This window comes from Glycine soja, chromosome 2 (genome assembly GCF_004193775.1).
Source record: "Glycine soja cultivar W05 chromosome 2, ASM419377v2, whole genome shotgun sequence".
In the NCBI taxonomy this organism is placed as follows: Eukaryota; Viridiplantae; Streptophyta; class Magnoliopsida; order Fabales; family Fabaceae; genus Glycine; species Glycine soja.
Window position 1 is genome coordinate 8,407,979 of NC_041003.1, and position 72,089 is coordinate 8,480,067.

Sequence of the window (72,089 nt, forward strand, 5' to 3'; positions counted from 1 at the left end):
CCAAGATATGTATACATAAAATCTAACATAGAACATAAAATACATTAAAGTGACTAACTCTCACTAAACCAAAGATTCCTCGAACTGTAAAACACTCATGTGAGTAACATGCTCATGAAAGATCTTGGGTGGAAATCCCTTAGTAAAAGGATCTGCTATCATGGAGTTTGTCCCTAAGTGTTCTATGGAAATTTGTTCATTCTGTACCTTTTCCTTAACAACTAGGAACTTGATATCAATATGTTTCAACTTGGTCGAGCTCCTATTATTGTTAGAATGCAATACAACTGATTTATTGTCACAATATAACTTAAGTGGTCTTTCAATTTCTTCCACAATTTGCAGCCCTGTGATAAAATTTCTCAGCTATATTCCATGATTTGATGTCTCATAGCATGCCACAAATTATGTTGCCATAGTGGATGAAGTAGTAAGGGTTTTCTTGGCACTGCGCCAAGAAACCGCACCACCAGCTAACATGAAAATGTAACCTGAAGTGCATCTCAAACTATCTAGGCATCCTGCAAAATTCGAGTCAGAATACCCAGTAATCTCCAACTGATCTGACCTCTTGTATGTGAGCATACAATACTTTGTTCTCTTTAAATACCTCATAACTCTTTTGGCTGTTTTCCAATGATCCATTCCTGGATTGCTTAAATTTTTGTCTAATACCCCAACTATGTATACTATATCCGAACTTGTACATACTTGGGCATACATCAAACTCCCTACAGCTGATGCATAGGGAATCTTCTGCATTTCTAGAATTCCCAAATTTCTTTTTGGGCACTGTTTGAGACTGAACTTGTCTCCCTTAGCAACTAGAGTATCCCCGAATTTACATTCCTGCGTGCCAAACCTTTTAAGTACCTAATACAAAGGAGGCGTCACCAAGATCTTTCATTTCGAAGTTTCTTGATAGAAATCTCTTGGTTTCGTGCAACATGCCTATATCATTAGTGGCAAGCATTATGTCATCAACATATAAGACCAGAAAACGTACTTGCTCCCACTGAATTTGTGATACACACAATCATCAACAAGATTCATCTCGAAACCAAATAAGAGAATTACTTGATGAAATTTGTGATAACATTGACGAGATGCATGTTTTAGCCCGTAAATGGATTTTGTCAATTTGCAAACCATATTCTTTGGGTCTCCCAACACAAAGTTTTCTGGTTGCACCATATAAATTGTCTCATCAATGTTGCCCTTGAGAAATGTCGTCTTAACATCCATTTGATGAAACTCTAAATCATAATGTGCAACAAGAGCCATGATTGTCCTAAAAGATTCTTTCGATGAAACTGGAGAGAAAATCTTTTTAAAGTCAATCCTTTCCTTTTAGGTATAGCCATTTGCCACAAGACGAGCTTTATACCTCTCCACATTACCATTGGAATCCCGCTTGGTCTTAAATATCCATTTGCAACCAATGAGTTTCACACCTTCTAGTAATGGGACAAGTTCCTAAACCTTGTTGTCTTGCATGGACTTATGCTTTTCATTCATTGCTTTAATCATACCATTATTTTCCTCACGTTCCTGGCAAAATACCACATAATCATCTGGAATAGCATTTCTCCTTTCTCTTATAGATCTCCGCAAAGGTACTAGCTCATGAAGCATAGGTTCTTGAGGATCTTGAGTTTGTTCTTCATGAACGACCAAATTATCTTGAGTGGGAGATTCAATAACAATATCTTATAGAGGTTTCAAATTTGCTTTATCAAAAGCAACTGTACGAATTGGTTCTGGAATTGTTACTGATTCTTCCTCTAAGACAAAGTCTCTAACCTTATTCTTCCTCCTAAACTCAATATCCTCAAAGAATGTGGCAGTTCTCATCTCAAAAATTGTCTTTAATTTGGGATCATAAAATTTATAGCCCCTAGATCTTTCAGAATAACCAATAAAATAGTTGCTTATTGTTCAGGAGTCCAATTTCCTTTCATTTGGCTTATAAAGTCTTACCTCAGCTGGACATCCCCATACATGAAAATGTTTCAGACTAGGCTTTCGCCCAACCTAAAGCTCATAAGGTGTTTTGGCAGCTGCCTTGGTTGGCACTCTATTTGAATATAAGCTACAGTCTTTAATGTCTCTCCCTAGAGTGACTCTGGTAAGTTAGAATGACAAATCATGCTTCTTACCATATCCTTAAGAGTTATATTTCGTCTTTCAGCTACACCATTCATGCTAGGTGACCCCGACATGGTGTACTGTGGGACGATTCCACATTCCTCTAGGTACCTAGCAAAAGGCCTCAGACGTTGTTCACCTGAACTGTCATATCTGTCATAGTATTCACCACCACAGTCAGATCTGACACTCTTGATTCTTTTGTTGAGTTTATTTTCAACTTCAACTTTAAATGTTTTGAACACATTCAGAGATTGTGACTTTTCATATATAAGAAACAGGTATGCATATCTGGAGTAATCGTCTATAAATGATATAAAATATTATTGATCATTACATGAAGGTGTATGAAATGGCCCACAAATGTCTGTATGTATCAATTCCAAGATGTCTGTAGCTTTATATGCACCTAATTTCTTGCTTTTTGTCTGTTTACCTTTAATGCATCTAACACAAACATCAAAGCTTGTGAAATCAATGGAATCCAAGATTTCGTTTGACATAAGTCGTTCAATTATGTTCTTAGAAATGTGACCTAAGCACTTATGCCATAATGTTCCTGAGTCTGTATTATCAATTCTACACTTAGTACCACGCAATTCCGCATTAAAGGATTCACCATAGGAAGCTACAGTATCAAGTAAATATAGATTATCATAAGCCAAGAGTGAACCAGTTCTAACAATATCTAAATTAAAAGACAACCTAAATACATTATTTCCAAATGAACACAAATAACCCAATTTGTCCAAATAAGAAACTGAAACCAAATTCCATCTAAATAACGGTACAACAAAAATGTCCTTCAAATCCAAATAAAAAACAATACATAATAATAGTCTAAAATGCCCTATAGCTTCCACCTCCACCGATTTACCATCTCCAACATATATCTATCTTTCAAAATCAATTGGCTTCCGGTAGCTTAGGCAATCCTACATTGAAACAGTGATGTTAGTAGTGGCACCAGAATCTAGCCACCGAAGTGTTTCTAGGTACTAAAGCTAAATTGACCTCATAACAGAACAAAGTAAGAAACATACCTTTCTTTGCACGCCAAACATGATATTTGGTACATTTCTTCTTTACATGTCCAGGCTTATTGCAAAAGAAACAATTGTCACCTTGAATTTGTTTCTTTTCTGTTGGACCCTTAGCAACTTCATTCTTGGGCTGCTCAGTTCTTTTTCTTTTGCCCTTGTCTTTAGAGGTACTTACAGCATGAGCACTTTCAATCCTTTCTTGCTTCAGCCTTTCCTCGTCTTACACACAGTATGAAATGAGCTCATTAAGAGACCATTTTTCCTTCTAACAGTTATAAGATATCTTAAACTAACTAAACTGTGAAGGTAGAGAAATTAACACTAAATGAATAAGCAAATCTTCTGATAGCTCAAGCTTTAATGCCCTTGATTTTGAAGCAATATTTGACATTCCCATAATTTATTCCCTGACATTTCCGTTTCCTTGATACTTCATGGAGATTAAGTTCTAAAGAAGAGTACTTGTTTCCGCCTTATCGCTTTTTGCAAAGCACTTTTCAATTTCAGCAAGGGATTCTTTGACACTAGTTACATCATTTGAAACAGTACCCCTAAAGACCCAGGAATGTCACGCTTAATGATCATACAATTCATGCGTGATCCCACTTCTCATGAAGTTTCCTCTGTTTAGAGGTACTGGAATCTATAGGAAAAAGGAGTTTCTCAATCCTTAATGCAAGGTCTAGATCCATTCAGCCAAGAACATTTTGCATGTTCTCTTTCTAGTCCTTGAAATTTGTACCGTTAAGAACCGGAACCGAATTTAGATTAGCCGATATAGAAGCAACAACTAAAAAGATCAAAACAAATAATGCAATAAGCTCACATAACAATCATCAATGCATTTAAATAATGGTATATCCCATCTCAAGATATCTAGTGCACCATTAATATGAAGTCTTTGGACAGCGCGGTATTAATTGCTAGTGATATTCTTGTTGTAATGTTCAAACGTTGATAATAAAAGCATATCAAATAACAAACCTATCTTTTGATGTGATTTATCATTCATATGCAAAACCTCATAATTATCATACGTTTATAAGTGTGTATGAAAATTAGTTAAATGGTAACTTTCCTTTGGGTCAATCATCACTCATATAAATAATCACACACGATAACATTTCTCATGAACAATCTACACAAGAGAGGTCACTTTGGTGATATCTTATTCAATTAGCTCATTTAAATGCTAAACAATTAAAATTATATATTGTAGCTAAATTTTGAACATTGATGCACCAAATCCGATAATAAAACATTTATAGAGTAAATTATTTTAACTTTATTTATTTATTTCAAATTTTAGAAGCCCATTGTTGTTATTTTAATTTATTGTAATGACCTCTAATGGTAAGAACGAGCACAAAGTTACATGTATGTATATATATTAATGATGCACTGTAACCTTTAAATGAGCGGTGCATTTACATATTGTTGGTAAGATCAAGCAAAAATATGTAAAATATCTAAATTCATTTAAAATTTAGAATATGCCAGCAGCTTGAATAAAAAAAATTTCCAAAATCATACATGAATAAAAAGTATGGGTGGCTCTGATGCCGAATTGTTGGGATTCAATCAATCAACCTAATTTGATTCTAATAGACAATTATCAATTCTAACCACATGCTTACTATCCATGTAGAGAGAAATTACAGCATAAAGATGAATAAAACTCCATTGTGTTCCCACACTCAAAATCATGACGAAAACTAAATACAGAAGCGTATCTGGATTAATCATAATAGAATGATGAAAGGTTGATAAGGATCAAGATTGGTTTTATGATCTTCTAGATGTAGAGTTTTATTTTCTTCTCTGAATTTTCTCTTCTGATGGGGATAAAGAGAAAAAGAAAGCAAAACTATATGTTTTGTCGCTTCTCTCTACAAATGGGACCATAACCTCTTGTATTGCTAACTTCCATCAGTTACCCCAAATTTGCTAATTATAATTTGGCCCTTCATCAAATTATAATATCACTAATGGTATCTACACAATTAGTCTTTCATGACATATATGCCCTTATTCATAATTTTATATTGATTAGACCACTTTAATATTTTGGCTAATAAAATAATGGCCATAACTCATTCATGTGATATATATATATATGTATGTATGTATGTATGACCCAAAATTGCTAACAGACAATCGTTGAGAATACAGATCTCGTGGTGCCCTTTACCCTAATAGTGCTCGACGCGTTGGCGGAGGCCAGCCACTCGCCGTTGGGGGGAAATCGCACCACCATGGCAAAGTATGCATGATCCCAATAGAGGGATACATGGAGGGGTTCTAGAGACTCATGATGACGATCGATTTACCATTGGTGTAGAGATGTAGTTGGACTTGGGTTCGCTAGAGATCAAAATCTTGCGATTGTGCTGTCATTTGAGAAGGAGAGAGGAAAAAGGGGAAAAGAAAAAGGGAAGGGGCCTCCATCGTCGCTAGTCACCTCCGGTGGTTGTGAACGACAGCGAGTCATTTTCTAGTTGCAGGTCACACGAAGGAGGGTGGTCATTGGTTGAAGAAAAGAGGTAGAGGGAGAGAGAAGGAAAAAAAAAATCTAATGTGAAGGGTGTTCATGTAGTTGCAAGTCACTTTAACTTTATTATTTTTTTAATAAAATAGTTTATTAAATTAAAATAATATAAAAAAAATCAAGTGATATGTTATGTTATTGATATCTTTAACATAACTTCATATGTATATTATGTGGTCAACTAAGGAATACATCATCATATATTGAATGGAGACCATAAATTTCATATAAAATTTTTAAAATTTCAAGACCCAAGAAAAAAAAATAGAAAAATTTGTCAGAAAAATTATCTCCTAATGATCAAAACCTCCAAGATTTTATAAGAAAAGTTATTTCAATTAATTTAAAAAATATATAATGTGTTTAGTTCAAATAAAAGACCTTTACATTGTTGTATATGTAAACAAATAAATGAATGAAACTTTATCAACATTTTTAAAATTTATAAGATAAGGATAAAATAAAATGTACATGTTGTAAGAAAGAAAGAAAAGAAAAAACATATTAATGTGATTGGATGCATCCCCTTCAATGACACCTGATGGTTCATGCAATTAAAACATAGCTTCTTCCTCTTTCCAAATTAAAAGCGACGTGTAACTAAATTTATAGATTCATTCTTAAGTCAAATTGTATCGACCCATATGCACGTAAGTCCGGGCTGTTAATTAAAGCGTAAAATCATTTTTGATTTTTTTTTCTTAGTTCAAAAAATTAGGAATATTTTTTTAATTTATTGGATCAAAGACTAGTTCAACATGTGGTGTGTGTGGTTGTCCTTGTACCAAGAAAATTATTCACACTATGAAAGTTAAATAGATCATTTTTTCATCCACGGAACAAAACCTTACACTATTAAGTCAATTATTTGAATTGAATATTTTTATTTAATATTTAAAATAATTAAAATTAATGTAATTATAATAATTCATTATTTAATACTAAAACTAATTTTAAACAAAAAAAAAGTTTATTTATGAAATACTTTTTGTCCAAAATCCCTGATGCATGTTTGATTTGCAGTTGACAATCTTGTAGAACACCTTCTAATACAAATTCAATACATAAAAATAAACTAAACACAAAAATAAAGATTATAATTCATTGACAAAATTACTTTTGTCTCAAACATAATTTTATAACTGCGAGCGCAATAAAATAATACATTGTTAAAGTTAATGTAAAGGACAAATTCATTGGTCTAACATTTAAAGATTACATCCAGAAAATTCATTCTTCATCTCTATTACATGAAAGAAAAAAGAAATCTTAATTCCTACAACAAGAACATAGATTACTCAGAATCCTTTTAATTCTTAACCATCTCTAATAATTTATTCACTCCTCGATGTGGAGAGGACAATAAGCACACATTAATCTAGAAATCACTGCTTGAAAGAGGTTCATGACCATCATCTCCAATGAAGATATTATCATAGATTACTGCAGCAATTGCTGCACCAATGAATGGACCAACCCAATAGACCCAGTGATGGGTCCATGACCATGTAACCACAGCAGGGCCAAAGGACACAGCTGGGTTCATGGATGCACCATCAAATGCACCACCAACTAAGATGTTGGCACCCACAATAAAGCCAATTGCAATTGGTGCAACAACTCCCACATTCCCTTTCTTTGGGTCCACTGCTGTGGCATAAACTGTATATACCAACCCAAAAGTCATCACAATTTCAAAAACTAATGCATTCCAGACAGACACACCAGGTGATAGGGAAAAGCCTGTTGTTTCCTGCAATGTAGAAATTGCAAAATGAATTAGAGTTTCAATCATGAATTGAGTGCAAAAGGTTACTATAAATTATGAATAGCAGCGGTAAATTAAGGCTTAAGCAGAAGGTGAAATATGGTTACCATTCCACCGGTTGCAGACTTGAGAAGAATGCATGCAACAACTGAACCAAGCAACTGTGCAATCCAATACAAAATACTTCTCAACAGGGTTATGTTTCCTCCTATGAAGGCACCAAATGTGACTGCAGGGTTTACATGACCACCAGAAATGTTTGCCCCAACAGAGACAGCCACAAAAAGCCCAAATGCATGAGATAGTGATGCAGCAATGAGACCAGCTGGTGTTGCAGGTCCATTGTTGGTAAGTTTGCCTGCGAAAAATAACCAATAATTAGTCATTTCACTAGCAATCAAAATCGAGGATACAACTATTGAACGTCGTGTTGAAATTTTCAACTCTTGATTAAAAGTATACAAATATTATGTAGCTAGAATTATTTAGAATGGAAGTATGTAACTATTTCAAGTATGAGTGATTCTGATTCCTACCACTTTGTTTTATAACACTCTCTTAGTTTTTACTTAGAAATGTAAGCAACTATGTATGGTTCGGGACCATCATAGATTCCATCAATATTTATATAACAAGTAATCAAAGTTTTATTGTTTTTTTTCTTGTAAATTGAAAAATTAGACTATGCGCTACTTAGAGATTGGTCAAGACAATATAAACATGTGATGGTCTTGGACTATATAATAATTTCTCCTAATCAAGGGAGGCAAAGAGAGAGCAGAGGAATATCGAATGTCTGGCATTAACTTTACACTAAAGTCTTAAAAATACTCTGCAACACTACTTGTAATTTAAATTATTCTAAACTGCAATGTAACTTTAAATGGGACTAAGATATATAAACTTGTAAAACTCATTTTGGAATGAAAAGAATACTATGTTGAGTGCTCACTGTAAGCCATGCCAGATCCTTCCCCAGCAAAAACAAAAATGATCATGGAGAAGAATTCTGCAAATGCTGCTCTGATTGCATCAGGTTGGCCAGCCTCTCCAGGGGTCCCAATTGCAATTCTATATATTGCCATTATTATTAGCTAGCTCAAGAAACAGAAGAGAAACTTATGTGTTTCCTGATTTTCTTTTCTATATAATTTGGTTAAAAAAGTGAGGGCAAAGTGTGAGAGCTTTGTTTGCACTTTAAAAACCAAAATTAACGGCCAAGGAAACGGTCAGTAAGACTGTGTACCATAATATTGTAAGCATGCAACGTAGGACTAAGGAGTGGAGTCTTCATTAGGAAACTTGGTCATAGTCTTGGCACGTGTGTGGCTGTGATGTGATGTAGCTGAAGTGGGAGATCCAAGGATTCTTACAAAAGGTTTTGCTAAATAATATTTTCAGCATTAGCGAAAGTGCCGGCTAGCCTAATATTTGACGACCATAATTAAGAACAGACTATGTTTGATTTTTTTTAATGACTGATAGGTTGTAAGTTGGGTGTCTAATATAGTAATCATATTTATAAAAATAATAAAATTATCACATCATCTATCACATTAACATCTTAATATCACATTATCACTAAAAACATAAAAATCAAATGTGCAATAAAAAGGTTTAAGAGATCAAAATTTTAAATATAAAATTATAAAGATCAAAAGTAATTCTAAATTATTTATAATTTTCAAATCAAATAAGGATATCATTGTTTAACAAATTACTTTGGAATTTATTTTTTACTTTTTCTTTCAAAAGTTGAAGTATAATATTTTGTTTGAATGAACTTGTCAATAAATACTTATGATGTCAAACCTCTTCCATAAATTAAAATCAACTTATATAAAAGTTAAATAAAAAACTTCTATAAAAGTGAAATATATAAATTAATTTTAATAACTGATTTATTTTCCCTTCTTTTAAAAGTACTCTTTGAAACGTTTATTCAAACATATTCTAAATAATTTACACACGGGCACACCAAAATCCAAAGACTTTTATTTCATGTAAAAAATGGGGGGAGCGAGGAAGATTAGACTTTTGAACCAAAGTACCATTCTTAGATATACAAGAGAGAGAAGGGATGAAAAACATCTTAGCATAAACCGGCATTATCCATCTACACTTACTGGTGGGGTTGTGTAGATTTCTACTTAAAATACAGAATCTAGAGAGGGGGAAAAAAGGTAGACTGAAAAAGGGGGAAATAAAAAATCCAGAACACTGGCCTCTTCTTCTGTCACGCTCGAAGAGCAAACGTGAAGCAGGTGATTGGACGTGAAGCAGGAGATGAAATGCTCTGAAACTCCTAAGCCTAGGTATGGTAAATGTTTAGCACTGAACTTTGAATCTTTATTAATGTAAAAAGGATTGAAAAAATGAATGTTATAAAAGACTAAGAATAGTTAAGATTCTTCTTGGCCAAATACACTTGAAAATATGCATTCAATATGTAGGGAAAAATACTCAGGATTCCAGCAGCAAAAGGAATGCCTTCCAAACTATTGCTATATATATACAGAGGTTACAACTCTTCGATCTGAACTTTCTACAATTATGACAAATTGGAAAAGAAAAAAGAACAAAATTACAGTTATGAATAAGTTCATCATCCACGCGTAGTTAGGGAGAGTGAAAAGGAAGTCCAGTAAAAGAGTGTCACCTCACCTCAGCAGAATTAGTGTTGATTTCACTATCTCTTGAGAAACAAATTAATGCCATGGATAGAAAACACCCTCAGTCTACGCTGCTTGACTCCAAAAGAATTCAACCCAAGTCCGCAAAACCAACCAAACTCCAAAATCCTATATTTAAATTCCTACACATCTATTTGTCCTACAGTATTCTCTTCCTATGCCTACAAATGCCAGGTGCTGATCCAAGCCCCATCATTCTCATTGCCAATTTCCAGTTTCCACCCCACATTCCAGGAAAAACCCTTCAGGTGCAGAAGTCACCAGTGATTCAACTCAAGCAGAAAATGAGCCAACAATTAGTAGCAATTACTCACAAGTCACAACATCACATACTCCCCATCCTAAACAAGCCTATGCTGACGCAAAGCCTTACCAAAATGAGGTTGCATCAGTCGGACATACAAACCATTCTTTGCTACCAATGTATCATGACTGCCCTCCTCCACTATCCGTCCTCCATTAAGCACTACAATATTGTCCACATGCCTCATCATTGCAGCCCTATGCGCTATTAGAATAGTTGTCTTGTTTCCCATTATTAGTGTGTCTATTGCCTCTTGCACTACTCGGCTTGACTCAGATTCAATTGCTGAACTAGCTTCATCCAACAACAAGATAGGGGCATTTTTCAGCACTACCCTAGCAATTGCAATTCTCTGTTTCTGCCCTGGGGTTAAGTCAACACCTCTCATCCCAACATGAGTGTCATAACCATGAGGCAAGCTGCTAATGAAATGATGAGCATTCGCTATTCTTGCAGCCTCTTTCATCTCAGCTTCAGTTGCATTATGCCTTGCATATATGATGTTTTCCCTTATGGTTGTTGAGAAGATAATAGGTTCCTGCTGAACCAGACCAAGGTGGCTCCTCAACCATCTCAAGTTATATTGCTTTAAGTCCCTACCATCCAGGAAAACTTGGCCTGCAACTGGGTCATAAAACCTCTCAATCAAAGATATTATAGTGCTCTTTCCTGACCCAGAAACTCCCACAATAGCAACTGTTTGGCCCCCAGTGACTTTGAGGCTAAAATTGCTCAATACCAACACTTCAGGACGAGATGGGTAACAAAAATCAACATTTTTTAACTCGAGGCTTCCATATACATTGGGTGGCTTCAATGCTGAGCTATCATCAGGATCAATTATAGGCACACGATCTATAATGTCAAACACGGATATGAGAGATTTTCGTCGTTTAAGTATGTAAGGAGCCAATCCAAAAGGCTCCACAAGTGCAAATGTTGCAAATGAGAAAACCATGTACTCCTTGAGTGCAGTAGGTGGATCCATGTAACCACGTTTTATACATATTGCAGTGTACCAAAGTAGCAGGGCATTACAAGCAAAAAGTAGAAACTGTGAAAAGCCAAATGCAAAACCAATTGCCATCCCATGAAGAAAGCTCTGCTTAAATATTTTCTTTAATTGCAGCCTGTAGAGCTCCATTACCTTGTTACCAGCACAAAAGGCAACAACAGTGTAAATGTTCCTAACTGCATCTTCAAGAACCAAAGATGCCTTTCGGTGCATTTCCTGGATGCCCCTCGAAAATCCAGCAAGCCAAAATTTCTGCAATATTCAAGCAGACTGCATTTAATATGGTTTTCATGCAGAAAATTAAAGTAAATAAACCAGACTCCTATTATTCTTAGCAAGCTTTGGCAAGCCATTCATTAATTCATATAATTTAAAGATCCAGAAAATAAAAGCCATGTATTTCACAGATCTCACTTATCTAGAACAGGTACAATAATTTAATAACATTCATTTCAAAATAGTTATATTTCAGCAGGTGCAAACCTGGGCAATGGCAGAAACACAGAGAATTGGAAAGGTTGCAAAAGCCACAAGTGCTAACCGCCAGTGCAGCAAAGCACCAATGAGAAGACCAACAATAACTGCAGCACTGTCCTGTATAAATATGGAAAGCCTGTTGCTAAAAGCAGCTCGCACAAAAGTAGCATCATTGGCCAATCGCATGGACAAATTGTCAGCACTGTTTTCCTCATCATCAAACCATCCCACTTCATTGCGTAGCATGGCTGCCATTATTATAGAAGCAGGTTAAGTAATGTTCAAAATTATAAATTTTTTGAAAGAAAAACACTGCTAAAGAGGAGTTATGAACCTGAGAACATCATTCTCCTAACTCTTTCTGTCATTTTCTCTCCCATAATACCAAAGTAGAAATGCTGTAAAAAGTTGGCAACTACAGTCACAATACCCATGCAGCCAATGATCAAGCACCACCTGTCTACCTCCCGTTCAAGGTGATGAGGGTCATCAATTCTATAGTAAGCTGTCACCACAAGACCAATAACATAAGCAAGAAGGGGATTGAAAGACCCAAAGATAGCAGCACCTATGCTTCCTAACACAGCATAAAGCCACTCAGTAAAACTAAGCTCAGCCAGCTTCTGCAGTGATGGTGGTTTTCGATGCCGTGCACCCTTTGTTTCTCTCATTTTAACTGAAACATCATCAGAATGACTAAGTGGTCTACTAAAAGTCTGTGAATGGGAGCGTTCACTTTTAGGATCAGATGTTAAAAGAGGTGAAATGGGAGATTCTGGGTCAGACTCATTTGACATATGTCGATGCACAGAATGAACATCAATCTTGGGTAACTCTGGCAGTCTCATTTCAAAACTATCCTGCCTTCTTATTGATGGCTCCTTATCTGCTGCATCCAATGCCAGACCATTTTCAAGCATTTTCTCAGACGGTGGGCTCTGGACTTTTGGTGATTCTAGCAAGTTAAAGGCGCCATCTGGAGGTCGGGATGCATTAGAAACTCTTTGAAGAGAGGGCGACTTAATCATTTTAGGGGATGATGGTTCTTTGAAGCTATGACTCGAAGAATCCTTCTCAATTTGGAAGGCTGAAGTTTCCTTGTAGTTTCGAACAGGCATCCTGGTGATCATTAAAAAAGAAAAAAAAGTAAGCCATCAAAATGCCAGTGGGAATATCTTAAACATTATTCAAACAGAAAATGTTAAATGCTGTAGTTCAGTGGTCGTTCAGATGCACTAAAGTGTAAACATTATTAGTTTATTATTCTAAGAAATATTTTTCTAAACAAACTTTTGCCTCTTTCAACATCCCAATATTTTAAGAGATCCATGTTATATCATGGTAGACTAAGAATAATGCATGGGAAAGGAAGAAGTGTGACCTCTTGGGAAGTTTTGCTGCCTCTTCACATCGAAGAAGCTCTGCATATAAGCCATCCAGTGCCAATAATTCGTCATGAGTACCCATTTCAACAAGCTGGCCTTCCTCCATAACGGCTATATAGTCAGCATTCTTTATGAGACTAAGCCTTCGAGCAATTATTATTGTTGAGCGTCCCAACATAAGCAAATCCAGAGCCCCCTGAACAGCCCTCTCAGCCTCAAAATCAAGTCCACCAGTAACCTCATCAAGAAGAAGAATTGATGGATTTAGAAGCACAGCTCTAGCAATAGAAAGTTTTATTTTCTGCTCTTCGGTCAAAGATAGACCAGCCCTGCCAACCTGAAAGCCAGGAGCACCAGTTTTGGAAATTAAAACCTCACTGCCACTTAAAGGAAACATTATAATGCAACCAAGTTTTACCTGTGTGTCATAACCCTTCTCTAATGAGCTGATAAATGTATGCGCATGAGCTATTTTAGCAGCCTCTTCAATTTGATCCATGGTGGCATCCCTCCCATAAGCAATGTTGTCTCTTATACTCAAACTGAGCAAAGCAGGCTCCTGGGTGACTAGTCCTATTTGGCTCCTCAGCCATTCCAGTTTCAAATTTTTTATATTTTCACCATCTAAAAGAACTTCTCCTGAATCACAGATTGGCAAATCAATTTAAATATGCAAATCACTTTGAATGCAATAGTAAAATCATACTGCATCAAGGGGAAAATAATGACCTAATGTAGGATCATAAAAACGCTCCATGAGTGGAATAATACTACTTTTTCCAGAGCCATTTCTGCCAACAAGTGCTACAGCTTTCTTAGCAGGTACAGTGAGATAAAATCCACTCAAGATAGGGATTTCAGGACGAGACAGATAGCTGAAATAAACATTCCGGAACTCTATATTTCCTTGCACAGAATCAGGGGAAGTGCCATCATGATTAACAGATGAGGATGACCGACTTATCATCTCAAATAGTCTATAAGCAGCTATTCGTCCCTGATCAAATGAGTAGAAATTTGTCGCTGCTTGATTCAATCCCCTGAATAAAAGTAACAAAAAATTTAGGTGAAATAATTAGCATATATTAAAATATGTGAGTTGGGTGGGAAAAATGCTCACAGGCCACTTAGAATTACAGCAAAAAGAGCTGTTATAATTTCACCACCATGCGCTTTTCCGTGAATAACCAAGAATCTTCCAACCCAGAGTTGTAATGCACAAGAACATATTGCTAGTCCATACGTAAATCCAAGACCAAGCCCTTGAACAAGACTGATTAATATACCATATCTAAGAGTAGCTTGCAGTGATGTTGCATATGAATACTTGGCCAAAGTTTCATTTGAAAATGCATACAATGTCCTTATATAGGAAACTGCCTGCAACACAAGAAATTATCTATATTGAGAATCAGTAGCACTAAAACACTTCACCATTCTTACGAGCACCACTTCAAATTCAAAATATTAAAGAAAAAATAAAGATAAAATTGAAGCATTTCTGATCTTATTAACAAAACAGCAATCAGGGCAATCAGAGCATTTCCTACTTCAAAACTGTTTCATATACAATAATCTGAGATGTAAAATACAAATAGCTCTATGTATAATCTGAGACTCTGACTCCATCATGCTATAGAGAAAATAACTAGCAAAAATCTTGAAGCATTCATCTATATGACTATCTCATGCATAAACACAAGAAAAGAGGAAAGTACTTGTTTCATTGTAACAATTAAAATCAAACAATAAACAACCTGTTCAGCAATGCTAGCTGCTTCAGCATATGCATCTTGGATATTCTCTGCAAGCCTATGAAGGAATATGTTTGATATTCCTCCAGCAGCAACAATAAATGGACCCGTGGCTAACGTTATCAAAGCAATCTGCCAACAATTGACAAGGCCAATGACAAGACCACTGAAGAATGTAGCCATATTATGAATATAATTTCCAACCTGTATCATCAAAAACATATAAATATATTATACAAGACATATGTCCAAAGATATTAACTGCAGAGAAATTAACATTTTCAAAGGAAGTAATTTATACACATGGTTAAAATAAGACATACTTTTTCACTGAGGGCGGACTGGATAAGCAACACATCACTTAATACTTGACTCACTATGTCTCCATTATTCCCATAAGTATCAAAAAAACTCATGTCTTGATTAAGTAGTACTTGAACATATTTTGACCTGATGACAGCAGTCTGCCGTTCTCCCGTCAAAATCCAACATGAAACCTCTATTTAACAGGAGGGTAAAAGCATTAGAATTGCACAAGACTTAAATGCAACATCTCATAAAGCACACTTATCATTATTAAATAAACATTTAACTTACCAATCCAACCAGCAACAAAAACTCCCGCAGCAATATAAGCAATAGTTAAAGCAAGCTGCAGAAGAGAAAAAAAGTAAGTTAGCCAAAGTCCACTGATTCACAAACAACAATGCCTTGCAGAAAACTGAAGATAATTTCACCCCTGAAGTTTCCCCTTTTCAAAATTTCAAATAACAAAAGGTATACCAAAAGCAAACCAACAAAGAATAAGAGAGACACAACTACGAAAAAGTTAAGAGAAACCATGACAACAGTAGAAAATGGAGTAAAACTTCAGCATGCTCATTAATGGAGAGGAAAAGTATGTTCCCCTGACTTTAAGCATTTCATGCTTTCTATCTCAAAGGTCCCCCAAATAATAGAAAAACCAAATCAATTGCATGGAAAAAAAAAAAGCCTTCTAATCCTTCTACTCTCTCTCCTCCAAGAGCTGAAAAGGCCAAACACAAACAGAATGTATTTTGAAGCTATACTTACAACGCAAGAATACCAGATAACAATTAACACAAGTCACAAATATGTATTATTGTCTGAAGTTTTCATACGGTTCGGTAATTTAGGGAAGTGTTATGGATTTAAGGAAGTTGCTGCTTGTACTGCACTCTAACTGAAAGGATATGTGCCATTGTGAAACTAATAACAATATCCTCAATACAAATACAGGAGTAGGATCAGTACAATCAACGCCTTTTATTCAATATATTAACCACTTCCTTACCTTTCCTTCCTGTTTTTGACTCTATATATTCTTGACAAGGAGAAACAAAATTGTAACCACCATAATTATTACCATCCTTTGCAAAAATCAAAAAGAAAGAATCAGGCCAACACTCACAACTCACAAGACAAATACAAGTAGAACTGTAGAAGATTCTAACCACCCTATCTGGGAATAAAACTTCAAGAATTTTCAACCCAACGGGATATCATAATTTTCGTTTCATCGTCTTGGGTTGAATTTGCGATTGGGCTTATGTTATTTAGCTGAATCCGATCTTGTTAAGATATTTTTGACTACATAATAGCTGGAGGCCCAAATCCTTACAGAATACTTTATTCCATACCATTGGAGGATAAGTTATAGTATAAGAGTCCTATTTAAAAAGTTGTAACATCTTTGCTTTCTTAATAAAATTATCAGTTTCATGAATTATGGCAGCAAATTGCGACCAAGTGTACTCTCGTAATGCAATCAAACCCTAGATGTGAAATGCAGTGCTTAGGTTTCTCCAATACATGATCCTGCTTTCTTTAATTTTGTATTGTTTCCAGATTCATTTTCCTTGGCAGACAGCAACACAAAGCAATCCCATCAAAACCCTAAAGATATCAAATAGAAAGTCATCTTTCCACGGGTACTTTCTACAGCAATCAAATACAAAAGAAAGTTTCTTTAAAATCCCTTCCTATTTTCAGAAAATTGTAAGTCATTTAACCTCAATGAAACTTCAATATGTTTCTAAACTTAAATTCACCCTAGAAAAAGATAACCAATTAAATCCTAACCCACTTTCATCCTTGTATGTTTATGAGATAAGAAAAATTGTAAGCTAGCAATGCACTTCAGGCAATTAGTTTAAGAAGAGAGTTCACTTCCAAAAGCTCAAGGTTGAAAAATAGGTTTAAATAATAGCTCCATGACTCAACTAACCATGGGAGACTCCCTCTTGTATGAATCAACTCATTGAGTTGAAATAAACTACAGATTGCTAAAGTAATGAAATTATTTATGACAACTGACAAACTGTTATGGACAGGGCAGATAGTCAAAGATGATTTCATTTATTACTACAAAATGATACGACCAAATATCTCAAAAGTACTAAACAATCTAACCTTACAATTGCATACAGACTAGACAAGGCTCAGACATTCCATGAAAATTTAATTGATCAAATATCTAAAGCAACATTGCACCAATTCAATGCAAGAGGAGAAATTATGAAAACAAAAAGTGCACCACCGCAGCCAGTGAAAATAATCAATTTTCAAAAGCAGACAAGGCAACGACAAAATCAGCAGAACTAAACAATTTTCTTGAACTCCTCATTGTCCAATCAATTACAGAAACAGCAGGAGTTAATGATTTAGAAAATGTAAATCGACAAACTTTCTAATTTTCTCCGCACGGAAGTTCTCACATATTGACCAATTTTGTCTGGAAACCAAAAAACTAATAGAACAGTACATGCAGCCTAGAAGACTACAAGAACAACAAAAATAGAAGACACATTTTGAAATACATAGCTTAAAGCCTTAAACCCTAACAATACCTTCGACAATCACCAGCTAGCCAAGTGAACCAAATCAAACTATCAGAAACGAAAACCTACATGTACAAGCTATATGCACATACGCATCATCATTACCCCCAACCCAGTCTAATAACAACAAAGCTTGTCCATGAATTCAACAATTAAAGCTTTCAATTACATCTCAACGGTAAAACATCACCTGAGCCTTAAACAAAGGGGAAAACAAATTAAAGCAAAAACCTAGGGTTTGCGCATGAAAACCACAATCTAACCTCGGTGAACCTGTCAAACTGCTCCTGCGACGTGCCGTGCGGAGGATCCAACCGCAGCACGTGGATGATCTTCGCGAAGTAGTGCAAGTAAAGGACGAGCGCGGTGCCGTGCGCCGCAGCAGCGACGGAACCGACGGCCATGAGAAACCAATCGAAGCGGTCGGCGCATGCGAAGAGCTGCGAAAACGGAACCGCGGCGGGCGGCGGCTCGATCTCCTCCGGCTCCTCCATCTCCTCCTCCGCCTCCAACTGCTGCGACGCGGACGTCTCGGCGCTGGGGTCCAGGTACGGCGACGGCGACTCCGGAGGCTCCGACACCTCCGAAACCGGCGTGAGCGGTTGCACGTGCGGCGGGGACCACCCGAACAAACCTCTCGATACCATCATCTCTTCTCTCTTGCCGAAACGGAAACGAAAACTCTTTCCGAACGAAAATTCTCAATTCAGCAGATCCAGTCAAAAACTTAAAATCCTCAGATTATAACTGCGCCTCTTTGTTTTCCTCTTCCGGCGAACGACGTCGTCCTGGCCTTGGCCGCACCGCCGTCGCCGTCTCCTTTTACACCTTCTCAGGTCGGAAACGGTGCACGGAGAGAGGAAACTATCGTTACCCGAGGCAGCACGCGAAAATTGTGAACCCTCTCCCGTTTTCTTCTTCTTCTACTTCTCCTTCTTCGGGTTTGGGAGAGTTGTTTCTATTTTTTTTTATATATATATATATAGGTTTAACGGTCAAACGCCGGCGTCGATGTGCTTTAAGGTATTTTCCTAATTTATGAGTATTTATTAATATTTGGTTAAATATTAATTGATTTGTTTATGGGTTTATGCTTTTTAGGGACACAGATACAGTGAGTGTGCGCTGTGACGACAAAGGCATGCATGCAAAGCTGGAACAACGGAGAAGGGTGTTTTGGTAAAGTCACGCTCAATGATGATCGATCATGGTTTTGTGTGTGCAAAATTACGTTAGGGTCCTTGAGTGAGAGTCGTTAGAGATGACACGTGTTACGTGCCGGTGCCCAAGTAAAGGAGCGCAGAGATAATTTTTTTATATGTTTTTTTTTTGGGCATTATAATTTCGATGTTTTAATTTGAATTGATCGATTAATGTGTTTACATTTTCATTTTTTTAATTTTATTCTCAAGGTTAGATTTAATGTTTTTATATACATAACTACACTATATATATAATTTAGTTTTATCAACTTAATTTGTGTATTACATGGATCAAAATAAAAATTTATTTTGCAAATATTTAATTAATCATTAAATTATTTATAAATATAACTTATGTTGTGTTGAGTTGTTATAAATTTTTTATATAATTATATTTAAAGTTTTTTAACTTACTTGATTGAATAATATGTATGAGTTATTATAAATTAATAGCTTTTTACAAAAATTTTGCATGACTTTTATTCATTTTGTTTTACCAAAATAATTAATGATTTATTGATTTAGTATTTTAGATTCAAAATTGATTTGATTGAAGTAAGTTCAGATAAATTTTACATTAAATAAAAACATGCATTGCTTTGTTATTAAGTTGGTTTTAGAATAAAACATTCAATTATTTAAAAAAATAATAAAACATACAAACACAAATTATATTATTATTGATTTTAATTAAAATTAATTTATAAAACCAATTTCATTTAGAATCAAATTTATTGCACTCACCCAAACACCTAAGATTGCATTAGATGATATTTCAATGTGATTTTGGATCATCCAAGATGAATCAAATCATGCATTAATATTTTTGTTTCAAATTAGGTCTTTGAACTTGATATGTTTAACTGGAAAGGTCATAAAGTTTATAATTTGACATTCACCTAGGTCAACATGGTAAATGGTAAGTTGGTAATTGTGTCATCCAGCCAAACACTTCTTAGGCTGTGAAGGACATTTGGACTTAACTTGATCCAAACTAAAGTCAATATCTTATATTTTAGTCTCAAACATGTATTGAACTTTATATAAATGAACATTACATTGATGATGTCTCTAAAAAAATAATGCTTTATGCACTCCACCCATTGTATCAATTGTCTTGTCATGTTAAATACTCTAAAAAGACTAAAAAATAAACATCCATAGTTGATTGATTCTAAATGAAAAAATGAGCATCTTAAAACTCTACATTTCATTTCTATGCATTTTATATTGACATGTAGTTGCAAGTAACTATCAACACACCAGATGAAGTAGTTTATCGCGAGAAAGTCAATTAATTCTCCCATGATGGAAAAGAAATTGTAGTCATAGAAAGTTTGTTTTTCTTGGGATAAGTGTTGGACTACCATGAACAAGTTGTTGTCAGTGGTAGTTGGGTGAGTCATCAAAAACATGTAGAGGTTGTCCGATCTTATTGCCTTGTCGTCGTTGTCATCAGCGACAGAGGGAGAAGAGTGAGTGCGGCAATGGTGGGGGAGGAAAATCATAATCCTTATAGTATTCACCACCCTTCAACATGCAACTCCTGACTCTGACTTTGATATTACCAAAGCACCAATAATTTATTTAAACAACTATCTCATCTAAATATTGACCCACCTCAGATCATTTTTAAGATCTCAAATGAGAAGAAAAAAAATGTTTGATATTCATATTGAATAAGATATCCCTTATATTGTGTTTTGAAAAATACTTATAGTGATGTTAATTGTTACACGTAATAACTAAAAGATTCAAGCTATTGTAATTATGATGTTTTCTTTAATATATTTTATACAAATAATTAATTGTATATAAACTTGCTTAAATTGTTGTTTTCACTTAAAATTAGCTGATAAACACATTCATGCGTGGGTGGGTTTACTTAAAAAAAATATTCGAGGAATAATCTTAGAAACCCATTGTTTAACTGCGACTTTTATTTAGTTTTAATCAGTTAAAAGATTTTTATTTTATTTTAAAACAGTTTCACGGCCGGTAAATTATATTTTTTAGCACAAATGGGTAACATTTTTAATATTATTATATGAAAATAATAGTTATCTATAAAATAAAGAAAACAGATAAAATGTCAAAAAGAAAAAACATTATTAATAATAAAAATAATGAAAAGGTAGTTTGTTGAAGTTTCCTTTGTGTTTCTGAAAGTTTTTAAAAGGTTTCTTATTTGCCGATGAAATCATTAAAGTTCTTGCCTTTTTGGGATTGGGAGTTACCAAAGGACCACTAGGGATAAAATTGAGAAAGAAAAAATAAATAAAAAAACATTGAGAACTTGTGCAAATGTTCATAGTGCTAGAGTGCTCAATTGTGTTTCTAGTTCATGCTTGATGGCATTCAAGGGCCCTCTTTGACTTTTTCTAACTAATTATTAGGCCAATTCATAGATGATAGATGAGGCACTCTCAAATGTCACCCATTTTCTTCTTAGAGTTTTCTGTAATTTGGGAGACTAGGCTCATGAATGATGGAAGAAGTAGTGCAAGAAAGTTAATTAATTATACTCTATGCTGTCACTCATCTTTTTTTACTTATCTTTAGTGGCTTCAAGTCACATTCGTTATCTGGCAAAAGCTAGATACCATGGAAAGGATTCTTGTGCATTGTCACTCACTTTTATCAGTTTATGGAAATGCATATAGGACCATATCACTAAACTTAACCAAGTGGAAAAAAATTGTTTAATTACTTGTTTAGTTCATATACAATCCTAACGTTTTAATCTCTACATTTTAAAGTTACATATTTTATTCTCTACGCACACAATTTTAACTCATTTGACTCTATATACATATATATTTTTAATCTGTTTTAGTTCTTAGAATTTTGAATGGCATAGATTAGAACAAATTAAAAAATATATATATGTAGAAACTAAAACAAAAAAATTAAGTATAGGAACTAAAATATAAAGATTATGTGTGTATAATAAATAAATGAATAATTCTCTAAAAAAAGTAAATAAATGAGTAATTAAAAAAAATGTTAGACTAACAAGAGAGGGCGCAGGGAGGGTTTAAGGATAACTTATTCAAAGTTAGACTAACAATTTTTGTTTTTTGGTTAGACAAGAGAGGGCGTGGAAGAATATGTGAATGATAGCTTATTCAAAGTTTCAACATCAAATCCTACCTCTTTTGTTTTAGAATAGTATGAATCTTCTTCTTTTCCAACAACAAAATTTTATCTACAACTGAAATTAGGATTGTACTTTACAATTTTTTCCCTCTTCCTAAATTATTGTGCAAAGACCAATTAAAGGTTAAAAATCTTACACGATATTAAGTTGGTTGGTAATGGTATCTTTGCTAGAGAAGATTTCAATTCGTTTCTTACCTTGAACTTAGTGTATATTTTTATCTCGATTATTCAATTCACTTTTTCGTCTTTTTATTTTCTTGAGAGTTCATTAGAATTCAAGTAAAAATAAATTAAAATAAGGATCAAACTCTCCTACCTGGCGCTCAACTATATAAGATGAAAACATAATGAAATCAGTATAATTAGTTATTACTTATATTTTTTGGACAGAAATTATTACTTCTATTTAAAACTTAAAACAATTACAGGTAGTTTTATAGTATATTATAGAGGAAGATTCTATAATGTAACAAACAATACACAGTCAAAGGCCAATTCTTGTTTTCAAAAACACGACGGAGAATTCGAAAAGTGAATTAAGTCTAAATCATTTGACCATACTGGGTCAATTGGTTATATTTAAAAATTAAAATAAAACCTGAGTAAAGTCTGCACCATTTGACTCTACAGAGTATATATGGCAGAATAAATCCCCAAATAAAGAAAATAAAGATGTTTCCCAAGGTCCATAGGTGTGTATCATTCAACCAGGTAACGTGAATGAATTGAGTATCAAATTCAAGCTAGCAAGTTATTTTGTGCATTGTACGATATTTTTAATTTGAATAAAATTTATACTTATAAGTTAAAATAAATAAATTATAAAAGTAATCAAATAAACAACTAAAAAAATATAAAGAAATTAGATTTAAAGAGAACAGAGGAAAGTTTTAAAAAGTTGAAATGATTAGTTTGATCATATAACTAGCTGAGATTTAAAATTAAAAAATTAATATAAATTTAACTAATATTTTAAGAAAAATGAGGTAACAAAGTAATTTAACATGGACGATTTTTTTTTTTAAAAAATAATGATTTGAGAAATTTTAAAATATATGTAAAAGAAAATATTAAATAATGGTGAGATCATGTGTCCCAAAAATAAACTTGGAAATAATTTTTTTGTTGAATAATTAATCAAAGAAAAATATTAATTGAACTTATTATAAAACTAAAAAAAACACGTGTTATAGAAGAAAAAAACATATAACTACAATAATAACAATGTCAACGTTTTTTATCTCATTCAATGAAACAAGTTATATAGATTACACATTACCATTCAACACAATTAAAAATCAAAAGTTCAAAAATATCATTTACATGTCTTCCTACAATATATTTTTTTGTTTTTCCTTTTTCTCTTTTTTACATGACTAAAAGGCATGTAATACTCTTTTGATTAACGTCTCTTGTGAACTTTTTATATGTTTAACTTATCATAAATGATTTTCTATTATCTTTTCATCAATATATGTAACAATAATTTTTTCTCAATCCTTTAATTTTACATATGTTTTAGCCCATTTTAAGCTCAAGTTAAGGAGTAGGGTTATGTTAGGTCTTTGGCAACCAACATAAAAGTCGATATACAAAATTATTAGTACATACATGAATATTTATCCCATTTTCAATAATTAGAAATTAAATCTATTATACAAAAGCAAATTATATGCGTTCATTATATAGCATGTACATGTACGAGAGGATTTGATTTCAAAATATTATTACAAAAAGTTATTAAAAGTTACTAATTTAAAAAAATAATTAAAAAAATAAGTATTAGAAAAATTATGTAAATATGTATTCATTAAAGCCACAAAGCTCTATAATTCGATTAAAGATGTGACGAGGACAAATGGAAAGGAGGGAGTTGTAGATTGTGATGTGGATAAGTGAAACTTCCAAAAAGCGAGTCCTCAACCACATAACATGTCGTTACTTTGTTCTTTGCATTCTCACTCTCACACAACAACAATGATGTCCCTGCTGCAGAATTCCCCAACGCTTCACAACTCCTCTTTCCCTCAGGTACCTACACATGCATTCATTCATGCTTTTAACTCGTGCTAATTTTATTCATTCTGAAATATGGTTTTGTTACAGAAGCATGTCACTCGTTCATCTAGAAGAGATGCTATTTCCTTCATTGTCAAAGCAGTCCAAGAACCCTCTGCTTCTTTAACTTCTCAAGGCTTGTTCTTCTTTCATTTTCAACTTGTACCTGTCATTATCTTATAACAAGTTACATGTGATGTTGGGGTGTCATGTGGGGCACAGAAAATCCTAATACGAATTTCATGTTATTCGAGGTGAAATCTTAATAGTTTTTCAATTTTGATTAGCAATCCCTATACCTTTGTAAACAAATTTATTAGAGAAGTATCTGACAAACAATTTTAAATTCTCCTACAACATCCTCTTATTGGTCCTCCTATTTGCTTTGTATGGTAGTAAGTAAGTATTGAATTTATTTTTTTTTTGTTTCCTAGACATTAATGTTGAATTGCTATCATGAACTGGGACTATCAATTTTGTTTTTAATCCTTTGTCATACCTTGGCAGATAGACAAAGAAGGCGCCAAGTGATTGCCGTTGGAACCACTGCCCCATTAGTTTTTTTGTTCAACCAACACTCGAACTCTTGTAAGATTGCATTTTAAGCAGTTAAATTTTCCATATGTTACTGAACTGTGCTTGATCACGAAGGAACAAATGCTGTTTATTATGACACCTGTGACTTTCCTAAATTCTGAGGCCTGACATCCTGAGGATATACCCTTGATATGGCTCAGTTGCTGCAGAAAATAAGAAAGGATTTTTGCCGGTTTTGGACAAGAAAGATGGATATTCATTTCTCTACCCTTTTGGTTGGCAGGTGAGTATTGTTATAATACTGTCTGCAGTCTGCACCAGTGTGACTTTTATATCTATATCAAGTTGATTTATTGATACAAAGCTAAAATGGAAGTTAAGGTTAGCTCCTTCATCTCTTTTTTATAATGGGGAGTGAGCAGGAAGTAGTAATTGAAGGTCAAGATAAGGTGTTCAAAGATGTCATTGAACCACTGGAGAATGTCAGTGTAAATGTGATACCAACTGGCAAACAGGATATTACAGAATTTGGGTCCCCTCAAGAGGTTGCCGAAACTCTAATAAAAAAGGTTTTGGCCCCTCCAAACCAGAAAACCAAGATAGTAGAAGCAAAAGAGGTTTGATATTTTACATCTCTTTTCCTTGTTTGTAGTCATTATTTTTCATGTTACAATGTATTGAGAGAAAAACAATTCTTTCATGTGTTCAAAACTACTATAGATTGACAATGTAAGCTACTGGAATTTTTGACATCTTCCCTAACTAAACATCGGCAAACTAGATGAATACCAGTTTTAATGGTTTGTAGTATTCATACAAAAACTATTGCCAACAAATTTAGAAGAGCATATTAGATAATTGTTAGAAATGGGATTACAAAGAAGAATGTTCATTTTTCTCTTTTGGGATAAAAAGAACAGAAATCTTTTATGTTTTTGAGTGTATTTGGCCAGAGAACAGTTAGTCGTCATCATATTCTGTCATTTGGCTTGATCTTCCGGACATGAGGGAGAATCACAATTTAGAAACTTAGTGATTTGTGAAGATTTAAAATGTTAATGAAGAGTGTTAAATTAATGTGTTCAACACATCATAAACAACTCTGAATTTTGTTACTGACTTACTGTTGTCAAATAGGAAATCTTTAAGCAACTAAATGATACTCTTGATTTTTGTCTTTGGTGAAAATGCTACTCTTGAATTTGTTTTCGTTGTTTCTTTTTTTTTTTTTCCGAAGGTACCTAATCTTGTTGGTGAATACGTGCTCTGTGATTAACATTTCTTTTATGCTAAATGCTTGCCACTTGCATCAAGTACCTTCACATTCAATGTTCTGATCTCTGGTTCTTATGTGTGAGTATTTATGTTTGTATAACTGCAAAGACACTGATCATGGCTCGCTCCATCTATGTAATGCTTTAGCTAGATGTTGAAGGAAAAAAATACTATCAATTTGAGTTCATTGCTCAGGCTCCGAACTATACTCGTCATGCTCTCAGCACAGTCTCCATTGGCAATGGTATGATTTGATCCTTTTAAATATTTGAAGTGCATGATGAAGTCTGAAAATTGACCTTTTATATTTAAAAACTGAATTAAAACTTACATAAAGAATAGCAAAGTACCTTGAACCTTTAAAATTAGAAAATGTGTGTAATCTTGTATCCAAGTTTAGAATATTTTTTAACTATGAAAAAGCAAAACATTTGAGGTTTTTTTGCTTACCTGAAAGCAAGATATTTTTTCATAGTTCAAAGCCATCAAACTAGCCCCCACAAGGCATAAAAATGTCTCTTTAGATAAATAAACATTACACAACTAATGAGATATCAATTACATTATGAGCACATTTTGGTAGTTAGTTCCAGAAGATTTTTATTGATGTTTTTCCTTACGATGTAATTATTAATTGTAGGTAAGTTTTACACCTTGACGACAGGAGCAAACGAAAGAAGATGGGTGAAGATGAAAGACAGGCTGCAGACGGTCATAGAATCCTTCAAAATTTTCGACGTTTGATAATGATCATTACTATTACCACCATATTAGAGATATTAAACTCTTCAGCGAGAATGTTCATTTGAATTTTGAGCTTTATAGTATCAAGTTTTATCTGTTTTTTTATTATAACTTTCCAAATATATGTACAATAAATGAGTAAATGTATTGTATAAAAAAGAAGGGGGGGATTTCTTTTTTTTTTTTAACACAAGATATTCCTCAACTATAAGGCAGAGACTAATTATTCGAAGAATTGAGAACGGCGATGGATATTTTTCCATACAAATATATTTTCACATTCACAACTTTGGAATAAACCAAAGAGTTTAATTTAAATGTGAAAGAATTTATATAAAATAAACTAAACATAGCCTATTCAAAACACAGCGCAAACTATGATTAATCTACCTAAAGAACAAATGATACGAACGACATACATGAAAGCTCTATTACGCATTTACTCTCGCTGCCTCAATCCGTTTATGTAAGTTTTATGTCTAAATGGATATTCTGATCAATCATTCTTAAACACACAGACTACATTCATGCTTAAAGTTTTGAACTCCTTTCTAAGCCTTGGAACATCAAATCTGGGATCACAAAATATCGGACTGACATCAGTTCCACGTAACATAGGTTGAAAACTCGGAAACAATCTTATACTGTGTTATAAGCTTATAATGGAACCGTGATGAGTCAAAAAGCCTGCCCAAAGTTACATTGCAGTCTATGACAGACAGCGTCACAATATTGAATGCATTAAGATAAATGCCATCCAAAACTATCGATAGGTTACCAACTCATTAATTGTCCAACAAATGAAGATCCTGAGCTGACCTCTAAATATCCACAGAACAAGCTTGGTTTGTTGAATAGTACATGACGCATCACACCAATATCTTGAACAGGGCAACCTTTTTTTTTACAAGAAATGTTCACCAAATAGTCTTGACAAATACCACAGGCCCTGTAGCAACTATACTATGTCACAGGTTGTATGATTTCAGAATTACATTGATGTATCAGAATATGTTTAACTATCCAGAAGAATTAAACAAACAAATACGCTGAGAACAACGAAAAAAATAATGTTACTAGTCTAGCTACAAAAAAATATTACATCAAACACAAATATTCACCCACAATTATAGGAACTTGCAATGAATAGTATTATATTAAATTTTATTAATCAAATCCTAAATGCACTACTAATATATGATTCTCCTTTTGCAATTTCAAAGGTTAAAAGTAACAAGAGAGACTAAGGAGCTTTTGCGATGTGGAGTCCAGATGTAGCTCAAATAATAACAAAGCATATTATTGGGCAACGATGGACACTTTTCCAAAAGATGTTATCATACAACATGGGAAACCCATATGTATCAGACTCACTCTTGGTATATTATGTCCCAGACATGTAACGGTATCCACCAAATTCCAAACAAAGCAGACACCTGACTATGTCTGGTATTCAAAATAAAAAAATGTCATGAATTGTTTTTCTATATTAACTGTTTGCCAACCAAGGAAAAAAAAACTAAAAGGTATTCTACCACTATAATAGGAACTTGACATAAATGATAAGAGGGGCAAAGGTTTTGTGATGTGAAGTTCAGATGTAGCTCAAATAATAACAGTATATTATTGGGTAACGATGAACACCTTTCAAAGAGTTATAAAACAACATGGGAAACCCATATTTATCATACACACTCCAAGGATATTATGTCCCAGACATGTAACAGTCTCTACCAAATTTCCAAACACGGCAGACACCTGACTATGTCTGGTATTCAAAAGAAAAACAAATCATGAATTGATTTACTCCACAACAAACGGAAAAAAAACTGACAGGTATTCAACCACCATAATAGGAACTTGCAATAATTAAATCTTGTTACCAAGGAAAAAAAAACTAAAAGGTATTCTACCACTATAATAGGAACTTGACATAAATGATAAGAGGGGCAAAGGTTTTGTGATGTGAAGTTCAGATGTAGCTCAAATAATAACAGTATATTATTGGGCAACGATGAACACCTTTCAAAGAGTTATAAAACAACATGGGAAACCCATATTTATCATACACACTCTAAGGATATTATGTCCCAGACATGTAACAGTCTCTACCAAATTTCCAAACACGGCAGACACCTGACTATGTCTGGTATTCAAAAGAAAAACAAATCATGAATTGATTTCCTCCACAACAAACGGAAAAAAAACTGACAGGTATTCAACCACCATAATAGGAACTTGCAATAATTAAATCTTGTTTGTGTGTAGCATTCATATATTCTAAAGGCATGACTAATGCAAAAAAGTTTTGCTTGAAAGGAAAAAAGTTGAGTAAAGGGCAGAAATTGTGATGTAGAGCCCAGATGTAGCTCAAATAATAACAATGCGTATTATTGGGCAACGATGGACACCTTTCCAAGAGTTATAAGACAACATGGGAAACCCATATTTATGATACACACTCTAAGGATATTATGTACCAGACATGTAACAGTCTCTACCAAATTTCCAAACATGGCAGACACCTGACTATGTCTGGTATTCAAAAGAAAAACAAATCATGAATTGTTTTCCTCCACAACAAACGGAAAAAGAACTGACAGGTATTCAACCACCATAATAGGAACTTGCAATAATTAAATCTTGTTTGTGTGTAGCATTCATATATTCTAAAGGCATGACTAATGCAAAAAATGTTTTGCTTGAAAGGAAAAAAGTTGAGTAAAGGGCAGAAATTGTAGAGCCCAGATGTAGCTCAAATAATAACAATGCGTATTATTGCGCAACGATGGACACCTTTCCAAGAGTTATAAGACAATGTGGGAAACCCATATTTATCATACACACTCTAAGGATATTATGTCCCAGACATGTAACAGTCTCTACCAAATTTCCAAACACGGCAGACACCTGACTATGTCTGGTATTCAAAAGAAAAACAAATCATGAATTGTTTTCCTCCACAACAAACGGAAAAAAAACAGACAGGTATTCAACCACCATAATAGGAACTTGCAATAATTAAATCTTGTTTGTGTGTAGCATTCATATATTCTAAAGGCATGACTAATGCAAAAAAGTTTTGCTTGAAAGGAAAAAAGTTGAGTAAAGGGCAGAAATTGTAGAGCCCAGATGTAGCTCAAATAATAACAATGTGTATTATTGGGCAACGATGGACACCTTTCCAAGAGTTATAAGACAACATGGGAAACCCATATTTATCATACACACTCTAAGGATATTATGTCCCAGACATGTAACAGTCTCTACCAAATTTCCAAACACGGCAGACACCTGACTATGTCTGGTATTCAAAAGAAAAAACAAATCATGAATTATTTTCCTCAGCAACAAACGGAAAAAAAACTAACACGGGTATTCAACCACCATAATTGGAACTTGCAATAATTAAATCTTGTTTGTGTGTCTAATGCAAAAAAGTCCAGATGTAGAGTCCAGATGTAGCTCAAATAATAACAATCCATATTAATGGGCAACGATGGACACCTTCAAAAGAGATTATATAATACAACATGGGAAACCCATATTTATCAAACGCACTCTCAGTATATTATGTCCCAGACATGTAACAGTCTCTACCAAATTACCAAACACGGTAGACACCTGACTATGTCTGGTATTCAAAATGTAAAAAAAACATGTCATGAATAGCAACCAAGGCAAAAGAAAAGTAAATAGGAACATGTCATAATTATTGTTTAAGTGTGTATATCAATAGATTCTAAATTCTAATATCATGACTAATGCAGACAAGTTTTGGTTGAAAGGAACAAAGGTGAATGAGGGGGCAGAGATTGTGATGTGGAGTCCAGATGTAGCTCAAATAATATAAACTAATACATTAATTGATTGCTAACAATAACAGAACTTTCATTTTTGTCACTACAGTGTATCAATTTACACAATAATATACTAAAAACACAACCCTTTAAAACTAGCATACCTCTGTTGCAAAAGGACTCTCACTATGCAAAGGTACGAAGGAGGGTCATTGTACACAGCTTTACCCCTACATATGCAAAGAGACTGTTCCCAAATTCAAACCCACAACCAAATGCAAACCCTTAGATTAAATTTATCTCCAGTTTCATTTGTGTGGGTCGAGAAACAAGAGAGCTAATTACACCCAAGCAAAAATGAGTTGAACTTTCTGTAATCAATTTACATATGGGTAAAACTGTGACAGAAACAAGAACATATCTTTAAATTATCCACTACCAACATTACAACACATACCAAGTGAAGAAGAAAACTTAATTATGCAGGTGTTTGGGACATAAATTTATACCTTGGCATATAAGGAAATGGACATTGATCAAACCTTGGAAACAATGGAGTCAGTAAACTACTTTTATACTATTAATTATACTAGTATAAAACTGAATTCATGTTCTCAACTCAAAATTGAATGAACAATAGTCAATACATATGGAAAACAAAGAGTCCTAACTCAGAACATGTAGAACAACTATCTTAACAATGAAGGATTAGCTTCGCTAAAATCAAGAGTACAACTTAGATGATACCAATCTTGTTAGCTACATCCAAGGCATCATAATCTGGAGTCAACCTAACATAGGCTTTCTTTGTCCCATCCGGCCTGCATAAAACAAAATAAGCAAGTTGGTAAAAAAAAACAAAGAAATATACTGCTTAATATAATATTCTATGCAATATTAATAAATCTAATTCTAAGGACAAAAGTAAATAGCAACCACTGTAAGCTAACCAATTAGTCCTTTTTCTCTACATTTGTTTTTTTTTTCAACAAATCAAATATACATGTAGCAGATGTAAATGCGTTGTCATTTCCATTACCTGATTAATGTATTGACTTTCTTTGCCTGAATGTCATACATCTTCTTCACAGCATCCTTAATCTTTTTCTTGTTTGCACGAAGGTCAACAATAAAAACCAGCGTGTTGTTATCCTCAATTTTCTTCATAGCAGACTCAGTAGTTAGAGGAAATTTAAGTATCTGATAATGGTCCAACTTGTTTCTGGGTGGAGCACTAATGCGAGGGTACTTAGGGTTCCTTTCCTTCTTCAAGGTCCTTGGCCTGTGAAATGTAACCGATGTCCTGATCTTTTTAGCTTTCTTCCTAAACACTTGACCACTTGATTTGACAGCCTTAGCTGTCTTCAAGGCCTGAGCTTTGGGATCAGCCCTTTTGGCATTGTCCACTGCACAAGGAAAAAAGCAATTAGATCATTAGCAGGAAACCAGTGTCACTTTGAGCCTTTGCCAACTATGTCTATAAAACAATGCATCAACCTTAAAGTGAATACTTATGCAAAGAGAACATCAAACTAGCAAAAAAGGGCAATAAGTTTATACTATACATTGCTAAGAAAAGCAGGACATGACTTATGACTGAGTAGTCGAAAGGAAATGCAAATTAAATAGTAACGTAAGGAAAGCAAAATACTTATGCAATCCAGTATAATACTACAGAATTCAACATGTTAGCATTATCATTTGTCAACATCTCGACAAACACTCCAAACAGACCGGTATACATGAAAAACAAAATATTCTCCATTCATGTAAAATTAAAGGAAAGGACCCAGGGGCACATCCATTTTCTTTGAACTAGGCATACATTCATTCAGTTCACAAGCACACACTAGAGGATAGGCGTACAGAACCAAAAAACATAGTGCATTCACCATAATATGCACTAAATTAATGAAGTAACCAACAATCAGCAAACAGGATATATTTTAGCACAAAACAGACCATTACAAACATCTAACTTTTTCAGCAACTAAGCATAAATATCAACATTACATACATGAGCCTCTAGATAGATAGATAGATACATAGAAAGATAATATTGAAGAAGTGGACATTAAAAGAATAATGCAAGACTCACCCTTAGTAGGAGCCATTTAAATCACTCACCAGCAATTCACACAACCTCCTGCATGTATACATATAACACTAAACTGCATTAGGCAATTAAAGCATAAGCTGTTTTTTTTATAAAAAAAAAAAAGTAAAACCAAAGCTACACGAATATCAGCTTCAGAATTCAGATTAAAAAAGAAATGACTTAGTAGAAACGCATGAATATGAATCGATCAGAGCTTAAGAAACCTTAAAAATCGGAGGGCTGCTGTAGAATTAGGGTTTTAGGTTAAGCAGCTGAAGGAGGGAGGTGATTTATATAGAACACGAAATTACAGGAACAACCTTGTCGGGCCCAAGATTTGAAACCCAAAGAACTTGTGCGTAAAGTTTTCAATATGGTGGACACCGATAGGGTTATTCTTCTTACACCGAATAATTATTTTTTTTACACTTAATATATTTTTAAAATTTTTAATTTTATCTTTTTTTTTTCATTCCTTCCTTTTTATCTTTTCTTCGTATAGCTTATAGATTGGTAATTTGTAAGACACTATTTATTTGGAATTTTTGACGCATCTGTTGGTCTCCTCCTTCTTTTCCGTGAAGCTGATATTTGTATTATTCGTGGTGTGTGTTTATTGTCTTGTGGCTCCTCCCTAGTTTCCTCTCCTCCTCCTTCATGAGTAGCATTGCATCATCACAGGTAAAAAAATTTGGTGTTCGTTTACTCCATGCGAATCGCCAATCCATATGATTTATATGGATTCCCTCATGTACCATAGGGATTGTCAATCTGTATGGTTTAACGTAGTAAAAAATGAAGATGTATGGAAGGGAATACTCACAATGGGGGCGCGCAATGGAATGAAAGGATTCAGGTTGACTACGACAGAAGGGAGGGATGAACTCACAATGCAGTAGGGAGGGGAAGGAGACATTAATGGTGTCTGGTGTCGCGGCGCAGCAGGGAGGGGAAGTAGGCGTCAATGGTGTGGGTGATTGGTGTGAGGAAGAATAGTGTGTTTCTGTTCCTTGTCTTGGACCAATCTAGGGAATTTCTTCCTGCACTCAACATAATTTCTTCTACACCCAGCAAGTGTAGTAAAAAGACCAAAATACCTAATTTTTTTAAAGTTTATTTAAGCTGTTGTAAAAAAAAAGTTAATTGAAGTATTTTTATGGTGTGAAAAAAACAAAAAAAAAACAAAGATAATATTAATTAATATTAAATTATAAACTAATTATTTTACTAGTAATAAAAAAACAAGTGTATAATAAAAAGTATGGGAATTTTTTATTTTTAAATATAAAAGTTAGTTAAAGAAATTATTTTATTTTTTGTTTAAAATTTCATAGAATTTAATATCTTACATAACAATCTATAATTATTACTTGATAATGTAAATACATTTTCATTTATTTAAAATTAATTTATATATCAATTATGTTCAAGTTTGATAAAAAAAAATATTAATAAAAGAAATTTAGTGGTTTTAAGATCTATTTGTAACAACTGACAAGTGAATGTTATATAATAAAATTAGTTTAAGAGTTCATTTTTTCAACCAAATACTAATCTAAAAGGTTATTAACAATGATGCACCATAGTTAGAGTTAAGATTATATGCTAAAAGTCAAGTCTTCTATCAAGTTGCTTCATGTATTTCTTCTCTGATTATGAAAGGAATGCCTTAAATGTCTTTGATTAAAAAAAAAAAAAAAGCAATGATGCACCATAGAATCCGTCCATTTTTTCAACCATTTAACGTGATTCATACTGAAAACAGTTACTTTAGCACTCTCCCTGATTTTACAATGTACAAAAAACATCAAATTTGTAACTAGGGAGTGCTTGACAAAAACGATTATTTTCTTACCTTTTTCCTGTGACAAAGGTGGTAACATAGGTGAAAGATTTCAAACATCAAAATGCACCCAATTTTTTTTTTTAAAAAAAAAAGAAAAGAAAAGAATAGGGAGGAATAATCGACTTAACTCACAATTTTCATTCATCATTTAAGAGAATATCAAACTGAATCTAAACATTAAGAAGTGAATCGATTTACTTCAGTTAATTAAAAAATGTAACCGAACTTTAAACGACGGTAAACCATATCTGAAGAGCATTGCATAATCCCATCTTGAAATTGCATTAATTTGACATTCCAATTTAAAATCGTTTGTCTCGTATCCGCAACCATTCATTGAATTTACTATGTTGATCATGTTTGATTACTTATGAACACGGGATTATGTAAAAACATTTACTTTAGTTGTCTATCATACAAGCATTTTCACCGATCTAATACTAGTATTTTTTTCATTAAGAAATCTATATCAACCGGCTACTGTTTCAAACTTAGAAATTCTCAATCAGGAAATTGTTCACATATAAGCAAATAAACTACACCATTTTCCGCATTGAGAGAGGATAGGAAAGATAGCTAAAAAGGAATTGTTTTTTATAAATAACATGAGAAAGTGAATGAAATTTGAGTATATTGAACATAATCGTCTAGGTTGAGGGTGGTAAAGCACTGCACTGTACAATCAGCCGAGCTACTACAATTGACTTGGCATTGGGCAACCTCCTGCAAGTAACATATAACAAAACTCAGTTTTAAGAATTAAACACTAATGGGACATGCCTGGATACCATTAAACAGTAATGTTCTGAAAAATCTATAAATTGGAAGTATATCATATATCAAGATCAGTAACACTTATAAGGGTCTTCTTTCCAATTGAGATTTAATATATTTTCACAAACTCAAAATACTGCTCTAACTATATATGGGCATGAATTTTTAAATATAGCCACCGCATTGATGCAGCTGGTACAACAAAGGTGATATCCAGACTAGATGTATTTTATCATTAGAGAAAGAACATGTAGACATGTTAATAACATGCAATATAAACTATAAGTAGATAAAAATAAAAATCAATTATTACCATGATAAAATTAAGCAGTAGTAAACTAAATGCTCGGAACAAACAAGTAACTGTAACAGCTATTCATTACCTCGCTGGATTTTTTTATCACAGGGAAGATCAAATTAGAGCCTGAAAATTTGCCATACAAAGAGATAGCTGCAGGTGCTGGGAAAAGGTTAAAGAAGCTAATTGAACCAAGGATTCTCCTAGTAACGTTTTAGTTACAATGAATTCAGTAGATCAAGGAATTCTGAAGGTTCTTCATTCTCTTTAACAACCTATTCACAGACAAGAAGATCAACATGAGAATTCAAAATATTTGGACAATCCATGGTGCATGCTCAACTCAATCTTTTTTTAGAATAGAAAAATATATAGAAGATAAATCACAAATCAACAAATGCTAACAAGGCAAGGTTGGAGTGATTTCTTGACCATAAAATTGGGATTATAATCACTTTCCCAAGAAATGAAATACGATTTATGGTATCAACGTGTCCACAGATCCTACAGCAGAGTGCTGTCCTTAATTCTCACAGTTTCTGCATCTTTATTTTTGTGAAATGAAGTGATGAAATATCACCTTTCAAACAATTAAAGTCAATCAATTTCACCTCTTTTTTGTTTAGTATTCCAATAAAAAAGAAAGAAATCATTCATATGGTTTGTGAAAAAACAGTTGCAACATCTGGCCCACCTAATATCTTAAAAAGCACCCCAATCTAACAATTAACCAAACACTAGATTCAGTTAGAGATTCCATCACCTCTTGTGCTATCAATTCCACTGAAAGCGGGAAAAAGATAGATACTGGTGGTACAGAATATAGCAAGAAATGCTAGATTTCCTTGCAAAAATTGCCCAAGTCAGAGGGTACTATGTTTTAATCTAGAATAGAAACCCAAAAAAAAAAAGAAGAAAGAAAAGAAAAGGCATGAAATTAATTTATATATAGGACTGGAGATAGTACTAAACAGGCATGTCACGACTGGAGCAACTTATTTAATGCATAGAGTTGTGAGAATGAAGCAACAAAAGAAGGAAAAGTTCATACCTTCATGACTGTGTTCTTTGGCAAACTAAACTGAGCAAGGAGATCACAACCAATTTGATTCCAGTCAGCAATTCTTACATAATCGGTCTGTTTATCAATATCTAAGTGAACCTGTGAAGCATCACAATTGAAAGACCTCCCTACCCAGATATATAAAATGTTTCCTGGATGTACATGCATACTGGGAGAGAATATGACAAAAGCAGCTTTAGAATCCAAATGACTTGCACCAAATGTCTCAATCTTTTGTAGACTGGGCCAGTGATATACCCAAGTTTGTGCGACATTACACTGCAGTAAGCCACTTTCATTAGTTCGCTTCAATGTAGACTGACTAAATTCCTTGAGGTCCATGCTACCAGCAATGCTTGGACACAATGCCAGCTCACACTTTTGAATTGAATTCACACCTCCATCCTTGGCATGGTTGTTAGACTTACAAAAATAATCTTTATTATCGGATTGTTGCAGATAGCTAACATTCCCATTAACAAGAATGTCATATTCTCGACTAGCATGAGAAGTTGACGATTTATCTGTTACTTGTGTCTTATCATTCATTAGTGGCAACTTCAAAAATTTTGACAAGTTACCTCTCCGTTCGGCAAGGGAAGTTGATGATTTCTTCAACGGTAGAGAGGCTGACTGAGACCAGGGATGTGATAACTTGACCCCAAGGACATCTGTACTGTTAGACACTGTTTTAGGAGTAGAATATGATGTGATTGACAAATTAGAAAAATTAGACAAACATGAAGATACAGGAATAGAAGTCAAAACTATGGAGGAAGAATCTGGGGACACTTCTGACAAAGACTTTGAATGAGGGCTAGAATCAGAAGAAATGGAATCTGGAGAAACATAAGACGGCGAAGAGGATGATGATACAGATGATGACGATGAGGACAAGGATGATGATGGAGACAAATTTGCATTTGCTGACGTATAAATACACAACATGGAATCTGAATAAACCCTTGGGAAGGATAACCGAGGGGCTGAAACAAACTCCTTTGTGCCAGTATAGGAAACTTTAACACTCCAGCTACTCTCTCTTGCAGGCAGATGTGTTTCATGTTCACCTGACGAAGCAAATGGAGGCACAAAGCCTCCGGTGATTGCTTTTTTGAAAACTTCATAATCAACATTGTATGAGTCCACCCTCCTCTCACCAGGTAAAACTTGACTGGTTAATCTTTTTCCCTCTTCTACTCTGTTGCCAGATTTGTCCTTGTCCATCAAGGGCAGAAAACTTGAAAAAGCATCCCAAAAGGAAACAGGCTCCTCACCTTCCTTAATTATCACATTAGGCCCTTGCACCTTCTCATACCGGACAATCTGGCCAACTGCCCCTCTGGCATCCCTCTCCATGATGGCCTCACAATCCTTACCAATCCAAACATATATGGCTGAAGGAATATGCACGATAAATGCACCTCTGGAGTCCAATGCAGCCAATGAAGGATCCGTTAACATTTTTGGAACCAGATGCAAAGGATCATAGGGTGAGTGTGGAGCAATTCTATACATCCTCAGCAAAGAGCTAGGGCTAAGAGGGACAGCATGAACCCTCTTCTGGCACTGCAACAGCTGGCAAGCAAACCCCATATTCGGATCAGCAATCCCTCTCGCTGCCTTCACTAACTGAAAAGCATCATCAAAACTCTGCCCTTCCCTCCACATAAGGTAAGCAATGACCAAGGAAGTAGACCTAGACACCCCTTGACAACAGTGCACAAATACCCTCCCACCTTGCTCCCTAACATCCTCAAAGTAGTCAAACACGTCATACAAAATACTAGTAATGTCCTCAGAGGGACTATCCTGCAGCCACAAAGTCCTATAAACAAAATCAGCCTTAAAGTACTCAGGACACACAAATCCCACACAATTCAACACATGAGTGATACCGTTATGCTTCAAAATGTCCCTATCCCTAGCAACAGCATCACCACCAAGGTACACATGATCAGCAACTTTTGAACACTCCTTATCAAAAAATGCAATTCTATCCCTCTTCACAAGCCCATTTCCATTGTTACTCCTACTATGATCAGGGTTGTTATGCTGAATGGAAGACAAATCAAGTTTCAACCTTTCACCATTGCTACCATTAGCTCTCCCGCCGGGGGTGGTGGGCGGCTGCGGCCACTCGCCGATGTCGTCGGAGCCCGCCTTCGGCCACTCGTCGAGGCTCCGCCGGGCGATGGAGAGTGGCTGCAGCGGCGGCAGGCAAGACCGCGCCTTGCAATTCTGCTGCGACCGAGGCGTCAGCGGCGGCGGACCAAACCGCCGGTTCTGGCCGTGGGGACCGTCGGCGGCGCCGGAATCAGCGAAGCCCTTCTCCGCCTCGCCGGAAGAGGCATTTCCGGCGGCGGTGCGCGAGGAGGACCACGACGCCGACCGCCAGAACATTTTCCGGGAGGCGGAGAGGTGGCCCGCGTCATCGTTCCCCACCATACCCACTTGCAAAAGAATCGGAAAAATCGAATTTCGAGCAAAACTCACGGTTGGAAGAGCCCTAGGCACCTAGGTTTTCTGGGTCACGCAGAAACGGTGCGCATTGAAGGCAATAGAAGAAATCGGAGCCGCGTAGGGTTAAGCATTTGAGAAAGGGGAAAGGAACCCACAAAGAAAAGAAGAGAGAGAAGCGGAAAGAAAGCACGTCTGAATCTTGAAGTGAAAAACTGAGAGGGTGGGTAGGGGAAAATTGAAGGAAAGGTGGGATTTTTATGAAGAGGTGAATGTTTTTTGGGGTTTGGGAGGGGAATTGGGATTTGATTTGAAAAGGGGGGACTGGGATTTAGGAATTGGGCAAGGGAGAAAGGTATTTGAGTTGTTGTTGAGAGCAGGAAGAGAAGTGATTATTCATAGGAGGGAAGAGAAGGGTAAGTACATACATATAGTAGTATTTTTGTATTGTGTGGGGAGAGTCCTTTCTATATTTATGCCACCTCAGTTTTTCTTTGTCTTTGGGGTTTTCTCAGTTTTATTTTTTGAATTTTACTGTCAAAAATGGCACATGAATCAGGAATATGATTTGTCTTGCAATGCCAACCCAGGAGAGAAGACCAACCAAGACTTGGATAAGTATATATGGAAGAAATTAAACATAAGTCTTTAATTGAAGGATGACTATTGCCATTTAAGGAAAGAAAAATAATTATCAGTCAACAAATTGTTTTTCATATTTTTAATGCTTTCAAGTTTTAAATATGAGGTGTGAAGTATGCATACATGTAATTATTATTTTTGTATAATGGAACTAAATTTTCATTTGAAATATTAATAAGAACTCAGAACTTTAATTTTCATCTAACAAATGCAATAAAAAAAAGTTGGTTTCACCGTTAAAATGAGGAAATAAATTGTAAATTGGACAAAATAGGCCACTAAAATTATATTTAACCTAATTATTCAATATTGAATGAATCATGAACATTTAATAAAAAGTAACTTTTAAATCTGTATTCATCATTACATGGAAAAAATATAATGAGTTTTAATGATATCATTAATGAGCATTTGAATTTGTGCAGGCTCATTCATTATTTATTATACATTCATTTATTCTTTCACTTTTTTTTATCAGTGTTATAAAAATATTGGCTAACATTTATCTTTATTACATAATAAAATAAGAAAGTTTTTATATGCTTCTTTTCACACAAAATAAAGACACTTTAGACAATAATTTTTTAGTTTTTGACAAATACAAAAGCCATGGTTAAGAAAGTAAAAGAAGAATATATTTTTATTAAGATGAGTAAAAATGTATTCCATATAATTTTCAATAAAAAATTCTTCCTTTTAATTTCTTAATTAGGATCCTTGAGATATTGATTAGCAAAACTCTTAATTATTTTATCTTTTATTTATTTAATGAATAATACTAATCAATGGAACATTTAATAGAAAATAAATTTTAAGGGTGCGTTTATTATTAAGTATTAAAAGAAAAATATTGGGTTTTAAAGGTAGCATTAATGAATATTTAAATTTTCACGCTCATTTATTAGTTATTATACATTCATATAGTTTCTTTTATGCCCCATTCATTACAAAATAATAGTCTTTTAGGTTATGGGCAAATCTTTAGTTGTTATAATTTTAGACAAAAATATTCTCAGATTTCCAACTACGTTTGTAAAAAAAAAAAGAGTTAACATAATATTTAAAACATACTATTTCTAATTGATTTAAATTTTATTGAAAATAATAAAATTATAAGAAATAATCATTAAATGTGATATAAATTTACACGTTTTTTATTATTTTTAATAAATTTCAATAAAAAGGAAAAGGAAAAGTATGTTTAAAAAAGTGTTCCTAACATTTTTTTTCATCCTAAATTTATCTTTCTATATATCAATAACAAATACATTATATTAACCACCAACTTATTTTTATGGTTGGTGTTTTATTTTCAACGCAAGTATTGTTTATCTTCTTAACTATATATAGGAGAATTGTTGGGAAAAAATAGCTTAAGAAAAGCTAAAAGAATTATTCATTATTTTTAAGAAAAAAAATAAAAGACTATTATTTTGGAACTAAATGGAGTAACAGAGTAAGGAATTTTTGGCATACTTTTTTTCTATAAAAAAGACATTTTAGACAATTCATTTTATATATAAAAAGATTTAATTAATTATATTAATTAGTCAGACAATTAATAGAAAATAGGTTTTAAATGCACATTATTATTAAATAATCGAATAAAGATCATGAGTTTTTATAATGTCATTAATTTACAAACTCATTATTGAGTTTTATGCATTTTTTTAGTCATTAATGAGTATTAAATTTGTACATTCAACTAGTCTCTCCGCTTTATAAAAATTATAATTGTCATGTAAAAAAAAATATTTTAAAATAATTATCATTTTACTCTTTTAAGGTAACATCGATTGTCTTTTTCTTTTATATCACTTATAATATTAATAATTTGGGTTAAAAAATAAGATTAATTATATAAAATAGTCATTATTTTTCATTCATTTATTAGTTTATTTTTAATTTGTACAAAACAATATAGAAAGACGATTATACGGGTAAGTAGTTTTTATGCACATAACTTATTATATTTATAAATTTTAATTTATTGTAATTTGAAAATATTTAATTGTGATAAAACTAATTGAAAAAAGTATATTTGATTGAAGTTGAAATTGTTCGAATGATTTTTATTTTTTTTGTGAAAAGTGGTAGTCATATTTAAACAGCTGATAAATACATTTGTTTTACTATAAATTCAAAGGAGCTTAAACCATAATTTTTATTTTTTATTTTTTACTTTTATGTTATATAAAATAATATTTTTATGTAATCAGTTGAAAATTTTTCATACTAATATTTTTTTTAAAAATAAAGTTACATATATATCATAAAAAATTAATTAAGAAATTATATTTTTAAACTAAAAAATAAAATATACACTTTACACAATTAACGGTATTGAGTTTAAATAACTAAATATTTTTTTACAGAAACTAAATTTTATAGTAGCATAGAAAATTTAAAGAATTATTTATGTAACTTGCACGAGTGATATTTAATTATAAAAGTTATTTTAAAAATAAAAATATAAATTAGTAGGTACTTATATGCAAAATCCATCCATGATAAGTAGTGTAATTATCCACTTAATAGTTATTTTAATGGATATACGTAGTTACCTACAGATTTTAATAGATAAGGGTATTTTAGTACTAAACCTCACTCATACCCCCACATATAATGATAATAATAATAAAACTAAGAGATAGATCATATTTCTTAATTGATAAAAAAAAACTCATTTCTTAATCCTTATTTGTTAACAGGTTGATCACATTCTTTAATTATATAGTTACATCACGTTTCTTATTAAAAAAAATCACATTTAAATACCTTTTACAAAATATTATCTTTTAGCATTAAAATCACATTTTTTTTATTTGCTAAAGTATCTTGTTTTTGTAAAATATCGTTGAATAGTTTTTTTTTTTTGGAAACAGTAGGATTTTATTTTTTGTGATATTTTATGATATTCATTATAATGTTTTGTGAAATATTTTTTAATTAAATTTTAATTTTATTATTACTATCATATTTTTAATCAATATTGTTTTTTATTTTTCATATTAATTAAAATGTGAATAATGGATACATATACGAGTATTTTGGTAACCAATGAGAAGTGTGGCATGTGTATTAAAATTATTACCTTTGTGGGTAAGAGCTTGAGTGTGAGAAATTTTTTAAGTGTAAATTCTATGATATCCTACATTCTTAATTATTACAATTTACATCCAATATAACAAATTTGTTCATCACACAGGTAAAAAAAAAACTAGTATTATATGATAATCTGTAAATAAAAACGTGTGTTCATTGAACCAATAAAAAAATAATAACTTCTTCACTACTATAATCAAATAAACTTTAAAATTCATCTTAACATTCTCATTAAAATTCCACATATTTTCATAATTAATATATAAATTATAAAGGATAATAAAATCTCTTCATCAGTTTAAATAAGCAAGTTATTTATATTGAATTTGTAAAATTTGTGCTCAACTCATTTAATTTTATTGATATATAAATAGAAAAAGATGTAAGTAATACTCATTTACATAATCGAGTCTCTCTCTCTCATATATATATATATATATATATATATATATATATATATATATATATATAAAGCTTGAGTTTTTTTTCCTTAACAAATGACAGGTGAATATTTAATGAGTTAAGCTTGAATAATTTGTGCATAACTCAAATCATTTACATTCTTATATATTTTTTTAACCTTTTATTCTCATTTTTTCATTTCCCTTTATTCATAAGTTATCCTTATAACTTTTTATACACTTGTATACATGAATGTTTACTTTATATTTACACGTGTATGAAATTAAAATTGAAATCCACGTGCTTCTCCTTTTCAATTCAAGGAAGTACACAAACCCATAAGACATAATTCTACTGTGTTATTTCTGCATAACTAAGAGGAGAAATGGAGTCAATAAAGAAAAATCAAATATTTTTGTTTTTCTTAAATGGAGAAACCCATTACTTGATATTACTAATACTCGTTAAATATAGCTGGATGCCTCCATGCCATTGTATATATAATTAAAGAGATTCATAATATTAATTATGGTATTCTCTATATCGATCCAACCTTAAGGGCATTGCATGCACGCTTTTAGGCTTGCTCGATGTACATTACACACAAGCGATTACTGAAGCATCAATATATGAGACGCTACGAAATTTTAATGAATAATCTGTTTACTATAATTCATGATCAATTGGTCATGATGTCATGTCAAATAGTAGAAGGTTCAAAACTGAGTTTTGAACTTTGAAGTGACAAAACTCTGCATAGATTACATAGAATGATTTTTTTTTTTCAATTCTTGGCGGTGAGCATAGTACGTAGTCAATCCTTAAGAAAATGAATGCTTTTAATTAGTCAGTTTATTATTTCGTTCACGTGTTTCTATTGTTTTAATTGATTTAAACCTTCATCTTAAGCTTAAAGAAATCTTGATTAAATTTTTATCATGACAAGGGGAGTGGTTATGCATGGACAAGTACACTTTCAGTTCTGCATTCACAATAAATCCACTATAGAATTAGCACCTTATCATATATGGCCCCACGTCCTTAATTATATAAAAACCAAAGAGTAATATTATATCTTTCTATTAATTATCTTATAAATCTTCTTACTACTTTATAAGTAAGTATTAATTAAATAAAAAATAAAACATTTAATGTCTTACTTAAACTATTTATTTTTAATGATATTTTAAATTAAATTATGATGTTATTAATTAAAAATAACCCACTTAACTACTTTCATGCATAGTCTTAGTTTGTTTGTGGTATAAAACCTCGGAAGTAGTATTATTATATATATTACATACAATTATATAAATATTTTTCATTTTTAGTATACGCGCATCTGAAAAATACACCATAAATATCAAAGGGGCCGGGGCATGCAGCATTGTATTATCTCATTTTGTTATAAAAATATATTTTGCCATTCACAAGGAGATGTTATGATCGTGTCAGCCTTTAGAAAATTAACGTCACGGATGGATTTTGACACTATAGTGCAGGTGATGACAATAACCCTGCATGATATGGTAGCAAAGAAGCAGTCACACACTGAAGAAATACCCTATATATTAAGCTGCACTCATAATTCATAAACTTTCATTGAATGGGGAGGAGCTATCTTTGGATATCATTAAATATTAGGGACTCATTTGACATTAAGTTACACTTTCACACATGGCTTCAAAAGTCTTCCAATACCAATTCAATAAGACAAATAGTGAACATGGAAAATGATAGAGACTGAACCTTAAAGTGATTACTTCGACCAATAATACAACTTTTGTACAATTTGTCAGTAGTATCTCCATGCTCATCAGCCATCTTAGTCTCTTACCCTGTAAATTTTTCTTAGTTTTACGTCAAGGGGATGGAATGGCCCACACATATGACTATAGTCAGCAACAGCAAGTGCATACAAGAAATCAAAATAGACATCTAGAAATTAAGAAATTTCAATTTCTAAGATTTGGAGGCTAGCTATCACTTAATATTTTAAAAATATTTGTTTTGGGTAAAGTATTGACCTTTAAGAAAATTATTCCAGGTTTTTTTAGCAAGCAGATATGCATGATTAGGTGTATTTTTTTTTTTATAAAAAAACTTTTACACTTAAAATAAACCCAAATTATAGCATGTTGGGATGAGTTTATTTCAAGAGAATAATTATTTGTTTAAAAAACTCAAAAAGTATATAGAAAAAAAGTATTATTTTCAAAATAAACTGATCAAACATAAACTAAATACTAAAGAAGAGTTTTTATGTAGTAATTTTTTATATAATTTTATTTGCAATTTAATAATTAGACACATTATTTATTTAAGTCTTTGGACAATGTTATCCATTAACATTTCTTATTGCATTATTATGTTATGAAATGGCCCGCGCGCGTCTCGGCGTCAAACCATGATTGCTATTATTTGTTTGTACTATGATTTTATCCATCGTAATGATACACGTCCCTGTTTATTACTCATTTTCCCATCTACCGTGACATATTTTTCTGTTTTTTCACTTCTATTTTATACCTATCATGGTCTAACTTTCTAATTATGCCTAGTTCTAGGGAATTCTTAATTCTAGGTTTAGTTAATTAACTTGAGGATCATATGTGGGATGCTCAACCAGAAGTTAACGACTTCAAAGAAAATACTGATGGGATTTTGACTTTGAGACCAAATATTAAGAAAGTCACCACAAACTATCATCACGTACAGGAGCAAAGAAACGACTAATGTGTCAATCTTGTTTTGAAGTAGTTAAGTAAAACTAATTATGATAGTATTAATTTTAATCTGTTTGAATACAATTGAATGTAATTCAAATTAATCTTAATCATAGTTTTTACGTGAAAACATATAGAAAACACAATAATTTAAGGGTTTGCCAAAAGCACCAAGCCATTCCAGCTTCTAATCGATGTTTTATATGACCACCGCAATGCTGACATCAAAACTATAATAAAGACAACACCTATTCAATAATTGGGCAGATTGTCATCAATGTTTTGATCACGAGAAAGATAGAGGAAGGATAATTAATTAATTAATTATATAGTAGGGTTTTTTTTCGTTTTTTATTTTTTCCCTCAGGAAACTATATAGTATCACGCTGTTTTAAGTAAGCACTTCTTCTAATTGGGGAGAGAACCATTACTTTTGTTTTTTGACAAAAAAAAAGGAGGAATTTCTAAGATATAATGTTTCTCCTGAACAGCCAGTCCTAGGATAATTGGTGATATTCCAGTATAAAAAAAGGATAATTGGTGATATCACCAATTAATTGCTTTAACTAAAGTTGTTAAAGTGATGCTCCGATTTCTAACATTTGGAACATGTCAGGTGATGAATTCATTGCTATGTTAATATAAAGCTGAAGGACTATATATACGTGCATGCATTTCTTGTTGACAAGACATGATAACGCCTTAAAAAGGATACCAACCTCCAATCAAAGCCTGAAATACTTTAAAAACATAGACCCAACATTTTTTGAAAAGCTTGTACACACGGGCACACAAGGATGCCACCTAAAGTAGACAAAGTAGAACTAGAAGCCTATTATCGCAATTAGCTACGTGTAGTATTATATGGTTAATTGCCACATTTTATGCCTCCACGCATAATTAATTATTGTATCTAGGGATCAGACTATATGGTCAACCAATCAAACATTAATGGTCACTCCCCATTTGTTATAATTAGTTATCATGAGGCTTGCACGTGGATAATTTTATGGATAAAACTTAGATATAATTATTTAAATGTGTTTTGGTAAACAGGTGTGTTTGGATCTACTTTTTACACTATGGTTCAAGCTAAACTTACATCAAATTGAAGGGGGAAAAAAGAAGTGGAAGTTACTAACTAATTAGTAACTTCAACCTTGACACGCGTTCCATTTCTGTGAAAGCAAAATCAAACATGTGTACTAATTATTTCTCTATCAAAATTTGACTTTGACTTGTGTAACAAAAGTTTACACTGAAAATTAGCATAAATTATCAAGGTGAAACTCTAATTTTAATTAGAAAATCACATAAAAAATACTTAAAAGATCACAATGTTAGTTTTGTCTTAATTTTGTTGCATTTTTTAAAAACATTTCTTGAGTCACTGTCGAGAATGGAACCAATTATTCTATAAACTTTAGGCTATTAAGTATAAGCTAATGAGTGACTTTATTACATTTATATCAGTTTTGAATTTAAAATTTAAATCTAGTAGCTAGAGTAGTACAAAAGAGTGTTGAGGTTTTTACTTACTTACGTGGAGACTTTATGATCACAACTTGGTTGTCAAAAAGAAGCTACTACATAAGAGGGGTATAAATCTTAACACGTGCTTTCTGTTGGAGTCAGAAATGCACTTATTCACTAGCACTTTGCCTTGAAGCCCCGGCAATTCGGTGGAACACCCCTTTAATGTCGATCCACTCAGATTTACTACTGCATGTCCTTCTTCATTATTCACGAGTGGTGGATGGTGGTTAATTAATACTACTATGTTGCAACAAGAAGCTTCCTAACTAGACTAGTTTGTCTAGAGAAATATCTTCCAATTCGTACATCACGTAATGAGGAAGTATAGAGCAATAAGGAATCCCCTCCTTACCAGAATTTTGTCAATCATTTACTATGTTGTTATGATATTATGACTTAGGTACTAATACCAGGATTATCATATAAGGTTTGCTTGGCTATTACTGGTTTCCTCATGAATTGTCGTCCCTAAAATGGAGAGTGATAAAAAAAAAATTTGAACGAGTTTTGAAGTTTTTATGGACTAAAATGACAAATAATACGAAAGTTGCTTTATGAATGTGGTGCCAATTTGAGGTGTTAGGCTTTTATTAAAAAATGGCATTTATTCCTACTCATCCATATACGGTTACGTAGGTAGAACCTAATTGCTAAAGGCTAAAGCTACAAATTCGAAATTTTGCGTACCAAAAGAGTTTTTTATACTCATTGGTAATATTACTCTATTGATATGGACTTCGTGCTGTAGTAATGAAATTTGAACTTAAAACTATCAAAATATTTTTCCACACACAATTTCATCCTTAATGATTTAGGATCTGTTTGTATCACAGATTAGGAAGTGTAGCACAATTTCCAAAATGACATTAAGTACTGAAATTATTCGCGACACAAATAGATTAATTAGGTTCAGCCTTTTTCGCTGTGGAAAAAAAAAAATCTGATTCTGTGTTTTACATACGGAAAATATTCATTTACTTCAATCTTTTAAAGCAAGAATATTAACTGGACTGATTAAAATGGAAAACACAAGAAAATTTGAGCAAAAGTAACAAGGTTGAATGGATGGTGGTCATTTGTATAAAATAATTAATTGATAAGTTCATAGTTGACAAAATTGGTTACTTATTACAACTTTGATTAATCAAGCTAACTAGTTCTATTTACTATCCATGCAAGTACACCAGGTCCACCTTATTTTTTTTAAAAATGACATGGCTATGAAAATATTTTCTAGAGGGTGGGGGGAGGGGAAACTGGATCACCGATCCCAGAAAATAATACGTTTATCATAGTACACTAGGGAACGTTACCAGTTGGCTATATTTGAGCACTAAAAAGACAAAAATAGTTACATAAATATTGTAAAGTTAACTGTTTGAACCTTAGATACTAATGGTAATCTTTCTTCTTTACAGTGTGCAATGTTATTAGAAGGGTTAATGGGTTATTAATGATTGAATTATATAGTTTGTATAGTGGAGTGGTACTATTGCTAACTCAATAGCATTCTCAAGTCTATATAATTTGCTTTTAGAAACACATTAAAAAATGTAAACTGGATATGATTTATTTAACTCAACAATAAATTACATTGCAACATGGCTGTTGCCAGTTCATTAAAGAGTTCTGACATCAACAACCATATCTGCCATGGAGTTGAGCTCAAATAATGATTCTAGCTCATCAACCAGGTAAAGTAGATGAAACATCAGTTACTTGCATACCAGGTTACACCTGAACATGTGAATCATTACAAGGATTATTGGTCATAACATGACCCTGGACCAACAGGTGCCCTTCTAGCATAATAATTTGTGACAGGAGCAGCTGGAACCCCTCGTCTATTCAATAGACATCTGAAGTTTAGCAACCGGGGCAATGCAATTAAGGTAATATTTTGTGAGGTAGAATCTCTCTGACTCCATAAGCGTTCTGTGGGAAACAAGGAGTAATTAATTTTGCATAATCAAAATCAGCAGTCTGCATGTTTCAATCACACACCCCTTCTTCCCTCTTCCCCCAAAAATACATGCTACCATCAAAGGGAATTTGATAAAGGAAAGAGGCACCATTATATAATAAAAAAGAATGATAGATTTATAAATGTAGACCTATATCTTTTATGGATCCTCAAAAGGTATAAATCAAGAAATAAGAGAGGACCAATTTTTCATTTTATAGAAGAGGGGCACTGAAATTTCTACTACCTACTTTCTGCAACAAAATCAGTTATTATATCAGGAAATGACAGCTTAAGTCCCCATGTGCTAGCTATCCCACAAGGAAAAGTGAGTAGGTTGCTCATTGACTGATACATTTTCTTTAGAATTACTAATAGCAGGTAGGAAGACATGTTTAAGAGTTAAGGAGAATGCTGTAGCAATAACACTATAAGTACACTGCAAGAATTTTGAACAACTTAGCATCAGCAAGACATGCCTACCTGCAGCTGCAGCAGCTCGAGGCCATATTGTCTGCTGAACATTGGATGTATCAGCTGTCTCACCCCACATGCAAACTTCTCCTCCAATTACAAGCTCTTGTTCAGAAGCTATATGTATTCCCTGTAGTGGCTCAGTAGTGTAGACCTCATCCCAAGGTACATCCAGATGGTCAAGATACCAGACACCCTGATTACTGTAAATGCACCTGAAACCTTTTGCAACAACCTTTGGACAAACACCAGGGCCCAACCTACAATGTTTACTTGAAATGCTTTATTCTGAAACTATGACATGTTTGGCCCTGCAATAAAACTAATTACAGATATGGAAACTCACCAGTTGTGCACTATGGTGTTTGGATGGAGCTTTGATGGAAACGTATTGAAGGTTTCCTCCCTGAGATTTTTTTTTAAAGAAAAGTCACATCTAAAAAATGTATCTTCATTTAAAGAACATGCACTAAACAGAACAGTTACTTATTGATTTGCGCATAAACTATACTGTTCATACTGTTCCAAGCATATGCAACCTAGTAGTGGCATTTGAATGTTGAAATATTGATGTTTTCAACATGAGGGATTAGGATGGAAAGATACTCGGGTGAAGCAGACACTAAGGACAAATTAAGGGTACAAATAAGTTTTTCTAGTTATAATACCACATATATACAGATCATACCAGTTCACTGGACTCCAATTTTTCGAAACAGCCATCTCTTGGGCCTTCAGTACAAAATATTGATAGGCATCTCTAGTGGTCATGTTGTGACTCTGAAGCCTGCATTCATGTAATGGTCAAGATACAGAATAAATGTCACATCTATAAATAGTACCTTTACACTCACAATTAATCAGAATCACTATGGTTGTTAACTTATCTGGAAATTGACAACCACCTCAATGCTCAGTACCAAAAATGGTGTGAGAAAGAGGGGAGAAAAGAACAAAAAATTGAGTAGCTAATTCTTCCTATGAATGATTAAAAACACTAATATAAAACTGTTCATGTGTCAATTGTTGGCTCATGTCATGACATGGTAATAAAGCCTTTATGATCAAGTGTTCTAGAGATCAATCATTGCTGGCCCCATTCTTGATCCTTCCAATAAAAAAATCAAATTTCAACACTAGGTAAATGGGCTTATGCATTTGTCCATCCTCCAAGCCCAGATGGCGGTTTCATGAGGGGATGTGTTAAAGAGATATAATTTAAAACCATTCATGTATCTCCAACTAACAACTTAAGCTTTTGGGAATTCAGATTATTGGTTCATGACAACTTCAAAGCGAATAATCCAAAAAAATTTAGTTGATTCCAAAAGATGAAAAATAAAGTCACTCAAATATGGCCTCAGAAATCCCTCCCAATTAACAAAAATGCAAGGTTTGATATGAAATTATTTCTGCAAGGCACACCCACCATGTGCCAAGTCATAGATTTCAGCTGCCAGAACAAGCGAGCCTACTAGAATAGACAAGAACCAAGATGGGCTATAAGTTCTGATATCATGTTAAATTTCAGTTTAAAACCAATTGACACTAAATGAAGTTGTCCAACAGATATATAAGTGAGGTAGACGATGTGGGACTTCCTAACACTTTACACATAAAAAGTTTTAGTTGAATTTCCAAAAACTGTACATAAATGGCTAAACAAAAAGTCATCATAGAATTTAACATATGAGTTTAACAAGTTAATGTTAGTACCATTCCTTTACATGAGAAGTACTACTCCAGCAATCTGTCAAACAAAACATAATTTCACATCAATTAGCATTGATACAAATATCTTCAACATTTCAACAATCATGTAAAGTCTACTTTATTATACTTGATATATTATAAATTTACGAAGTCACACACATGGTCCCTGCTATGAAACCACTTCTAAATAGACAAAATACCCATATTAAGGAACTTGAGGGATTTTCAAACTTCAATGTTAAATAAACTCATGGAAACTAAGTGTGTGGACTGCTAGAGGCCCCCTTGAAATGTGAATCCCAATCCTCTTCAAGGTTTCTAAATATTGGAAAGAAAAAAGCACATGAAAAACAATTCTGAGGAAACATCAGTTCCATGGATTTTTAATATAAAGAACTTTCAATTCAGAGAGATGTACATGTATGATGTATCTGCTCTTGCAACCCTCATAATATCTGAACTTAGATTACTTTATTCCATTGATAAATTTAGTAAAGATAAACTCATAACAATCACAAGTTTGCACAGAAGCATCAACCTACAATAGCAGTTTTTAACATAATATTGAAGATAGCAATGTGGGACCATTAGAATATAGATTTCAAACAAGGAAGAAAGTCGGTGGTAGGCGTATCCAACAGCATCAATGATTTATCTGTTGCTCTGATAATTGACATATATTCCTATCATTTGTAGTTATTTTGGGGCAATTATGTGGTATCTTTTATGTTTTTAGCTTTGTTTGTGTTCCTCTTACTTAGGTTTTGAATAAAAGCTTAGTTTGTTTAGAATTTTCTACTTTTTACGCTTGATCTTGGGTTGTTTGTTTGTGTTTTGTAGAAAATTTGATGAAGGACCATTTGGAGAAGAGTTGAAAAGCTTTAGCACCATTTTGGAAGGAAAAGAAAAGAGATAAATTTGAGATTTTACTGCCAAGGATTAAACTTTGGTACAGCTTAAGCCCAACTTTGGAGGAAAAATATGGATGCTACTGTGCTTAAGCCTGAAAGTTTGATGCAGCTTAATCAAAAACTGGCATGCTTAAGGGTCGTGCTTAAGCCGCACTAAAGTTGCAGGCTTAAGCACCATAACATCCATGTTTTTCCTCCAGAGTTGAACTTAAGCCGTACCAAAGTTGGCAGAATTTATCTCTTTTTTTATTTCCTTCCAAAATGCTGCTAAAGCTTGTTAACTCTTCTCCAAATGGTCCTTTCAAATTTTCTACAAAACATGAAAAAAAAAAAAACCCAAGATCAAGCATAAAAAGTAGAAAATTAGAAAATTCTAAACAAACTAAGCTTTTATTCAAAACTTAAGAGGAACACAAAGCTCAAAAACATAAAAGATAGTTCATAATTGCCCCAAAATAACAACAAAATGTAGGAATATATGACAATTATCACTCTCCATTCTCATATAGCGTTTATCAGTTCAGAAATTGGCTTAAAGACATAATAATGATAAAAAAAAAAAACCATTTTCCCTCATTTAAACGAATTTAGCTTTTAGTTCAAGTGGTTCGTTGGCAAGTTGCAAGAAGGAAACCATTTAGATTGACCTGTATTAACTTCATCACCACCCAAGTGAAATAGCTCAAATGGGAAAATCTTTCTCATATCTACAAAATTTATAAAAAGAGAAAGATAGTCAGTTTATGTGTGTTGAGAGAGAGGAGCACAATACACAAATAGAAGATGTTGGGATAAGCTGGTTTAACAATCCACATAATATTAATAATATAACAAGATATATCAAGGACAAGAATATTAACAATATAACAAGATATATGAAGGACAAGATTAAGTGGCTGAAGAACAAGAATATAGATGCATAACTTGATGCATGCATGTTTTATTTATGCAGAAACAAACAATAAAAGAAAAATGAAGAAAGCATAAGAAAGTATATTTCCCTCATATAATCTCCCATTTCAGCAAGACTGGATTAAAACTTTGAAACTAACAAAGGGGATGTTAGGTAAAACAGAGAAATAGAAAAGGAAAACTAAAATAGTAATTTTATGGGAATCTCCAACAAAATTCTTAATTATATCTATGGTAGTATGGTAGTTTGATGTCAACAATATGATTAAAAAGGATATAACAATTGAACTGCTTCATTGTAAGGAAAGGGGTATTTTTAGAATGTTATTGATTACTTTCCTGGAGGTACAGTAGACATATGCAATCATAACCATGGCCAAAATAGTTAAAAACTCCAATTGGATTACTTGATTCTCTTTGGTGTTTCAATATGGTTAGCAAACATTTGGATTCCTAATCCATTGTCCAGCTACTTAAGCAGGTCATAGCAAACCAAATCTTTAGAGTAAACACACTATAATTTTTTTACTTGTAAAAGATAGACAACAAAGTAACTAGAGCAAAATTTTGAGAAAAACTATAGGCGCAATATCAGTAAAATAATAACTATTTTATTAATTATTTACTCCAAAGTCACACTATCTATAAAAGTAAAAACAAAAGAATATTAGTATTATTAAATATAGATGACTAATATAGTATCAAGAAAATGTCATAAGTTATTATTACAAATAATGTATTATTGTTATTGTATTTCATATATCATAAAACAAGGCAAACTACTTTTTAGCCATGATTGGTAATTTGGTATCAGAAATCCATTATTTCAACCCTTAAAATTATCAATTCAAGAAATAACAATTTAATGTCCTTCATTCTCAAATTAAACAATGATACCTGACAGTTGTTTAAAATAATGCATTTTTACATATGCATATTCAGGTAAGGTAACAATTAACAAACACGGAAATACCACCACTGCCATGTTAAAATAGAAGATGAAAATTATCAAAGACTGTTAAATTAAATGAGAAAAAAGATAAATGACTTGCAACTGAATATTAAATGGTGTCTCTAATAGACTCTAAGCATGTTATATAACTACAATTACTGATATATTCAACTTGTTTATGATATAATCTTCCCAATATATTGTTTAGCAAGAATTCAAGAAGTCATAATGATATTCAATAGAGGAGAAAGTTAATAAATGTAATGCATAAATCAGAAAAGAACTTAACAAGTGTGGGGCTTAAGGTTTTATAAGAACTTAACCTGTCAAAATACCAGAAATGACATCAAAAGTAAAGTTCTTTGAAACATCTAGTGGCTCCCTACAGTAAGGTGATGGCCAAAGATCAGGATATCCAGCACCCCTACAAAAAGAAAAAAAAAACCTTAAGAATTTGCTATGAATGCTACTTGTCAGTAAAAAATATAAATATTAAATTGCTGCAGTAACAATTAAAGTCCAAATTAATAAAACTAATTGATTAAAAAAAACTAATTGAATAAAAATTCAGGTAATAATCAGACCAAGCAAATATGAAAAGGAGAAAAATCAATTGCTTGCTAAAATAAACAAAATTTGTATTCTATGTCAATCCTAGCAAGTACCAATCATTGGAGGAATGAGTTTAGCACAGACCAATATTCAACATCGAACTTCCTTTAATGGAAGCACTCAACTCAATGAAGTTACAGTTTGCAAGCTAGAATAAACTTTTCTATGGACAATTCTTTCTTAAAAGAAATATTTATAAATTTTTAAAAGTAAAATAAATTTTTTGGGTCTCCAGGTGTCACAATAACAAAGCCAATTATTATCATACTATCAGGTCATACTTAATAAATAAAAATGACCAAGGCATGTGCTTTACCATGATTCTGCATGACCAGGGACATCCACTTCTGCCATCACATTTATGCCTGAAATAAATCATGCAAATACTCAATAAATATACGATCATCAATATTTTAAAAGCCTTAAGAAATAGCCTTATAAAGGTATGAAGATTCACTTTTATTTTTATTAACGTATTTTGCATGATACAAAGAATACGAAAGAGAAAAAAGGAAAAATAAAACACTAAATTTCGAAATCATGATCAACACAAAATGCTTAGGATATTATTTAGCAGAAAATTTGGAAAAGGAATTTGAAGATACCTTACCTCTCATTTTGGCAAAGCTTTATATCAACATACCGTGAAGCAAGAAAAGAAAACACAATATTTGTCAATGATAGATTAAGAAATCCAACTCAAAGTAACTGGAAACTAACAATTCAATAAAAGTAAAAGGTATTCCACTAGTAGCTTTTCTTGTCCCCTTTACACAATTTCAAATGAAAATTTACATTTAACTATTTCCAGTTCAAAATTGCTTGTCATAGAAAAATAAGTGACGAGTTTAAAATAGAATAATTGAGGTGGCAAAATTATTTACAACTGGACAGTTTGAGACAAAGATAATTTTATCAAAGACTTGACAGATAATTTATTTCAACTTGCTGTTCCTTTCGTAAAATTTCTTTTGTGAGGAAGATAGTTAAAACAAGAAGAACAAAAATTAATTTGGATAAGATGAGTCTTACTTGACAATTTCATATGCATCTTCTACTGTATAACGTTCCCACTTTGTATATGAACCTTTCCACAAGTTTGGATATGTAGGTACCTCAAGAGGAAATGACTGTTCATCTATGATGTGCCAATGTAGAACATTCTGTGAAGCATTAATTTTTCATATTCAGCATTACATGAAAAGAAAAGAAAAAAAAGCATGGAAGAAAAATGAAAGAAACATAGAACATATATCTTACAAGTTTAGCATAGGACATAGATTCAATAATCTGCTTAATTACATTAATAGGTAAATAGTGCCTTGATGTATCTGCAAAAATAGACAAATAAAAAAATCATGTGTCAATATCTTCTGATCGTAAAACCGCTAGCAGAATAAAATATCTTCTCTTTAAAAACATTGTGCCTCACCCAGCATAAGCCCACGATATGCAAATCTAGGTTTATCTTGGATGGACCAAGGTGCCTTGTATATTTTTACTGTTTTAGTTGTATAATCGAAAGAACACAACTGGCTGAATGTCTGGGGCATCATGCAAAGACAACAACAGTTCAGTCTTCATTTTTCAATGTAAAAATACAGATAAACTAATACTTTGAGCAATTTACTATATGTATGACACTACATATACATGTTAGGGCAGGGTTTATACTTCCACAGTATCAAGATCAACAATGTTAAGGTATAATAAGGAATACATTCTAGTAAATTGCTGAAATCTTATCCCGAATGCAAGGACACGGCAAATTATAGATTTACCAATCAAATGGAGAAAAACAAACCTAAAATATGAAAAATGGAGAATGGAGATACATGTTAGAAACTATCTTAAAGAGTATATGTCACAACTCATCCAGAGATATCCAGTATCTACAATTCCAGTAATCAGATATGAAATAAAGTCATCAAGCATCACAAGTTTAAGCACTACACAAGAACTAACTGCTCTCCATTCATCAATCTGCAGTCTTTACATCCTCACCATCTGCCCACCTCTGCTCCTCCACTTCAAACCACCAAATAAAGTAAAAAAGAAAAAGAAGAAATAAACAGTTTGAGCTGATTGAGTTGCAAATATTATACATATTACATACCTCTAATCCGCGTAATGCACCATAAACTGTATTTGCCTACAATAAACAAAATCATAAAATAGGATTACATACAACCATGCAGAATGACTAACAATCACATAATTTACTTTATTTGTTCAAGTCCAAAAATAACCTCCTGTCAAAAAACAAAAGTCCAAAAATAACCAGCCAAGCACGACTCTACCTCATTCTTTAATTAAAAAAAATCAATAATAATTTTCTTTTCCTTTTATGCAACAATTGCTTGAGTAAATTACAAGGCGAATATGTAAAACACAAGTTAAGATATGCATTGTACTGTAATCTTAGAAAGAAAACGAAAGTGCTTGATTGAATTGCTTCTAGTACGGGAAAGTAGGAAGATTCTTCAAAAACAACAAAAAAAAGGAAAGAAAGATAAAATAAAACCGAAACCAACTTCAATTCAGCTTTTGGCACTCCGAAAAGATGGATAATTTTTAGAGCCATTCAGCTGTTTTCAGATCAACAGTGTCTATACCATGCAGGATACAAAACAAAATAGCATCGAATATCCAAAATTCATTAAGAAAAAAAAAACTAAAACTAAAATCCAAAAATCGTAATCAACAATGCACCTCACCTCAATTGTGACTTGGGAAGATTCCTTGGCTTTGGGAACCAGCAAGGTATAGCTTTCATCCACTCCAAATTGAAGCTGCAAACAGAAAAAAAAAAAAAAAAAAAGTTCTCGCTCAGTTGAACCCCACGTTGACTAATGAGAAGACTAAAACAATGTATACAAGTAAGTAACAATCCCCAGTTCAATGGCTAGTTTTTGGAATCAAGTTATCCCAAGCCCAAACCCTCACCTCCTCGTTGTCTGAACGAACAGTGATTTTCAAAGTGTCAACATCGAATGCCGAAACAGAAGACACCAATCGTTCCCTCAGCTTTCTGAAGAAACTAAACCCGACACCGGTGTGCTTGAACACGATCCCTCTGTATCGGTCGAAGGCGGCTCTGAGAATGGCGGAGCCGCCGCCGTTGCCGGCGACGGAGAGCGTGAGGGCGGGGTCAACGGAGAGAGCGTCGACGCCGAAAGTGTACTCTGCGGGAAGGGGCCAGAGGTAGGTGAGGGAATCAATATCATCATCACTATCGAGTGGGGCCCCCCCTCGCGGCGGCACAGTAAGTGAGGTAACTGAAATAATGAGGAAGAAGAAGAGAAAGAGAAGAGAGGTGGTGGGTTTGAAGAACAAGAGAAACATGGTTGCAGAATTCACTAAGGTTTTAATAATTTAGTCAGTATACATGTTACTGATATGCGTCAAAACTTACTATTTAATAAATTCTTACGTATACAAACTACTTTCTCTTTCTCATTAATAATAAATTAATCTTAATATTTATTATATATTTTATTATTAAATGCATTTAAAATTTGTATTTATTATTAGTAGTATTAAATAAATTCATGCATATACAAACTACTTTATCTTTCTCATTAATGTTTTGGTTTAATAATAAATGTATTTTAATATTTATTAGACTTAAATATATTTTTAATTCTCAGTATCTAATGTGTTTTTGTATTTTGTCCTTACTTTTTTTATTTTTAATTCTTTTAAATTATGTTTATTTTATTTTTTTTCCTTATAATATTATAACATTTTTTTATTATTTATGATTATTTATAATATTTTGAGGACTATAAACAAAATAAATATAACTTACAAAGATTAAAACCATAATTATTTTTTAAAAAAATACATTAAATTAGAAGGACTGTAAATATATTTAAACTTATTTATTATAATTTTTTTATTAAATACATTTAAATGTTTTATTTATTATTAGTAGTATTATTAAATGAATTCTTGCACTACTTTCTCTTTTTGTCAGTAATGCTCTGACTTAATAATAAATGCTTCTTAATATTTATTATATATTTTATTATTAAATACATTTAAATGTTTTATTTATTATTATTATGGTAATAAATGCATTATTAACTCCATCTAATATGTATAGTAAGATTTCAAATCAAATTGACTAACTTTTCATAACTGGTTGAAATATGCTTGAAAAAGTATTTAGAAAAGTGCCCACTAAATTTTAACAATATCTTCTTATTGGTAAAAAAATTCAAAATCACATTTTTTTTAAATGAGCTTAATTTTTATCAATTAAATCAGACTTTATTGATATTAAATTATTATATTTTTAATAATGTATACTAACTTGTTTTATTTATTTATTTATGTTAACAACTTATACCATCAATGCACTTTAACATAATCTTATACCATGCACTTTAAGATAATCTCTAATCACAATTTTTAATGTTTTACCTCTTTCACATGTTATCTAACTTTGAACCTATCATTTATCTCTTCAAAGTTCACATGTTTTTCATTTCTCTAAATTATATTGTCAAAATTGTCTTTATGCATACAATAATAATTACACTTTTTTTTTAACTTTAATTATTCATTTAATCCCTATAATTTCCAAACTTATCCCTTTTAAGTCCTTATAGTTAATAAGTGAATTTTTTTAGTCCCTGAAATTTATATTTATATTTTAATTCTCAAAAAGTCTTTGCCGTTACAATTCTTTAACTAGTGGAGTTAAAAAAATTAACCACAATGACCTTTTGCAAACTAAAATGTAAATGCATGTGACTAAAAAATTCACTTGTTAACTATAAAGACTAAAAAAGACAAGTTTAAAAACTATAGGAATTAAATGAATCATTAAAACCTTTTTTTTAATTCATAGCAAGTACACTATAAATAGAGTCTTCATTTGACTGGTTAAATTATTGTTAATATTTTAACATATTAAAGTAATGCTTATTTTATGTAAAAAAAATGTAATTTCTATTCTAATGTAAAAAAAAGTAGGCAATTTCTTGGGGTACCTAGCATTTTTTTTGGGACACCCAACAATTTTTAAAAATGTCGAAAATACCTTTATGGGTATTTTCGGTTATAAATAGGAGGTTTTGTTTTTCATTTCTGCAACGTTTTTTTTTCCGCAAAATCTCACACCCTTAGTATAAGTTATTTTTGTTAGCTTCTGTTAGCCTCCTTTTCTGAGCGTCTTTTGTCTTTAATGGTGTACATGTGTTGTTGATGAAGATACAGTGAAGTTGGATGGTTATTCATCGTCGAAGAAGAAAAGGTACGCAAAAAAAATTTAGAAACATACGGATTGATGATCCATATGAACTATACAAATTGTCCATCTGTATAGGTCATACAGATTACTGATCCGTAGGTTTTAATTTTTTTAAAATAATTTAAATAAAATTTTCTGAATTGTATATTTAATTTGTTTTGTATTTTATATTTTTTAATAGTTTTAGCAACTTTAGAAATATTGATTTGGTGATATTATTTTATAGTGGTATAAAAAATGTATTTAGTAATTAGATTGGTAAAAAATGATTATATATATATATATATATATATATATATATATATATATATAAAGTTTTAAAAATTTCTAAAACTAACATTAGATTGGTTAAAAATTAATTTAGTAATTAATTAAAAATAATTTAATAATTAGATTGGTAAAAGTAATATTAGATTGCTAAAACAATTTTGTGTATACATTTAACTAAATTATGTATTTACATATTTAACTGAATTATGTATTTTAATGTTTATTATAGTGATTAATAATTAAACAAATTTGGTATTTTATTGAATAATGTATTTATTAGAATTATATGATATTTATTGAATAATGTATTTATTAAAATTTATATGATATTTTAATGAAAATATATAGTGAAAATGTAGTATGTGCTAAATGATGTACAATACTTTTTTTTTAATTTTGTATAGAGTTATATTTATGTCGATAACAAATAAGGTGATTGTATAAATTTTTTAAGTTGTATTTTGTTTATCATTGAATTTGATAAATGTTTTATTAAGATGGACGAAGAATACTGAATGTATGATAGTATCATGTCTTATGCTTTTTATATTTCTCAGGTATTTGTCTAATTTGTTGTTGGTACAGTAATTATGTTACATAAATGTTTATTGATCTCAGACCTTTTTTGAATTGTGTTATAATTGTTTGCTAGCCGTGATGAAGTTTTACATTAGGCTCGATCAGTGGCTCATGACATTGAATTTGTTGTTGTGATAATGAGGTCAGACACCAATACTAGTGTAGAGGAAGGTCCTCATTTCTGTTAATAGTTTGCGAAAGGAGTAGTGAGTTTAAGCCTAAGAAGATTGATTTGGTAAGAACATGCACTGACACTAGAAAATGTGGATGCCCGTTTAAATTATGTGCAAAGCCAGATTTTGGAGGAGAAGGATGGATGATGAAGTTAATTTGTGGGGTTCACAATCATGAAATGAAAAAGTCATTAGTTGGACATCCATATGTGGGTCGACTGACTAAAGATGAGAATATTGTTGTTGCTGATATGACAAAGTCCATGGTGAAACCAAGAAATATTCTCTTGACAACGAAGGAGCACAATGTCAGCAGTTATACAACAATCAAACAAATTTACAATGCCAGGCATGCTTACCATTTTCCCATAAGAAGGAGTAACACTGAAATGCAATGGCTCATGATGTTACTTGACAAAGATCAATATATTCACTAGCATAGGATGAAGGATGAAAATGTTGTACGTGACTTGTTTTGGAGTCATCCTAATGTAGTCAAATTAACCAATTCTTGTAATTTGGTTTTTTTGATTGACAGTACCTACAAAACAAATAGGTACAAACTGTTGTTGCTTGATATTGTTGGTGTTACACCAACAGGAATGACATTCTCTGCTGCTTTTGCTTACTTGGAAGGAGAACATTTTAATAATGTTGTTTGGGCTCTACAACGGTTTTGGGGTCTTTTCATGAGAGTTGATGCACTCCCAGGGTTATTGTTATTGTTATCGACAAAGATTTGTCTTTGATGAATGCAATGAGAATTGTATTCTCAAATGCTATGAACTTATTGTGTCGGTTTCACATTGACAAGAATGTGAAGGCAAAGTGCAAAACCCTGATTGGCTTAAAAGAATGCATGGGATTATGTCATGAAGGCTTGGGGGAGTTAGGTTGACTATCCATGTGAGAGTTCTTTTGATGAATACCTTAAAAACTTTGAAATGGTTTGCTCTCTGTGGTCTATGTTTGTGGACTATGTGTGTCAAACATAGGTGATTTCGCACAAAGAAAAATTTATAAAAGCATAGACCAACAAAGTGATGCATCTAGGAAACACAACCACTAACAGGTATGAATATTTTTTTTGTTTGTGGTGATTTGTTTAAGTGTTGACTTAAATAAAAATATTGCAATTGTTTATACGTTGTTGTATATTTCATTTGTAGGGTTGAGAGTGCTCATTGGTCATTAAAGAGACTCCGACAAAACTCTATTGGTGACATATGCAGTGTTTGAGAAGCAATGAACAACATGATGACACTTCAACACACCAAAATTAAATCATCTTTTGAGACAAGCACGCACGTGATTGGGCATGTGTTTAAAGTTACCTTGTACAAAAAAGTACTTGGCATGGTATTAAGGTACACTTTAAATGAAATTGTTGTTGAGTATGAGCGTGTACCTTATGCGGGGAAAAACCCTTCACGTTGTGGATGTGTCATGAGAACTACCCACGGTCTTCCATGTGTATATGAGTTGTCTAAATATATTGTTAGCTCCATACCACTAAAGACAATTCATATTTTTTTGCAGAGACTTAGGTTTTTAGATCAAAGGTTATGTGAGGCAGAGGTGACCATAACTAAGGAGATGGAAACCATATTGAAACGATTTGAGCAGCTCGATGTTTGTGGCAAAGTACATTTGAAGACAAAGCTGCGAGAAATTTCTTATCCTGATCTAAACTTTATGTGTCCTCTTCCAAAAAAGGTGAAGACCAAGGGTGCTCAAAAAAACCACTGACCAAACAACAAAAGTCAACAAAACGTGATTCGTCTTATTGGGAGTATGTTGGTGTGTTACACTCTGTGCAAAATAGTAATTCTTAAGTGAAACGTAGTGCATCATCATCTGAGCAACCAATACAAAGACGAAATATTTCAATGTTGGATCAATTTCATCCGTGCATCCAGGATTCTATTGAAAACATTATTGATGTCAAAGCGGATGGTAAATATGGTTATCAGACAATAACTGCCTTATTGGGTATGAGTGAAGAATCATGGTCATTGGTACGCAACCATCTGCATAAAGAACTGACAAGTTGATTAGAAGAGTATACCAACCTGCCTGGTGGCATAGAGAGATTTGAGGAATTAAAGTATTCTCCATTTGTTGACGGATTATCTATGGTGCATAAGTTTATTGTTATGTCACTTTTTCTTGAAATAACATTTAAGTATATGTTATTTGTTGTATGTTACATGTAGGTTATCATGAACAAGTGGATGAATATTACGGATATGAGATATGTCATTACTTTACTATACAACGTAATCGTTTTTTCTCTTTCACGACAACAACGCATGACATTTTTTCCTCCTAGAAGTCAATCACCACCAGATTCTTCTGTGCATCGTGTAATATGCATTGATCATGTATATGGGAATCATTATGTACATGTATTTGCATAATTACTATGTTAGTATAAATGCTGACAATATTATTGGTTATCTTACATTCAATCTGTTTGTCGTTATGTAACAAGTTTTTTTACGAGACCATTGTCCTTTACCATCATTGGCGTTGTTGTGGAATACACATTGTCATTATCAGGCAAAGTAGTGGTCCACCCCATACATAGGTAAAATGCAGCGTTACATAAATTTGTTTAGGCTGAAAACCAAATTTGTTGATTTAGGTGAAGAATGACGTTTCTGTAAATAATTATTTTGTTGATATTTGTAATTTTGTTGACATTTCAGTAAATAATAATTTATTTCCACTAATTATTTTTAAAAGTTAGGACATAATTAAGTACTTTGAAAACAATAAAGATATTTCATAACTTTGTCTAAATACTCAGAATGACCTGGCTGTCAAAAAAACAACCGTCTTATCGTTTTTTATTCATGAATACCATAAGGTGAAATCCCTTGAGGTGCAACTTGCTTGATCACATCCTTCAATCAGTCGATGCTACGTCCCGAAGGAATGTAAAATCTTTTTGGATTTTTTCTAATGAATGAGTAACCCACAAAGTCATGTTGACGTGGCATGTTCTATCTCTCATTGTAATATAGCAGGGCATCATGAGTAGGAGTCATAATGGCTTGAAGTAAGTTTAATATACCATCCGGTGTTCTACCAATGGTACATAATAACTCAATCGGACCAACACACGAGTATTGATCATTACACATTAACATTGTGTTAACATTATCATCATTTTTCAATTGCATACATTGAAAGATAAATTGGTTACCTGCATTTGCGAATGGATTTTTTCGTCCAAATATTGATCGTTGGTTAGTTGAAGGGTATTGTGCATTCTGCTTTTTAGTGTTTCAAAACCACAATCATTAGGTACTCAAATAGGTATCGGAGTGGAACTTTGAAAATAAACACCAGATCCATTCTGAATAATCGATTCATTTGGAAAAATAAAAGCTAATTTGGAGTTGACAATGGTTTGACTGCTTGTTTCTTCAAAAAATTCCATAGTTTCTTATAGAATTTGATTTCTAAAGGTAGATTGGACGAGAATGTGTGATTGTTGAGAATGCAGGTGTGGTATATATGGATGTTGTTCAATGAGACTACTTGTGTTATTTTTTTAAAATAGATGCATGCAACTTGCTATGTGTTATCAAGTACAATAATGTTGTGTCATGTTTTAATTTTGCATCAGACATGCATTGTTACTATCAGAACTAAAATAACAAAGTAGTCATTTCTATGTCAGTATTCATTTTTTTGAACAAACGCATGCAATTCACATTGTGTTGTCAACTTTGAAAATAATTTATGCTGGTTAAATGTTGCAAAAAACATAAATTCATAATTTGTTATGGACAAATTAATTTATTCCTTAAATCAACATGAACGACTAATTAACGATAAACAAGTAACAAAAATTTGAATAAAATAAATAAAATGCACCAAAATTATAATTAACGATAAACAGGTAACAAAAAAAAACTCATACGGATCAACAATCGGTATGGCCCATATGAACAATTTGTATGGTTCATACAGATTGACAAACGTATGACCCATATGGATTGTTGATCTGTATGTTGATCCGTATGAACTATATGGATCAACAATCTATATGGGTCATACGAATTGTCAATCTATATGGGTTTTTTTTTCCAAAAAGCGCCATTTTTTTCGACAATGCTTCATACATACAACAGAATCAAACCAAATAGAGGGAAGCAATATAATCATTCAATAGCATCAACATCAGAAACAATACAATCATTCAAAACATCAATAACAACGAATCAACGTAAAGAGAGGGAACGAATAACCACTTACCTCGAAGAAGAAGAATTGCAACCAGGAAGAACCATGAACCACCAACAAGAAGAAGAACCAGAAGCAAGAAGCAGTGTGCGTGAAGAAGTAATTTGCTTGAAGAAGAGGCAGAGGAAGAAGGAGAACGAAGAAGCAGAAGGAGAAGGAGAACAAAGAAGGAGGAAGAAGCACAAGCGGCGGAAGGTTTGTGACTCGTACGGACGAGTCAATATAGCACTATTTATATTATACAGGTGAAGGGCATTTTAGCCCTTTCACTTAAGTTGCTGAGTGTCCCTGTAAAAATACTAGATACCCAAAGCAACAACCAAAAAAGTAATATCTATGTTAATAGGCTTAATCAAGAACCGACCCACAAAAAAGGACTTAGCCTAGGACCCCGAGTGCCTAAATCACCTCATTATACATGGGACAAACATACATTTGAAATCAATTCATTAAAAAAAAAACATTTGAAGTCAATTAGCTTTACCAAACAGACTAAAGCCATAAGTTATATTTGATTTGGTAAAAGTTGAGAAGGAAATAAAGTTTAGGTGTGTTTGAATAGTCGTTTGGGCTCTTCTAATATACTTCTAGATTCTTAACTCTGTTTTTTTATCCTGATTAGTTACCTCTAAATGTCATTTTTTTACCAAAGAAGAATTTGAACTTCAGTCTGTAAAAAAAAAAAAAGAAGTTGAACTTGAGTTTCATTAGAAGCAACATTTTTTTTATACATAGTTAGAACGTAGAAACAACATATAGGTTGCTTTTGAAAATTCAGTTTCCGTTGGTAGTATTAATTCAACAACAAAAACAAATAAAAGTACTTTTAATTAATATTATTTGAACATATTTCATTTTATCAACGTACTTCTGAATAAAAAATATTGAATATAAGTCACATTATAATAAATTCAATTTTTATATCAAATTTGAGTTTATAACATAGTTTATATTCAAATTAATATTTACAAACTTTAATCCAAATATAAATTAAATTGTTTGAAATATTGATAATATATACAAAAAATGATGAAAATGATTTTATTTTTTAAAACATTTTGAAGATTTCATAATAAAATTATTTTAGTAGGTATATAATATTTATATTTAATTTCATTATGTTTATTTTTTTTGTTTTATCTTTTTTTCATTTATTGTCAAATGCCCAAATATAGCTGTAAGAATGTATGATGACGTTATTGAGACTGAGACCATAAGAATCTAGTCCAATCATGTGTTTTCTCTTTCATTTCAATCTTCCCTCTTACTTAACTCAAATTATTCTCGCAAAGAATTACTTATTACTCGTACTTAAAGACCTCAAAAATGCTTAAATACTTTCGACAATTGAATCTAATATATCATGGTTATATTTTATAATTAAGGTATTTTTTAAATAAAAAATAGAAAACATGCATAATTATATCGTGTAGAATTTTAAAAGTTTAAATTAAAAAGTGTTTAACTTTAAAAAATGTAATTAAATTACTCTCACAAATACTTCAATTATAATGTAGAACAGTTTATTTCAAATCATTGCAGTCAGGATCAATACCATTCCCACACTCCACAAGACAATGTTAGGTTCATGTAAAATAAGGATTTGCATTTCTTTTTGTAAGACAGAAGGTATATTATTCCTAAAAAAAGTATATGAAAATAATACCCCTCCAAATTTAATGAGCACTTTCTGCACGGAAAATCGAATCAAAGCAGGCTAAGAAACGTCATGGTCCATTACGCAACTTGACAGAGAACAAATCCAAACAAGTGACAAATGTTAGTAATATACTAAAATATAAATTATTAATGTTTAATTTTGATAAAATTTATCATGATTAATTTTGGTAATATATAATTATAATACAAGGTTGGATTGATACAAATCATATTTGGTATAAATTATATAGTCTAAATAATCATTTCACTCTTATTTAAAATGTTATATCTCATAAGATATGTCTCTCATATATATATGGGACAAAATCTGTTTACACCAAGTATAAATACATGCAAAATTAATATTTTTATTTCGTTTAAATAATTTAAAGGCTGAAATTGAGTCACTTTAAAAAAAATTTAAAAATCACTAGATGTGATTTTTTTATTCTAATTAAACTAATTGATAAAAATCATTAATAATAACACTAGATAATATTTGTCAATCTTATCAATATCAAAATGAGATTTGAAATATTTAACATTTGCGTCTTTCTTTATTAAAAAAGAGTTTGAAATTGAAATTTGTATCATCATCCATACTCTCAAAAAAGTAGAACTTTCCATGTAACAACATATGCTTCACGATTCAATAATTAATATTCCTGAAAGATATAAGAAAACAAATAATTATGATTTACTGTGAATTTTTTTAGTCAATATTCTCCTTTATGACGATATAAAATAGTCCAGAACACAAAAAAGAACATTACGTATGGATAGGAAAAAATAATTTTTTTTTTCAAAATGTCAAAATTATTAATAAACCCAAACCTATAAAGAGTAACCAAACCCTATAAACCACGTAACCCATGTTAAAAACAAAACAAAGAGAAAGACGAAAATAGATGTTAAATATTATTTTTAGCAAAAAAGACGTACATAAATGGTTTTTTTTTATAGAATTTAAAATCTAGCTTTGATGAAGATAAGATTGATAATATCATAAAAAATATTATGTCGAGCTATTATTAATGATTTTAATCAATTAATTTAATTAGAAATAATAAAATCATATCTCATGATTTGCTAATTAGAATTTTTAAATTTTGAGTGAATCAATTTTAGCCTTTAGATTATTTAAACTGAGTGATTGAGATTTGGGATAAACAATTAGTTTTACATTTGTAAATAGATCATATCCATATATATATATATATATATATATATATATATATATCAATCAGAATGTTAATAATATATATTTTCAAATATTATTTTACTATTAGATAAATTAAAATGTTTTTCTTTTTAACTCCGTGAGGTTAGTCTATTGGTAAGAATTTAAATACTATGCATGAAGATTTAGGTTAGTTCTTCACTGTCATTACCATACACGCAAAAATATATATTTTTTCATCTAGTCTAGTTGTATGAAAAATATAGTCTCTCTATGTACGAGTGAGGGTGTCCTCCTTCTATTTATACATGGTGCTTAATAGCAGTTCTCACTCCTTTTCTTTGCCACATCTTATGAGTGATACATGTCTCATCTTTGTGCCATTTTGACATGTCATTAGGTGATGTACCTCCTATCAAATTGCCATGTTCCCGTGATTTAGTGTTTGTTTTGTTGGTTGTAAGATGTTGTCTAAATAGATCTAAAAGCTTATTTGAGTAACAGGCTTTCTGGGAGATCATTTATACTGTTTCTTTAACTTATTATTAGGTTATTGTTGGTATAAAGGAGAGACAATAATGCATCTTTTTTTTGTTGTTCAAATGTCTCAACAAAGCTTTGAGATTGATTAAAAAATGGATTTGCCATATGGACTGGCCTTTCTCTATTGTTTGTCCTCTTGAGCACGGGATAATTCATAGTCCTCCAAGCATCAAGCATTTGACATACCAATGAGGTATTTAATAACATACATTCAATTATAAAATATTGAAAAAAAAAGAGTGATAGTGATAGAGAATGCCTTGTTAATTTATTTCACAAATTCAGAATAGGTTTGAACTTTGAATAATCCGATTCCAATAGTACCAAAAACATTAATGATGGGATGGGGATGTCATGTATATCAGCTCAGCAATTCCATCATGAGTCACAATGGGCCCTAGAATCCACTCACCACATAATAACTCCTCTCCATTGTTATCCATCACATATCACATACCAATAACAGCACGTATGATAATTTGCATATTCTCACCCAAAAGACGAGTCAAATGGAACCAAGCACCAATTCCATGGACGTGACCACACCCTAGCATTTCCCAAACATATCCCGATGCCAAAGGACTAAGTTAGAAAGAAAAAAAAAAAGAAAAAGATCAAAATTTTAAATTAAAATCAAATGTAAAAAATGTGATCACTTTGTTTTACTGTTTTTGTTTTCTCCTTCCATGCAAAGGAACAGAATTACCAAAAGTATGTAGCCAAATTAATTGAGCAAAAGACTATATAATATAAGTATTGTAAATTCGTTAATGCGTCCTATTCCTATAAATAAATAAATAAAAAACGAAATTAAATGCGACACTACGCGACAAGGGCCCCAGCGGTTCAGATTCATGCGGCTCCTGTAAAGCAGCCACATCAAAACATCTTTCGGTGACAAAATCTGATCCGTCCACGTGTAAACCCTCGAAAATGAAACCCACGCGCGAGTCACGACGCTCCAGCACCACCCAATAAGAAGTTAACACGTGTCATCCTCTGGCAAAACGCACGTCCGCGTGTAGCACGCGCTCTGAGTTATTTTATTTATTTATTTTTCCACTGAATCCCACTTTCCCGGTTCAAAAATCTGCTACGGCTGTTGTTATAACAAGCACCAACCACAACGACTTTTCTTGGTCTCTACTTCGCATTTCCGTTCTTTGCTTTTCTCGGGCTACGAAAAACGACGTCGTTTTCCCAATTTTCCCCGGCGACCGGGAAATGGTGGAGCCGGTGGAGCTTCGCGGCGAGGAGCAGCTCTCGTTGCTGTCAGATTCCAGCAATGGTGACCGGTCGTGGCGGTTGAACTTCGACGGGTTTCAGCTATCTTCGGAGCACACGGAGAAGCAAGTGAAACCCCCTCGCGGACTCCATGACTGTTATGGGGTTCTTGGTAAACACTGCAATCGCATCTTCATTCCATTTTCTTAAAACAATTTCCATTATTATTGACATTGTTAATTTTTGGAATCTCCTTTATTTTTTTTAAAAAGTTGACAAAGATTTTCACTATTTTTTTTTTCCATGGAATAGGAATCTGTAATTTGCTTTTTACGTTAGTGGTTGTGTGGTTAATTGTGGTTTCTGCTTTGCTGTGATTTTTTTTATCCATTTCCTTTTTATTCTTTGTATGTGGATTGTGTCCCCTTTGCACTAAAGATGCTATTACTCGTTTTCATTCAGTGTTGCGTAGTAGTATTTTATGTTATTTTCCCCTTTTCTGCCAGGTTTAGTAATGTGTGTTGGAATTTGGAAGTAAGCTAGGTATATATTGTGCGGCTCTTTTCTGAGATTTGGGTTGATGATGCGGTAGCTTTGTTGTTATATATAACAGTTACGGTGGGTTTTTGGTGTATTGGGTATTGCTTGCTTTTTGTGGGCAGTTGTTGGAAGATGGACTATAGGGTTTTGCATTTGCAAGCTCTAGAGACTAGAGGCAAAACTTTTCTTCGACACTGAATTACTACTATTTTTTGTTGTGATTGTATTTTTGGCGGAAGAGGTTTCATAAAATTGGTGCTTAGGTTTTACATTTGAACTGAGTGTATTTTGGATTTCTGCTTTGTTTCTAAAAATGAGTTGTTTGGGCCCTGCCATGGCTGAAGCTTATGCTTTCCAAGTTTGCATATTACTGTATTAGCCTGCCTGTTGTGATGTGACTTCATTTGTATGACGATTTCTGGTTTATGAAGCTTGTTGTAAAAAAATTGCGGTCCATGAAGTGAAGTTCATTTGTCCTATTTTTGTGACCATGGAAGTTTAAAGCATAACTATGACTTAAATATCATTTTCTTCATCTGTGAATCTCTATCCTTTTTTTCCCCTTTTCTCATGGGAGGTTAGCTCTGCTTCTGAATTGTGTGCTTTGAGTATGGCATCTGTGCTACTAAAGTGAAAGGGGATTTCATGGATTTTGTCTTACTTTTTTTGTTCTTTTCTGTTTTATATTTCTTCAGGTCAAGAAGATAATATTGCGGAGTACTATCAGCAGCAGGTAGAAGTGCTTGAGGGCTTTACTGAAATGGATGCTTTAGCAGAGCGTGGTTTTATTCCTGGAATGTCAAAGGTTTCTATTTCATTTCCTCCTCTATGCTCTCTAGATTTAAGATTGATATGTAGTCAAATGCTTTTGCTGAATATCGACTGGTGTGGGCAGGAGGAGCAAGACAAGTTAGCAAGAAGTGAGACTTTTGCCATTAGAGTGTCAAACGCAGCAAACATGGTTCTTTTTGTTGCCAAAGTTTATGCATCAGTCAGAAGTGGTTCCCTAGCCATCATTGCATCCACGTTAGACTCACTTCTTGACCTCCTTTCTGGATTCATCCTCTGGTTCACTGCATTTTCCATGCAAACACCAAACCCATATCAGTACCCTATAGGAAAGAAACGGATGCAACCATTGGT

The 72,089-nt window shown here is 32.6% G+C and overlaps 7 protein-coding genes across 10 annotated transcripts in view; 2 read left to right on the forward strand and 5 right to left on the reverse strand.

Moving 5' to 3' along the window:
- Positions 1-6,893: 6,893 nt before the first annotated feature.
- On the reverse strand, positions 6,894-8,606 carry LOC114370755 (aquaporin TIP1-3). The gene is made up of 3 exons (XM_028328152.1): positions 8,460-8,606; positions 7,615-7,865; positions 6,894-7,492 (listed from the first exon to the last, which is right to left on the reverse strand). The coding sequence occupies exons 1-3, from the start codon at positions 8,590-8,592 to the stop codon at positions 7,118-7,120; spliced, it is 759 nt and encodes a 252-aa protein (XP_028183953.1). The 5' UTR covers positions 8,593-8,606; the 3' UTR covers positions 6,894-7,117.
- Positions 8,607-9,921: 1,315 nt separating this feature from the next.
- Positions 9,922-18,955, reverse strand: LOC114385404 (ABC transporter B family member 20-like). The gene is made up of 11 exons (XM_028345473.1): positions 18,260-18,955; positions 15,733-15,787; positions 15,459-15,634; positions 15,139-15,339; positions 14,502-14,761; positions 14,111-14,421; positions 13,800-14,020; positions 13,378-13,718; positions 12,331-13,115; positions 12,003-12,244; positions 9,922-11,771 (listed from the first exon to the last, which is right to left on the reverse strand). The coding sequence occupies exons 1-11, from the start codon at positions 18,644-18,646 to the stop codon at positions 10,542-10,544; spliced, it is 4,209 nt and encodes a 1,402-aa protein (XP_028201274.1). The 5' UTR covers positions 18,647-18,955; the 3' UTR covers positions 9,922-10,541.
- A 5,279-nt stretch (positions 18,956-24,234) lies between these two features.
- On the forward strand, positions 24,235-27,160 carry LOC114385412 (psbP-like protein 1, chloroplastic). 3 transcript variants are annotated; one of them, XM_028345502.1, is made up of 7 exons: positions 24,235-24,391; positions 24,467-24,554; positions 24,926-25,006; positions 25,156-25,238; positions 25,378-25,572; positions 26,382-26,474; positions 26,871-27,160. In XM_028345502.1, the coding sequence occupies exons 1-7, from the start codon at positions 24,293-24,295 to the stop codon at positions 26,886-26,888; spliced, it is 657 nt and encodes a 218-aa protein (XP_028201303.1). In that variant the 5' UTR covers positions 24,235-24,292; the 3' UTR covers positions 26,889-27,160. The 3 variants fall into 3 exon arrangements, with proteins under 3 accessions (XP_028201303.1, XP_028201286.1, XP_028201294.1); XM_028345485.1 differs by having other exon boundaries at positions 24,237-24,391; positions 26,378-26,474; positions 26,871-27,159; XM_028345493.1 differs by having other exon boundaries at positions 24,237-24,391; positions 24,470-24,554; positions 26,378-26,474; positions 26,871-27,159.
- Positions 27,161-31,327: 4,167 nt separating this feature from the next.
- Positions 31,328-33,199, reverse strand: LOC114385433 (60S ribosomal protein L23a-like). The gene is made up of 4 exons (XM_028345511.1): positions 33,097-33,199; positions 32,873-32,920; positions 31,814-32,180; positions 31,328-31,595 (listed from the first exon to the last, which is right to left on the reverse strand). Exons 2-4 carry the CDS (start codon positions 32,886-32,888, stop codon positions 31,511-31,513), a joined length of 468 nt encoding a protein of 155 aa, XP_028201312.1. The 5' UTR covers positions 32,889-32,920; positions 33,097-33,199; the 3' UTR covers positions 31,328-31,510.
- Positions 33,200-35,189: 1,990 nt separating this feature from the next.
- On the reverse strand, positions 35,190-39,758 carry LOC114385440 (protein-tyrosine-phosphatase MKP1-like). Its single transcript, XM_028345521.1, has 3 exons — positions 36,842-39,758; positions 35,876-36,065; positions 35,190-35,441 (listed from the first exon to the last, which is right to left on the reverse strand). Exons 1-2 carry the CDS (start codon positions 39,299-39,301, stop codon positions 36,009-36,011), a joined length of 2,517 nt encoding a protein of 838 aa, XP_028201322.1. The 5' UTR covers positions 39,302-39,758; the 3' UTR covers positions 35,190-35,441; positions 35,876-36,008.
- Positions 39,759-49,268: 9,510 nt separating this feature from the next.
- On the reverse strand, positions 49,269-58,648 carry LOC114385448 (beta-hexosaminidase 1-like). Its single transcript, XM_028345534.1, has 15 exons — positions 58,208-58,648; positions 57,979-58,053; positions 57,378-57,413; positions 56,694-56,805; positions 56,522-56,592; positions 56,294-56,424; positions 55,872-55,888; positions 55,578-55,626; positions 54,973-55,073; positions 53,433-53,492; positions 51,878-51,911; positions 50,850-50,948; positions 50,508-50,567; positions 50,171-50,421; positions 49,269-49,659 (listed from the first exon to the last, which is right to left on the reverse strand). The coding sequence occupies exons 1-15, from the start codon at positions 58,604-58,606 to the stop codon at positions 49,487-49,489; spliced, it is 1,668 nt and encodes a 555-aa protein (XP_028201335.1). The 5' UTR covers positions 58,607-58,648; the 3' UTR covers positions 49,269-49,486.
- An 11,622-nt stretch (positions 58,649-70,270) lies between these two features.
- Positions 70,271-72,089, forward strand: part of LOC114385455 (metal tolerance protein 11-like) — a 3,909-nt gene continuing 2,090 nt past the window's right edge. The window contains exons 1-3 of one of the 2 annotated variants that reach the window (XM_028345544.1): positions 70,271-70,578; positions 71,642-71,751; positions 71,842-72,087. In XM_028345544.1, the coding sequence (XP_028201345.1) occupies positions 70,407-70,578; positions 71,642-71,751; positions 71,842-72,087 (528 nt within the window). In that variant the 5' untranslated portion in view covers positions 70,271-70,406. Of the gene's footprint in view, positions 70,579-71,009; positions 71,122-71,641; positions 71,752-71,841; positions 72,088-72,089 lie in introns of those variants that run through there. The other variant, XM_028345553.1, reaches the window with a different exon arrangement.

Coding starts and splice junctions, on each gene's coding strand:
- LOC114370755 (XM_028328152.1), bottom strand. CDS start 8,592: ATGGCAATATATAGAATTGCAATTGGGACCCCTGGAGAGGCTGGCCAA. Junction 7,866..8,459: donor AGGATCTGGCATGGCTTACA/GTGAGCACTCAA, acceptor TATTTTTCGCAG/GCAAACTTACCAACAATGGA. Junction 7,493..7,614: donor AGTCTGCAACCGGTGGAATG/GTAACCATATTT, acceptor TCTACATTGCAG/GAAACAACAGGCTTTTCCCT.
- LOC114385404 (XM_028345473.1), bottom strand. CDS start 18,646: ATGATGGTATCGAGAGGTTTGTTCGGGTGGTCCCCGCCGCACGTGCAA. Junction 15,635..15,732: donor TTTTGTTGCTGGTTGGATTG/GTAAGTTAAATG, acceptor CCTGTTAAATAG/AGGTTTCATGTTGGATTTTG. Junction 14,021..14,110: donor TTTTTATGATCCTACATTAG/GTCATTATTTTC, acceptor TCTGTGATTCAG/GAGAAGTTCTTTTAGATGGT.
- LOC114385412 (XM_028345485.1), top strand. CDS start 24,293: ATGTCGTTACTTTGTTCTTTGCATTCTCACTCTCACACAACAACAATG. Junction 25,007..25,155: donor CAACCAACACTCGAACTCTT/GTAAGATTGCAT, acceptor GATATGGCTCAG/TTGCTGCAGAAAATAAGAAA. Junction 26,475..26,870: donor CACAGTCTCCATTGGCAATG/GTATGATTTGAT, acceptor TATTAATTGTAG/GTAAGTTTTACACCTTGACG.
- LOC114385433 (XM_028345511.1), bottom strand. Junction 31,596..31,813: donor AAAGTCAATACATTAATCAG/GTAATGGAAATG, acceptor TGTTTTATGCAG/GCCGGATGGGACAAAGAAAG.
- LOC114385440 (XM_028345521.1), bottom strand. CDS start 39,301: ATGGTGGGGAACGATGACGCGGGCCACCTCTCCGCCTCCCGGAAAATG. Junction 36,066..36,841: donor CAAAGAACACAGTCATGAAG/GTATGAACTTTT, acceptor GTCTGTGAATAG/GTTGTTAAAGAGAATGAAGA.
- LOC114385448 (XM_028345534.1), bottom strand. CDS start 58,606: ATGTTTCTCTTGTTCTTCAAACCCACCACCTCTCTTCTCTTTCTCTTC. Junction 58,054..58,207: donor TTCGTTCAGACAACGAGGAG/GTGAGGGTTTGG, acceptor TTCTGTTTGCAG/CTTCAATTTGGAGTGGATGA. Junction 50,422..50,507: donor AACACCATAGTGCACAACTG/GTGAGTTTCCAT, acceptor TAAACATTGTAG/GTTGGGCCCTGGTGTTTGTC.